The sequence below is a fragment of the Artibeus jamaicensis genome, unplaced genomic scaffold (genome assembly GCF_021234435.1).
Source record: "Artibeus jamaicensis isolate MK-2021 breed Jamaican fruit bat unplaced genomic scaffold, CSHL_Jam_final scaffold_804, whole genome shotgun sequence".
Taxonomy (NCBI): Eukaryota; Metazoa; Chordata; class Mammalia; order Chiroptera; family Phyllostomidae; genus Artibeus; species Artibeus jamaicensis.
In genome coordinates, this window is record NW_026522055.1 from 3265146 (window position 1) to 3320585 (window position 55440).

A 55440-nucleotide genomic window follows, 5' to 3' on the forward strand; every position below is an offset into this window, starting at 1 on the left:
ATTTCAGTCATTCACAGATTCAGTGCTATTAAGTAGATGTCATATTTTCTTATGTTTCTATTTTCAGGTGGGTATTTTCCGTTCTTTATACAAAAACTAAAATATTTCAATATAAGTAGTGGCAGTTCTTGTAGATGCACATTTTTTTAATTTATTTCAGACAAAGGGACAGGGAGGGAGTAGAAAATCAATGTGTAGTTTCCTCCTCCACATCCCCTAGTGAGGACCTGACCTGGATGGCAACCCAGGCATGTGCCCTGACTGGGAATAAAATGAGCAACTCTTTGGTTTACAGACCAGAGCCCCATCCACTGAGTCACACCAGCCGGGGCTAGTTTTTGCAGATGGACTTCAGTTTTCTGATTTAACCTTTGTTTTTCGTTTTCTGTCTTGATACATTTTTTGAGGTTCTAAACTGTAAACCTCTAGGCTTCATGAACTTGCTTTCTCCAGGTTAAGAGACAAAGAAACAACATTCATCCCTAGTTTAATCTCTAACTGCTGTAAAAACAGGGGGGATGTTTGTTTCTGAGTATTTGGGGGTTGCAAGTATTATATAATGTCTGGTTTTTTCATAGCCCATGATATACTTTTATGCTTGATATTGATCTTCAGTCCTCTGGTCTGTGTTATTTCAACTGTTACCCATTTTTTAAAAGTGTGCACTGTAATGTGTTCACCATGTGCTATTATGGCCTGAGCACTGCGTGTCTTGCAAAACAGAAACACGTATTTTGAAGATGCAGGAAAACAGTGAGATCATTGAATACACTTGACCCTCTGTCTGTCTAGAAAACAATGGGAATGTGGAGTTTCTTTATTCTATTTCCATTGTTTCCCAAGGCAAAGGAGCACAGTGGTTTACAAGTGGAAGCCCCCATTATTCATTATTTGGATGACTTTTACTCCAAGTATTTAGTATCTTTTTGAAGTACTTAACAATAGCATTTGTTTAAAAATTCCTTCTCAGGTCAACATACACTCACATGTGTGTCATACCTATGAACCTTTCTTTTGTGTTTTTTTCAGCTGTGTCATCTGCAGACAACCAGTACTTCTTGGAAGCATCAGGAATAGAAGATCTATTTTTTGAAGAAACACTGGTAAGATATGAGAGTTATGCCTTTGATACTGATAAGGAAATTTATGTCAAGAAAGAAAGATGTTTGAATGGAGAAAACTAACTTAAAATTTTTCATTAAAAATTGTTGTTATCTAAAGATGTGAACAATATGACAAATTTGGGGAAACTTCCATTTTAAATCAGTTACTTTTACAGACCAATGTATTTCCAATTTGAAAGACTGAAAATAATACTCTAAGTGTACATATTCTCTAAGGCATAGGTGTCAAACACAAGAACTCTAGGGCAACTCTGACCCTCAATGTTCATTTATCCAACTCAGAAGCTGTTCCTACCTGGATGCAGCGCCAAACTCCTCACCCCTAGATCAGGAGTAGTAACATTTACATGGTCCTAAAATTACATACAGCTCACTGAAGGCCAAAATGATGCTGATGTTGACTGTGGTGATAAGGAGTTTCACACCCCTGTTCTATAAACAGTCTGGAAATTCTAGGAAATCTCATAATTTGTGGTGTGGGTATTCATATGAGTTGTTTAAAATGTGGAGTGGAAATAACTTTTCAGTCAATAATTTCTACAATGTAGTCTTTAGATACATGTAGAAAGCTTAAATGTGATCAATTTGACATTCCCTTTCTTCAGGAAATGCTTTACTTTTATAGAAATATAATTTCTTTATTCTGCTGTATAATATTTTCTTAAAATTGAGCATGATATGTAATACAACCAATGTGGTTTTATAGGGCTCACAGAATGGGTATTTAGGAATAAGTGCACATGCTTAGTGAAATTATAGATGTCACTAAAGGCCTTTCTGTGTTCAATGTTTACCAGGGTGTGTGTGATGAGGGCAGAAGTAGTCAATGCAATGAACACTGGGAGAATTTTACCTATGAATCAAATTCTAATGTCCAGCCAGAGAGTCAGCTTCCAGACAGCAATTATGAAACTGGAAAAGTCTTTGACCAAATATTAAATCACAATACTCATCAGATTTTTTCTATAGACGGGAAGACAAACAAGCAAAGAAAAAATATCAAATGCTTAAAGCAATCTTCAAATAGCACTGAAGAAACAAATATTGATCTCAGGGGGGAAGATTGCAAATATTTTCCATGCGGGAAATTCTTCAATCAAATATCGAATCTAAATAACGTAAACAAAAGAGGTGTGAGCAAACAAGATAAATGTGAAGACTGTGGTAAAACAGGTCACTGGTTCCCAGGTGTAAATCTACATAAAAACATTTATCCTACACAGAAGCATGAAATTTGTAAAGAATGTGGCAAGTTATTTTTTATTAAATCAACCCTCTCTAATCATCACACAGTTCACATGGGACAAAACCCTGATAAATGTATAGAATGTGATAATGAAGCCTTTAGCCAGTACTCAAATGTTAATGATAATCAGAGAATTCATAGAGGAGACAAGCCTTATGAATGTACACAATGTGGAAAACCCTTTAGGCAGCAGTCAAAACTTACTAAACATCAGAAAATTCATACTGGAGAGAAGCCTTATGAATGTACACAATGTGGCACAGCCTTTAGGCAGCACTCAAACCTTACTCAACATCAGAAAATTCATACTGGAGAGAAGCCTTATGAATGTACACAATGTGGGAAAGCCTTTAGGCAGCAGTCAACACTTACTAACATCAGAAAATTCATACTGGAGAGAAGCCTTATGAATGTACACAATGTGGGAAAGCCTTTAGGCAGCAGTCAAACCTTACTCGACATCAGAAAATTCATACTGGAGAGAAGCCTTATGAATGTACACAATGTGGAAAAGCCTATTCCCGGAATTCAACTCTTATACAACATCAGAAAAATCATACTGGAGAGAAGCCTTATGAATGTACACAATGTGGCAAAGCCTTTAGGTGGACCACAAACCTTATACAACATCAGAAAATTCATAGTGGAGAGAAGAATTCATAATGTACACAATGTGCCAAAACCTTTAACTTCAACTCAAACCTTACTGAACATCAGAAAATTCATGCTGGAGACAAGCCTTATAAATGTACACAATGTGGGAAAGCCTTTAGGTGGAGCTCAGCCCTTACCCGACATCAGAAAAGTCATACTGGAGAGAAGCCTTATATATTTAACATATGTGGTAATGCCTTTATCCTGTCCTGTGACCTTTCATGGCATTAGTAACTTCATACAGGAGAGAAACCTTTTAAGTGTTGAGCATGTGATAAAACATTTTTACAGTCCTCAAACCTTACTCAGCATCCATCAATTCACACAGAAGGAATGCCTTGTACATGTACCTTATTTGGTAAAAGCATTAGATAGTCCTCAATGCTCATTTTTCCTAAAATATATTTATACTATACCAAAGCCTTTTAAATGTATCTGGTGGGATAAAGCCTTTAGCCACTTCCAACCCTTAGTAAACTTCAGAGAATTCATACTGGACACAAGGCTTATAAATGTGCAGTAGGTGGCAACACGTTTTAACAGGTTGTGCATAGAGGAGAGAGACTTTACAGGTCATCCATATAAAAGTAGTGTACATAACAAGTGTTTAGTCATCAGAGCTCCCTTAACCAATATGAGAGACATCCATCTTTAGAAAAACTGTGTAAATATAGAGACTGTGGCAATATTTTAACCTATATTCAAAATATACCCAACACTTTAAGGCTTTTTTTTAACATTGACTTCTTTTGTGGCATATGAGAATTCACACTATAAAAAATTTAAAGGGAAATTGTAGAAAATCATTAAGGTTGACCTACAGTCTCATTATGCATCAGGGAAATGCACAGTGGGGTGGAATTCTATATCCATAAAGAGTGATAGTCTTTTGAGAAATTACACAGTTCCCATAACCCCAGAGAATTTATACCTAAAAGTGGCTGGAAAGGTGTAAAAATTTAGGAAAATATGTCATTGAAAACCAGGCTCAAAATATCATAATTCAGAGTAGAGAGTTAATGATAGGTTTCAGGTATTGCAATAAATCAGAATATTACTATAGAGAATCACATAAAGTTTAAAGATACCAATCATTACTTTTCAGTGTGCTTCAAAATGTTGAGGGGATGGATGTCTAGATATGTATAATCACTCAGCATATAAACTATTGTGTATTGACAAGTTGAAATATTTTGAGAAGCAAATATTAAATTGAATCCAGTCTCCCATCAGTTGGTGCTACTATGTTTTCATTTCTGGTGTGTATAAAATCAATGAGTTAATGGTTGGTTCCTTAACAACTTGTGAACTGTTGTATATTAGGTGAGGTTTACTCATATTTACATTTGCATAGAGATTGGCACTGTAATGCACAATGCATGAAAAAATCTAACTGAGGTTGCTGTTTTTAGGTTACTCTGAATTTGGTGTATGTTATAATGGAAGTCATGCTATTTTGCATTATAGTAAGACATAGAAATAGTATAAATTGTAACTGTTTTCTAAACCTCCCTTTAAAGAAACTGCCAATTTGTTAAAATCCTGATGTGTCTTCAGGGTAGTCATAGTTGAATATTAGTTGATGTGGTTGGAATGAAAAGCCATCAGCAATATGTGAGGGCATATAGACAGCTCATCCCTCAGTGCATAACAATGTTGTACATCCACATTTGCTCAACAGTTAGCCTCCAGTTAGAAAAACAAAGAAAACTGCACTCTGGGATCATAATATACAAGAATAGTAACACTCCCAAATGTGTGCAATGATTGTGTCGAGAAATGGTAACACAATTGTATTGTGATTTTTTATGTAGATGATGTGTGAATTTATACTTTTTATGAATAAAGGTGGATATACTGGAAGATTTGTGTGTCTTTAATGTTCCTCAGGTTTATAGATAACAATGTGTCATTTCATAATGCAGTGAAGTTCCCTAGCAGTTTCTTTCCTTGGTGTCCTTAGACATTGAAAAAATGTGAAAATTCCCCCTTATTGATATACTTTTATTGTACCTAATGGAACATTCTGGTAGTTACAATAGATGACATGTGTTTTTTGAAGACTTCAGTTAAGCTGCTTTATGATATTGCTGTGGTGGCATTTATTTTCTATAACTTGGAACCTTGAACTGTCACAACCTTAGTTGTCACAACCATAGTTTTTTATTTGTATGAGGTTAGTAGTTTACAAACTAAAGCAATGTAAGATACAAAAGCCAAAAAATTTTGGGAGACTGGCAGTCTTCTGCCTCACAGACTGTTCCCTCTAGAACACCCAATGATAAACCCCTCACCCTCTCCCTGGCCAACCTGATTCTAGGTTTTGCCCAATATTTCTTTTCATACAAAATACCATCTGTTGGGAAACACAGGCCGCTGCAGACAGGTCACCCAGGCATCTCTGAAGAAGAAGAGCCCAAGAGCCAGAGAAAACTGACCCAGAAACCAGAGGGTTCAGAAGCTAGAGAGCCAGCCCTCTTTTTCTTTCCATGAGTTCTGGAGGCATTGGGCTTCTCAGCCATTCCCATCGACTTGGTTAACTTTTCCTATGGTCCCTCCTACTTCTCTCAGTGATCTGATGAGTTGTCTCTGTATCAAGTGTGTCAAAGCCATTACTTTGAGTTCAGTACCATGCAATAATGGAAAGGCCACAGTGAAGGAAATTATGTAAATGTATGTGTTACACCCATTTTCCCCTCTCACAATTCCCTAGACATCAGAATGTACATCTTTGAGAGAAATGCTTTCACCTGACAATAAAAACCCGACATATGGAAATGCAATTTTACAAATGTTGTGAATGTCATTAGATTTTTCACCAACTGCCTATGCCTTGAGGTAATGACAAAATTTATGCTGAACTGAAAGCATAAAAACACAGGGAATGTGCAACTACATCTAAGGGACAGTGTGCCTTCCAGGTTTTCCAAAAAATTTTATAATAAGAAGAATGTTTATAAATGTAATTATTATAGTTCTTTTTCTACCCTATTTCCATCAATGACCTCACATTTTAGAATCCATATTAGAATTAATTGTGTCTTTTCTGAGTTTAACACAGGACCTTACATAGCACAGAGAAATTACAAGGCAAACTATGTTAATCAGCTTATTTTGTATATCACAGGAACAAGAGTGTATTCTAATTGTTTATTATCTTTAATGTTTATAGCAGTCACCTGAATTTTTAGAAAGACTACATTACTCTTTATGAATTTTAAACAAAAGTTCAGTATTTATCATAGGAATGTCTTAAAGGCCTGTGATGATGCTCTTGGGGAGGTGTCAATACAGAGAAAGCTCCTACTTCTCTAGGTAGGGTTCACTCATATCCATTGCTACTGGAAAACACCGACACTCAGTGTGAAATTCCTAATGGTGTACATAAGCATCAGAGAAGACAGGGAATTATGTAAAACTGTAAAATTTTATACTTATTAGATTTAGGGTGCCCATCTCGAGAAAGACTACTTCAGGTTTCCAGAAAGTATGCTCTACTAATGGACCATGAGAGGCAGTACTGGGGTTTTCATAGGAAGATTGATGTTATTATTGAGAGAGAATATGACAGATGCAACACAGAAGAAATGGTGCTATTCTTAAGTAAATGGAAGTAGTAAATGGTGCCTTTCTTAGGTAAATAGAAATCTTGTATTTTCAAGACACATATAAATGTGTCTGAGAAATTCTGAATATAGCAGTTGCCAGTCAGAATGATAAGAACAACTGGAGTAGTATTTGAAAGTGTATGATTCACACTGAAGTTCTGTCCTAATTTCTCAACCTTTTATTTGTAATATAGCTTATATTTCCTGATTTAGTGTTAAAATTTAACCATGACTTCTAGCCCTGCATAGATAATGTTTATTTTACCAAGACAATTTTAGTTTTATTTGTATTAATTTTTATTGATTCATTGCTTTTTATAGATATAGGAAGGGACAGAGATAGAAAGGGAAACATTATTTGTTGTTCCACCTATTTTTATTTTATTGAACATTTATTGTTGTTCTATTACACTTGTCCAGTATTCCCCTCATTGATTTACTGCACTGGCCCCCTCCCCGACTCCAACACTCAATCCCCACCTTATTTCCATGTCCTTGAATCTCTCATACATGTTCCTTCACTAGTTGCTTCCCCCTTCTTTTTACCCATATTCCCTTCCCTGTCTCCTTGGTTTGCTGTCAGTCTTTTCTTTGTTCCCATGCCTCTGTTTCAATTTTGCTTGTTTGTTTTGCTTGTTAGGTTCCTCCTGTAGATGAAATCAAATGATATTTGTCTTTCCCTGCTGGGCTTATTTTCACTTAGCAAAATAGAAAAGATGAAATATTTATTTTGAGCTTGGAGCACTCACAAAAAGGATTCTGGTTACCAGTAGACAACGGGAACCTATACTGTGTTTAATAAATTAGAAATCTCATACATTCCCACCCAAACCATTTTAGTATTAATTTGCACTTGGAGTCAAAATAGTGGAAGAAGTGGAAAAACATCCAGTGACTTCACTCAATTCATCTATCCTTGATTCACTCAATGAACTGGAATGTTACAGGTTGTCACGCGAAGTGTATTTATGTGTGACTTGACTGTGATCAGGTGTCTGGGAGTCAAGTGTGTGGAGATCAAGCAGCACACAATAAAGTAAAAGTAAATAGAGTGATGAAGAGAACAGATCCCAAAATTTGTGGTGGGTTTTTAAACAAAGAGCAAAGCTCCATTGTTAAATGTCTGCAGGCTATTGGGCCATTTCTTCCTGACTGCTATTCACATTCAGAGGAAGCCCATTTAACAGAGAAAGTGAGGTTTGCAGTGCTGTTACCAGATGACTGCCACCCAGTCTCCTCCATGTATAACTTGTTCCCATCACACACAAAAGCTTTTTCTTTTACACGTTATTTTAATTTTTCCACTGTATTAACAACCTATTTCAACAGTCCTGACTTCAAAAATGAAGGAACTCATTTGCAGGCAGGACTTCAAGAGTGTGACTGTGCCTCATCCCTGAGTCCTATATTGAACATTAGGAAATAATTTGAGGGTGCTCTTAAAGTTAAAAGTGAAAACCCTGGCACACTAAATGGAGGACTTGGCCCTCAGGCCCTTTGAAAAAAAACGTCTAGTTAACTTAAATGACTCTGATGAATTCCTTATTACACACAAAATGTACTAGGGATGAGAAACTATATTTCTTTATCTAGGAAAGATTGAGAAGCACAAGGGCCCTAAATAAACCTCACAAGCCAGACATGTATTGCTAGAAATGGTGGGTATATGTAGTTGAAAAGGGAGTGCTCACGTTCCACACAAAATGCTATTTTGAAATATATACACTGTTGTATTGTTTACACTTGCACAAAGTTGTATCATAAAACTCACTGTATCCTGATTAAATAAAGTAGAAGGAAGGTGTTTATTTCAGGAGGAAGGTATACTTTCTACTAAAAGTGAGCAGGAACAATCAGGAAAAGGGAATAGAAAGGCTAGATATTTACTCTCAGGACAACTGAAGTCAAGGAAAGGATCATTCCTCCCTGTGGCTTCCAGAAATAGATTCTTGAACTATATTCTACCCAGCAAAACTGTCCACTTGTTGTGGGCCAGAGTCCTAGGGTTACCTACTTTTTCTACTGAATGGGAAAATATTGAGTTGTTAGTGCTGTGTTTTCTCAGAACATGTTTTGTGAGGAGTACTCTACAAAGTGCTTTGAATCAGAGGAGTCTCATTAGAAGTTTATATTCATTTGTAAGCATAATCATGGTAGGTAGATCTATTTTAAAAACTATCTGTTCCACTGGAATTCATGTAAAATTCATCCAGAATTGCTGGGAGAGGGGCCACAAAATGTTGTGTCTTGCTATATATAGTACAATGTACATATTTAAAGCTTCTAATAAACACAGATTACACACAGAGTGTGTAGACAGAGTATTGTTATGAAGAAACAATGCAGTTTTCCTATTCTGTTGGAGAGAAGGTTTTCTAGTGTGTTTTCCATCCTCTTTGACTTCTTTAGTCAGACTAATTTGACCCTCACCATCACACTATAATCTGACACTCCTGGTCACCAAATTGTGGGATTTTCCACCACACCCACCAATATTCTGGGACACCAGCAGGGCATTAACGGCTTTGGTAATATATTAAAATGAGAGCCAGACTGTACTACAATATAGTAAATATAAATGTAAGAAAAAGATTAAAAATATAGTGTGTCAAAGAGTCATCTAAAGTTTACGGGAGTATCATAATCTTCATTTTTGATGAAAATCTCACAAGTTTTCTAATTACATAGAAGCGGAACAAAATGGTCTCGAAGTAAACAGGAGTGGTCACAGAAAGCATATAACCAAGGAGACTCATGTAGAGGGGAGCCCTGGCCCCCACCCAGCCACCTCTTCTCAGCTCTGCCATACCAGTCTCCACCATGCACAGGCCTGTATTCAGATGCCGCCCATCGCCGGATTCACCATCCCTGGAAGTCCTCTCCTCAGACTTTCACCCACCTCTGTTTTGTTTTGTTTTTAAGATTTTAATTTATTTATCTTTAGAGAGGAAGGGAAGGAGAGAGGGAGAGAAACATCAATGTATGGGCACCTCTCATGCATCCCCCACTGGGAACTGGCCTGCAACCCAGGCATGTGCACTGAGTAGGAAACCAACCTATATGCTTTGGTTTGTGGGCTGGCACTCAATCCACCAAGCCACACCAGCCAGGGCCAAGTGAGCTTTCATAAATGACGCATGTGCACTTTCTGAGTCTCCCGGAAGTAGTAATAAAGCCAAGAAAGCGGCTCGAATTTTCATCTGTCTGGTGTTTCCGGTTATTACTGATCCTCTGAGTTCGCATTCCTGTGCATGGGAAGCTCGAGGGTCGCTACTTTGGTGAAATACTGGCTGCCACGCCTAATGCAACGTTGAGTCTAGAATACAAGTGAGATATCCCCACACCCTGAGTGATTGGCTGTGGGGTGGAGGGCCAGTTTTCCAGGGAAGTCTGAGGCCCTTCTACCTGAGGTTTCTCCTTCGTTCTATTGTGAAATTTCTGCAGAGAGACAGTGCCTGGGCAGCTGGCTCACCCCTCAGCATTTAAATCAAAAGTCAAGTAGAGCTACCAATCTGTACACTTCTCAGTTCCCGGGTGATGGAACCCCAATTGCTCCCCAGGGTGCAGGTGTGCTGAAGTCCCTCAGATATCTTCAAAGTTTAATAAGATGCACTTGAGATAGAGAGAGTGTTTTGGAGGAGTTGTGAAAGCAAGTGCAGTGGCAGCAAGGCAGATTATGGACGCCAAGTGGGGTTTTGATTGCAAAGGATTCTGCTTGCTTTTTACAGGTAAACTGTACCCTTTTGGATTGTTATTAGATCACCTGAGGAGATCTAAGAAGTGACGTCAGCTGAGGTCTCTCACAGAGTTACTAAACTTCTCTGGGTGGGTCATCCTTGTGGAATGAGTAGCCCCAGGAGATGCTCAGGTGAACCCAATGATTTGCAGGAGGACTCTGCAATGCATGTGTGAGGGTGGAGAGCAGGCTTTGTTCAGGGGAGATAACAGACGGCTCCCTCGGGTGTAGTGTTCATGACACAAACACCCATTCTTATTGTTGTAGGAGTTGGTGGGCCTCTGTGGAAGTAGAGAGCACATTAAGACAGAAAAACAAACTTAGTGTGGTCTCCATGTAGCTGCTCATTATCTTGCCTCCTCATCACAAAGGAAATGAGAGGATGTATCTTTCAACATTCCCAGGTCCTTCTGCCAGTGATTGTGGTGGGATTAGATGAAAGGGCTGTGCCTTTGAAGACACATTCTCACAATGCTAACTTGACTCCTCAGCATATGGTCTCCTGTGAAAAAAACCCAGAGGAGGAGGAGGAACAGGACCAGGAGGATATGGCAGCTTCTCAGGTAAAAGATGTGCCCTGTCCCTGCATCTGAGGCTGTGCTTGCCTTTCTTCCTAATATGATGGGATTAAGAACCAGCAACCTTCATATGTCTTCTGTCATGTTGTTGCATAGCGAGGTTGTTTTCTTGTACTTCTATCATTCTCTATTTATGTTATCAAAGGCTGTAGTTTGTATACAGAACTCAAATCTTTGTCCCAGGGCCTTCTGTCCATTATCTTTATATATGCTCCCCAAGGTCAAGTATTCCTTCCTTTAATTAGTAACCACCAAACATGGAATACGTCTTCTGTGTAAAAGATCAAACTTGGAAGGCAGCCCTGTGCAATATATTTGCTGGGATGGGCTCAGAGGCTCGGGTATTGGTGGACCAGGGATATACACTTAAGTTCGTGTGGTTTCGGCATAACCTCTGTACATCAGAGGTAAGAAAATGCAGATTTTACAGTGAGAATCACTGTTGTGAAAAACAAGAGTCAATAGAATAGATTTGTCTCTTAATTGATAAGAAAGTCTTGCTATTTAAATACACAATTAGTGTACTGAACATGAGAGGTACAGGTGAATTGACATTGGAATAAATGAATGTCTACTTATGATTACTTTCACATAAATACTTTCTTATTTATGTATTTTGACACTACTGTCACAACAAAAAGGACCTGTCCTTCTGTGTGCCTCCGTCACCAAATATCGATTGATCCAATCCACCTGCTAGTCACTTGACTGAGATGCTGTATTCAGTGTAGAGTTAATAGTTTTATTTTATGATTAACTAGAATCTAACAGGGAATTATTGAGGGATGTGAAAAAACTATGTTTCATCTGACCTGTTTTGTTGTCTTTTTAACTTCTGTTTGCTTTGGGAAATGAAGGCTGTACATTTATTCCATAGACATCATTGGCAACTTGACAAGGAGGATTTAATCAGTGAGACCGTGTTCATGTAAATTTTTGTTATATTACACACTTATGTCACACATGGACTCTACATTATCACCTTTCATATTTTCAGGCAATTTTACAAGAATCATGTTATAAAGGTATTTTTAATTTAGATAAATTTGTAAGATGTATTTCTCCACTCATGATACAAAGACGTTTTTAGAGAAATAAAACACTAAGAAACCATAGCTCTAATTCTTTTTCTATCATTATTTGTGTATTTCTCTTTATTGTGTCTGTAAAACACAAAGGGTATGTTTCACAGAGAGATTCACCAGATTTACAAAATCACAAAATATCCTTCATTTATACTGATATGAAAATTGTATGTTCAACTTCTTTTCATTTCTACCTAGTTTCCATATGTACAAGTATGTCTGACTGTGTGCATAAAATTTTAATTATTGAGATACTTTGCTTACTATTTTAAGATTTTACTCTTTTAACCATTCTAAGTTACAAACAAAACAGTGAACATCTGTGAGGTCTCTATGTGTATTTGACTATAATTTTTTTTGAAAATCCTAGCTTAAGTTTTGAGTAAAACTAAAGGTCTGTCTTTTACTGTATGTTTCAGGAAATATTTGAATATCAAGAGTAATCTTGTTCTAAAAGAAACTATTAAATTTTTAAATAAAATTGTTGCTGCTATGTACTTACTTCATGAGAAATATAAATTTTATACCATTTGTTCAACTCCAAAATATGTGTGACTTCTGTGTCTTTCTTTTGTGCTATTGAGAAGTATGGAACATGGATCATCAATGGTGGATTCATTAGTAAAAAGTGAGTTTGTCACTGCTGGTCAAGATGAAGACATACGTAGACATGCTTTGCTTCCTTCCACAAACAAAAGTAGGATAACAACCAATTTGAAAACAACAAACCACCAAAAGTGCCAGGGATTGAACTGTATGGAAGTCTGACCATCAAAGAGTTAAAGAAGAAACATTCATCCAAACTGATAGGAGGGTCACAGATGCTAAGTCAGGGTGGAGATGAAAGGCTGAAAGGTGGCAGCTGGCATACCAGCTGTGTGAGTCAGTGGCTGGTGGACTGGCGAGCTTAGATCCACTTGGTGGACCGAGTGCTATTTCATTCATGTGCACTTAAACCAGAAGAACAACAGGGAAACAACACAGCATAATCCAGGATTCCAGCATGTGAAACTGAACCCACAAACCCTTTGGCTATAAAAACCTGTGGAGGTGCAGCCACAGGAGAAACTCTCAGTCTTACAGAAGAGCCTGTTGTGGGGTGCCATGGAATCCTAGGAGGTACACAAGCCCACTCGCCACAGAATCATGACCAGAAAGGGCAATTTCCTTGATGGTATCAGGGGAGTTGACTGAAAGCTGGGTGAGAGATGAGCAAGCAGGATTATTCCCTCTCTGAACACTACCCCACAAACAGCACCACAACACAGCAAGGTGGGTTGCCCTGCCCTGACAAATACCTATGGCTCCACCCATTGCAACATAAGAGGTTCAATTAGACAAAGAATAATAGCCCAAATGAAATAGCAGGGCAACATTTCAGCAAAAGATGCCTGGCTGCTGTGCATCAGTGGATGAAGTGTCAGCCTATGAACCAAAGAGTTGACGGTTCAAAACCCAGTAAGGGCACATGCCTTGGTTGCCAGCCAGGTTTTCAGTATGGGCCACACTAGAGGCAGCCCCATATTGGTATTTTTCTTACTCTCTTTCTCCCTCCCTACCCACTCTCTAAAAATAAAATATTTAAAAAAAATTAAGCACCAAAGAGATAGCCAACCAATCACATGTAGAATTCAAACCATTGGTAATCTGGATGCTCACAGACATGGTTGATTAGAGCTGCAAAATGATGAAGTACAGGCTATACAGAGTGACATACAGAAACATATACAGAGGAACAACAGTGAAATGAAAGGAACTAGGACTCCAATCAATAATTTGGACTAGAGGAAGGAAATAAACATTCATGTGGAACAGAATGAAGAAACAAGAATTAAATAAAATGGGGAGAGGCTGAGTAAGCTTTGGAACAGCTTTAAAACCTCCAACATTCTTATATTAGGGGTTCCACAAAGAGAAGAAGAGCACAAAGTGGTAAACTGATTGGAAAAATAATGAAAGAAAACTTGCCAGTGTGGTGAATGAAATAGAAATCAAAGTGAGGGAACCTCAGAGAGTCAAAGAAGTTGCACCCAAGGAGGAACACACCAAGACACATCACAGTTCCATATTCCAAGATAAAAGATAAGGAGAGAATCTTAAAGAAAGGATCACAAAAGGAGAGCTAGCTACAAAAGGGTTCTCATAATATTATCAGCTGATTTTTAAAAAGAAACTTTGCAGACAGCAAGGGGCTGGAAAGAATTATTCAAAGTCATGTAAGGCAGGGACCTACATCCAAGGTTAATCTAAGCAGGAAAGCTATCACTTACAATGGAAGGACAAGTCAAGTGCCTCCCAGATAAGGTCACTGTAAAGGAGTTCATCATCACCAAGCCCATACATAAAATGTTCAAGGGACTTAATCTAAGAAAAATAAGATGATCAGAATTATGAACAGTGAAATGACAAAGAACTCACAACTTTTAACAACTGAACCTGTAAATACAAAACCAAAAGAAAAAAATAAGTAAAAAACCAGAACAGGAACACAATGACTGAAATGGAGATCTTATGGAGGATGATGAACTGAGTGGAGTTAATGGGACAATTGGTGCAAAGGTACAGGAAATAAGAATAAATGATGGGTATAACATATATAGGGGGAATTTAAAATTATGTAGGATATAAGAAAGTCATAGAACTCTTCTGAATTATCCAAGGACATGAACCTAGAGGGGGGGTTATGGAAGGAGGCAGGTTGGAAGGCAAAAGGGGATAAAGGGGAGAAAAAATGGGATAATTATGAGTATAATTGATAAAACATACATAAAGAAGTTAGCTTTTGAAAAATGTGGAAACATAGGCACTACCCACAACTCCTGAATCATAATCTGCAATTTTACAAAAGTACATTTCTTGTTGCCTGAATGAAACCTAAAGAAGTTTCTTACACTTACAGCTCATCATGCTTTTTTTTGTAGCTGAGAAGTATACATAGCCGATTCTGAATGATAGAAATACAACACTCGGCAATCAGTGTACCTGTGTCTGTTCCTACATTTAAAATTTTATTTTCCTGGAAAGTAATGTCTTTGCAGTGGATTTGTAGACACATATTATCCTCCTTTCTCGGTGTGACAAGATATATTAGAGAATGTTAGAGGGTCAAAGTGGACTTACTGAATGATGCAAGATATATCCTAGGTCCAAACCACTTCTAACAGTTTTCATGTTTAATGACAGTGAGATTTCTCCTGTGTATTGTTGAAAAATGTACCTCACTCTTTTTTTTTAATCATCAGCCATCCTTGACCTTCAATGACGTGTCAGTAGATTTCTCTCAAGAGGAGTGGGAATGCCTGGACCCAGGTCAGCGGGAATTGTACTCGGATGTGATGTTGGAGAACTACAGCAACTTGGTCTCCCTGGGTGAGAATGATTTTCTTCAGAGCTCCTGCTCCACCCCAGGATTTTGTTTTATTTCACATCTTTTGGGGACTCTACTTAGTATGTTAGACTTTCAGATTGATGTTCAAAAGGGCGAACTTGGAGATTATCTGGTGTAGATAATGAAGGCACTCAGAACTGTAGTCCTTAGCAGATCATTATCTGATAAATTTACATGTTCTTAGAATGATTAAGGTGCTATCAGGAAACAGGATTTGGGGAAATAATGATCTAGGATATTTTAAATTACCCGAAGCCTTCTTACCCGAGCTCAAAGTGGACTGGATATGGAGACACTATTGAAAATAATAATTATTATTTTGTACATAGGTCTTGTTGTTTCTAAGCCAGTGCTGGTCACATTTTTGGAGCAAATGAAGGAGCTCTGGGATGTTTGCAGAAAAAAACCAATATCCGTCTTCCCAGGTAGGTGAAAATGAAGATGCAGATGTAACAGTTGAGAAACCCAGTGGTCACAGAGGAAGCCAGACTTTCAAGCGTGCTTTGAGAAGCTGTGCTTCAGGAGAAAGGATTGTGGAAACCCCAGGTTTATTTATGTTGCTGTCAGAGAGGGCCAGCTGGTCTCCAACAGTGTGTCATGCTCCTACATGCTTTTAGGAATCTGGTTCTATTCCAGTGACCTCTGTTATTCTATTAGCAGTTTCTACCAGAGCCCTCCCTTTCTAAAAAAAAAAATACAATCTTAAAAAAGTGTTCAGTGTATACGATTAAGTTATTTTTGGACTCTAAGGGACACCATTGTCTTACTGTTCTGTCATTGCTTTGGGACCTGGGAAATTCTGCACATGTTGGTGGAAAATCATTAAGCCTTTTGTTTTGTTTTGTTTTGTTTTTGTGGCAAGAATAGAATTCATGAAGGAAGTGGTTGAGAACCTGCAATTTGATGCATGATATCTCAAGAACCCTGTGTCAAGGTGTCATGTTTACTGACTTATACATTTTAACCTTCTGGGGGCTGCAAACAAATCCCTAAATAGTTTAGACTGGGTGATTTTCTTGTAGCACAGTGCACCTCCCCAACGTGAAACAATCTACTTTTCTGGTTCACTTCAATATGTCCTTGTGCTAGTGCAAGTGTACAATGATTTCTTGATCCATTCATTTTCTGATGGGTACTTAGGTTGCTTCCAGCATTTGGCTATCGTAAACTGTGGTGTTATTAACATTGGGGATCATAGGTTCTTTTCAGTTGGTGTTTCAGGGTTTGTTAGTGTAGAAGGAGCTCCTAAGTTTTGGGACAGCATGGATAAATCTGGAGAGCATTATGGTAATGAAATAAGCCACGTGGTGAAAAACAAATACCATATCATCTCATCTATAATAGGAAACAAATCATCAAAGCAGACAAGGAAGAAAAATATAAATAGAAACTTTGAAATAAAGAACAAACTGACAGTAACCAGAAGGGAGTCAGGAGGGAATAATGAGAAGAAACAGGGCAAGAATTTTCAGGAACATGTATAAAGGACACATGGACAATAATTATGGAGTGGTGAAAATGGGAAAGATGTGGGAGGAGTGGGGTGGCCTGTGATGGAAGTAAAAGAAAGGAAACTGTACTTAAACAACAATTAAATAAAAAAGGACACATAGGAAAATCTGAACGCAGCAGGATCAATGGAGGGAGGTGGGATGGTTGTGTTGTGTGGAATAGTTGGGGGGGCGGGGGAAGGCAACACCTGCATTTGTACACCAATATAAAATGTAGAAAGAAAATGTTCTTTTGCTTTGTCTGGGCCACTAAATGAGAATTATAGAGCATGCAGAGAGCAGATCAAGGCTGAGAGATTAAGGAGAGTCTGAATCATGGGGCAGGAGGGCCATTTCTATGGAAAATCTATTGGATATGGCTTGGGTGATTTCTCAAGTGGAGTGGGGCAAGGTCTCGGGGAATCACTAGGACAGGGCAATAGCATTAGCCGGGTAGGTGGGGACTCAGATATAGTGCTTTCTAGCTCTATTATGAAAAGGGCTCTGCAAGAAAAGAAGGGTGCCACACCAGTCTTAGCCCTGAAGCCAGACAGATGAGTTTCTCCTTGAATTTCCCTAGCTCCTTTCAATCTGCTGTCCCAAGGCTGAAGGTCAGAGCTTGTGAGTTTGTGTAAGTCTTTCAGGCCTTTTAAGAGAAAGACTTGGACTCCAGCATCTCTCAGTCTCAGTCAGTCATTATCACTGCTGGTTTTCTAGGGTGATTGGTTTTATATGATAAATTCTCCAAGCATTGTTGGTTGACATTTGAGTATTTATTTACATATTAGAAAAATAAATGATAGTTTTAAGATCAGTACTTAATCATTGTGGGACTGTATTCAAATATGAATCAACCATATATACATCAATTGCCATAAAATTTAAGTGCACATTTCTTTATGTTTTTCTTCACTCTTTTCATTGTTTCTTCCTGTGCTTTTTTAATGTAAATGGCGTTTTGGTCCTTTGAGTTACAAAAATAGTCTTCATTTTATATCTATTAATGGCTGAATTTGTATTCATTGTATGTTGGATATAATTTTTTTTATACTGGCCCCACCTGGTGTGGGTCACTGGCTTGCTTGCCAGCTTGGGAACTAAACGTTCCTGGTTTGATTCTCAGCTGGGGCACATGCCTGAGTTCTGAGCCATGTTCCCACCAGGGGGCCCGTGAGAGGCACCCGGACATTGATGTTTCTCACCCTCTTCTCTCTTCTGTCTAAAAATAAATGAAATCTTAAAAAACAGCTTTTCTGAATTGAATGTAAATTTTGAAAAGATCTGATTCATGCCTTCGTGTTCCACTGGGGCAAGCTGTGCCTGCTATCTCCTCTTCCATGCTGTGCTCTAAAGAGATGCTCACCATCTCCCCCAGCAAATGGTTTCCCACCTGCAGAGGAGGGTGGTGCATAGCATTTTTCACTCATCCTCAGGGAGTACCCCAGCCCTGCAACCAAAGATCCGGCTTCTGGCTTTGCCTGACCTGTACCGTGCCAGTAAATTACACACTGCCACCTATGTAGAAAGCCCTTGTGAAAACTAACACTGAGACACTCTGCCTGCTGGGTGCTATGGAAGAGTAACTCTATGTTCTGGCTTGGCCGCAAAAGACCTCATAGATGTAGCAGCAGGTTCCATAGATGAAGATAATGGAGGAAATCTTGGTGTTGTACTGTTCAATTTTGGCAAACAAAAGTTTGAAGGTAAAATCTTGACTGCATTGCACACTTTACTTGTGAATGGATTTATTATTCAGAAGTAGAAGAAGTGGAAGGTTTGGAAGACACGGAATGGAGTTCTGGAGGCTTTGGATCCACTGGAAAGCATTGAAATGCGTGCTAAGAGTAGAAAATGAGAAAACATACTTTTGTCTTAAAAATAAGAAGCTTTTGTTGTGTGACTTGGTGCTTAATCAGGCATTAACTTCCAAAAAATACCTAGTTCTCTTTTGACCAAAGAAGAGGTACATTTTTGTGTTTTTACTCATTGGATTGTGCTATTAATTTGGAAGGTAAACTAACACAGATTATTTTTTCAGTCAAATGTATATCACTTACCAATTCCTCCCAGAAATCTATTATTTATTTAGTAAATGCTGGCACTTGAGGAGCTTATTTTTCAGGTTTTTTAAATTTTTTATTTTAATTATTTCTTAAGTACAGTTTTCTGTCTTTTACTCCCATCCCAGCCCACCTTACCTGTGCTCTCCACCTCCCTCCCATTTCCACCCCCTTAGCTGTTGTCCATGTGTCCTTTATACTAATTCATCTAAATCCCTCCTTTTTTTCTCCTGAAATTTCCTCCCGCTCCCCTCTGGTAACTGTTCCCCTATTCCCTATTTCAGTGTCTTTGTTTTTATTTTGCTTGCTTGTTTCTTTTGTTTTTTAGCTTCCTGTTAATGGTGAAATCATATGGTATTTGTCTTTCAACACCTGGCTTATTTCACTCAGCATAATGCTTTCCAGTTCAATTCATGCTGTTGCAAACAGTAGGAGCTCTTTCTTTCTTTCTTTCTTTCTGCTTCATAGAATTCCATTGTGTATATGTACCATATATTTTTTAATTTTTATCAATGGTCATTTAAAAATTTTTTTAAAGATTTAATTTATTTATCTTTAGAGGGGAAAGAAAGGAGATAGGGAGAAAAATATCAATGTATGGTTGCCTCTCATGTGTCCCCTGCTGGGAACTGGCCTGCAACCCAGGCATGTGCCCTGACTGGGAATCGAACTGCGATACTCTGGTTAGCAGGCCAATGTACCAAAATTTTTGATTCATTCATCTACTGATGGGCACCTTGGTTGCTTCCACCTCTTGGCTATTGTAAATTGTGCAATTATGAACATTGGGGTGCATAGGTTTTTTTAGATTGGTGTTTTAGGGTTCTTAGGGTATAATCCCTGCAGTGGAATTGCTGGGTCAAAAGGCAGGTCCATTTTTAGTTTTCTGAGAAAATTCCATACTGTTTTGCATAATGGTTGTACCAGACTGCAATCCCACCAACAGTGAACTGGGGTCCCCTTTTCTCCACAACCTTTCCAACATTTGTTGTTTGTAGCTTTGTTTATGATAGCTATTCTGACCTTTGTAAAATGGTATCTCCTTGTGGTTTTAATTTGCATCTCTCTAATAGCTAGTGATATTGAGCATCTTTTCATGTGTTTCTGGATTCTCTCTATGTGCTGCTTGGAGAAGTGTTTGTTCAAGTCCTTTTTTCACTTTTTAATTGGATTGCTTGTCTTCTTAGAGTGCAGTCATGTGAGTTCTTTGTATGTTTTGGAGATGAAAACTTTGAGGTATCATTGGCAAATGTGTTTTCCCACACAATCGGTTGCCTGTATATTTTAATACTATTTTCTTTAGCTACGCAGAAGCTTTATATTTGATGAGATCCTATTTGTTTATTCTTTTCTTTATATTCTTTGCTCTTGGGGACATATCAGTAAAAATGTTGCTGCGTGAAATATCTGAGATTTTCTTGCCAATGTTCTCCTCTAGGACTTTAATGGTGTCATGGCTTATATTTAAGCTTATATCCACCTTGAACTTATTTTATGATATGGTGTAAGTCAGTGCTCAAGTTTCATTTTTTTGCACGTAGCTGTCCAGTTCTCCCAACACCATTTGTTGAAGAGGCTATTTTACTGCATTTTATGTTACTCCACCCTTTGTCAAATATTAATTCACTGTAGAGAGTTGGGTTGATTTCTGGGCTCTCTGTTCTGTTCCATTGGTCTATGTGCCTGTTTTTATGCCAGTACCAGGCTGTTGTGATTACAGTGGCCTTGTACTACAGCTTGATATTAGGTATTGTGATCCCTCCTACTTTGTACTTCTTTCTCAAAATTGCGGTTGCTATTTGGGGTCATTTATGGTTCCATATAAAATTTTGAAGTGTTTGTTCTATGTGTGTGAAATGTACCATTGGTACTTTAATAGGTATGGCATTGAATCTGTAAATTGCTTTGTGTAGTATGGACATTTTGATGATGTTAATTCTTCCAATCCATGAACAAGGTATATGTTTCCATTTGTTTGTGTCTTCCTTGATTTCTTTCTTCAGTGCTGTGTGGTTTTCTGCATACAGGTTTTTTACCTCCTTGGTTAGGTTTATTCCCAGATATTTTATTTTTCTTTTTGCTATATCGAATGGGATTTTTTCCTTGATTTCTGCTTCTTTTGATTCATTTTTAGTATACAAAAATGCCTTTGATTTCTGGATATTGACTTTGTAACCACTGTTATGCCAATTTCATTTATTAGTTTGAGCAGTTTCTGTGAAAAGTCTATAGAATTTCCCATGTACACTATCATGTCATCTGCAAACACTGACAGTTTAGTTTCCTCCTTTTCTATTTGAATGCCTTTTATTCATTTTTCTTCTCTGATTTCTGTGGCTAAAACTTCCAATACTATATTGAATAGAAGTGATGAAAGTGGACAACCTTGTCTTGTTCCTGATCTTAGTGGAAAAGCTTTTAGTTTTTGCCCATTGAGTATGATGTTGGCTGTAGGTCTCTCATATATGGCTGTTATTATATTGTGGAATGCTCCATTCATTCCCACTTTGCTGAGTGCCTTTATCATAAATAAGTGTTGTACCTTATCAAAAGCTTTATCTCTGTCTATTGATGTGATCATGTGGATTTTGTCTTTGCTTTTGTTTATGTGTTGTATTACATTTACTGATTTGTGAATATTGAACCATCCTTGCATCCCTGGGATGAATTCCACGTGGTCATGGTGTATGATGTTTTGTTTGTTTGTTTTAAATTTTATTTATTTATCTTTAGAAGAAAAGGGAAAGAGAGAAGGAGACAAATATCAATGTATAGTCATTTCTGTGCATCCCCTGCTGGGAGATAACCCCTGCTAAGAACTGGCCTGCAACCCAGGCATGTGCCCTGATGGTTAATCAAATTATGATCTTTTGGTTCCCAGGCCCATGCTCAATCCACTGAGCTACACCAGCCAGAGCGAATGTTTTTGATGTATTGTTGCATGTGATTTGCCAATATTTTGTTGAGGATTTTAGCATCTATGTTCATCAGTGATATTGGCCTGAAGTTTTTTTTCTTTGTTGTGTCTCTGTCTGGTTTTGGAATTAGGATGATGCTGGCTTCATAGAAAAGAGTTCGGGAGATTTCTATCATTTTGGAGTTTTTGGAATAGCCTGTGAAGAATAGGGGTTAGCTCTTCCTTAAGTGCTTTGTAGAATTCTCCTGTGAAACCATCTGGTCCAGGGCTTTTGTGTGATGGGAGTTTTTGATTACTGCTTCAATTTCATCTGCTGTTCTTGGTGTGTTCAGATTTTCTGCTTCTTTTTCATTGAGGTTTGGAAGATTATATTTTTCTAGAAATTTGTTTATTTCCCCTAGGTTTTCAAATTTTTTGGTATACAGTTATTCATAATAATTTCTTACAATCCCTTCTATTTCTGTGGTATCAGTTGTAATCTCCCCTCCTTCATTTCTGATTGTGTTTATTTGGGTCCTCTCTCTACCTTTCTTGATGAGCCTACTTAAAGCTTGTCTATTTTTTTACCTTTTCAAAAATCCAACTTCTGGATTCATTGATCCTTAGAATTGTGCTTTTAGTCTATATGTCATTTAATTCCGTTCTGATCTTTGTTATTTTATTCCTCATACTTGCTCTGAGCTGTTTTTATTGTTCCTTGAGGTCTTGCAGGTGTAGGGTTAGGTTGTTTGTTTGAATTGTTTCTATCTTCTTTAGGCAAGCCTGTATTGCTATGAACTCTCTTTCTCAGGAATGCATTTGCTGTGTCCCGTAAGTTTTGGATTATTGTGAGTTCATTTTCATTTGTTTTCAGAAACTTTTTTATTTCTTCCCTAATTTCATTCTTGACCCATTCATTGTTTAATAGCATACAGTCTCGATGATTTTGAGTGTTTTTGTTTTTTTTTCTTTGTGGTTGGTTTTTAATTTCAATTTTTTGTGGTCAGAAAAATTGCTTAGTATGACTTGAATTTTCTTGAATTTCTTGAGGCTCATTTTGTGTCCTGTCCTGTGGTCTATCTTTGAAAATGTTCCATGTGCATTTGAAAACAATTTGACATATATAGCTTCTTTGGGATGAAGGGTGCTACATATATCAGTTAAGTCCATTTCATCTAGAGTGTTGTTTAATGCCACAATATCTTTGTTGATGTATTGTTTAAAAGATCTGTCCATTATTGACAGTGGGGTATTAAAATTACATACTATAATTCTGTTGTTCCATAAGTCCTCTAAGATTTTCTTGATATATTTCAGTGTTCTTATGTTGGTGCATATATATTTTTTATCTTAATGTCTTCTTGGTGGGTTCTTCCCTTGAGTATTATGAAGTGACCTTGTGAGTCTCTGTTTATGGCCCTCTTTTTTAAGTCTGTTTTCTCTCATATGAAAATTGCTACCCCAGCTGTCTTTTTCTTGTCTGTTTGCTTGAAAAATTTGTTTCCAGCCCCTCACTTTTAGTCTGTGTAGGTCTTTTGTCCTGAGGTGGGTCTCTTGTAGGCAGCATATGTGTGGGTCATGCTTTCTTATCCATTCAGCTATCCTATGTCTTTTGATTGGAGCATTTAATCCATTTGCATTTAAGGTTATAATTGATAGGTACTTATTCATTGCCATTTTTGTACCTGTGTTTCTCTCTGTCTCTTTCTTTTTCTTCCTTTCCTAAAAGCAGTCCTTTTAGCATCTGTTGCAGAGCTGGTTTGGTGGAGGTGCATTTTTTTAGACTTCTTTTGTCTTAGAAGCTCTTTATTTGCCCTTCTATCTTGATTGAGAGCCTTGCTGGGTTAAGTAGCCTTGGTTGTAGGCATCAGGATCACATTACTTGGAATATTTCTCGCCATTCTCTTATTCCTTGGAGTGTTTTAGTCAGTAGCTAACCTTATTGAAGCTCTCTTGTATGTTACTTCTTTTTTCTCCCTTGCTGCCTTTAAGATTCTCTCTTTATCTTGGAATTTTGCCATTATACTGATGATGTGTTTTGAAGTAGGCCTATTTGGGTTCCTCTTGATTGGGACTCTCTGTGATTCCTGGATTTGTGTGACTTTTTATCTCATTAAATTAGGGAAATTTTCCATCATTACTCTTTCATCTAGGTTTTCTATCCCTTGTGCTTCTTCTTCTCCTTCTGGTATTCCTATTATTCGGATCTCTGAGCCTCTTTTTTTTTTTCTCGGTCTTCTGTGAGATGTTTTCTACTTTGTTCTCCAAATCTCTGATCTGATCTTCCGCTTCATCAATCCTGCTTTTGATACCTTCTACTGTGTTCTTCAGTTCAGAAATTGTATTCTTTATCTCCTTGGCCTTTGCTGGAAGTTTCTATTACCTTTTTCATGTTGATATAGTTTTCGGTCAGTTCATTGTAGCTCCCCTGTAGTTTCTGGTAGCTCATTGTGAGTTCTTTGAATTTCCTGATAAGCAGAGCTTTGAATTCAATATCTGATAGTTGACTTGCCTCTGTTTCATCTAAGATTTTTTTTTTGAAGCTCGCTTCTTTTCTTTTATTTAGGAATTGTTTCTTTGTCTTCCCATTGTTTGTGAGACTCTTCTTGTTATCCTCAGCTTCTATAAGTGATCTGTTGTGACTCCTTGAGTTTATGGTGTGAACTTCTGTGGTATAATACCTCTGGAAATCAGTGGTGTGGTCACCTTCAGGAATCTTGATGTTCTCTGCTCCCACCTCCTCCCTTGTGTGTGTGTGTGTGTGTGTGTGTGTTTGTCTGTGTGTGTGTGATTAGTTGGAGGGGGATGCAAAATGTTATGCCAGCACAAGAGTATTTTATGATATTGACAGTCACAGTTGGTAAAGAAGAGATAGAAGATCTTTAGGGTATATGTAGTGTTAATTGTAATCTTCATCCAGTGTGCCACTTTTAACAAAGAATGACAAAAAGATAAGTCTCTTGTTGTGGAAAGAAGGCTTGTGAGTTTGATCTAGAAAGCAGTAAGGTTGTGGGCAGTCAGATTTTGAGGTAAGGTGAGAGTAAAGAATAGTAAATAGGTGTAGTGTGTGAGCAAATAGAGTTAATCACTACAGTAGTAGAATTCAGGAACCTGTAAAGCAGGCTCAGATCCGAGAAATGGGTTGTGAAGTATTTACAGTTGTATAGAATAGCTATTATTTATAATAATATTACAGCAACAATCATATGACAGACTCTGTGTGATCTGTCTCAATAGGAGGTATAGAGCTTTGAGTAGTGTGCTAAAGGAAAACAAGTGGCATGAAGTATAGAGCGTTAGCAATACACTGTGCAGGAAATAACAGGGGAAAACTGTGAAATAATACAATAAAACCAGCCAAGACTAAGAAGGCTACACAGAAAGAGGAGGAATACAAAGATACCTTAAAATATTTAAAAAGTGAGAAAAATGAAAAACTATGCGACAACTTGTGGCTTCTCTGCTATAGCAAAGTGAAATTTGTCTCTCTGTGTCTCCTGTTGAGATGCCCCCTGTTTGGGAATCACTCTGGTCTTTTCACATTTCCCAGATGTTTGTGTCTTTTGTGGGTAAAAGAAAACAAAGCAACAAACACACAAACATACAGAAAAGGCAGGAGAAGGAAGGGAAAATCAATAAGTTTGGGAAGAAAGGAAGAAGGACTAAAACAGGAAAAAAGAAAAAAGAGGAACAAAGTATTGAAAGGTAAAGAAATAATAAAATTAAAGAAATATAAGATTACTAAAAAAATAGTTACTAAAGAATGAGACAAAACCACAACCACCACCAACAACAAAAACCTTCCTTTGTTGGTTTCAAACTGTCCAGACCAGTTTTTCTGGTTGCAGCAGGACCTCTCTGTGGGCTGGGGTGCAGGCAGGTGGGCCGGCCAGGCTACCAGACTGTGGCGTGGGCACCTGCGCACATGCCAGGCTGCCTGGATCTCACAGGATCTGGCAGGGTCCTTCCCAGTTCTGTGGCAAGACTCAAATGCTTCTGCCCCTCCTCTGGGTCGCTGCTAGGCTGGGTGGGAAGCAAGCCAAGTTGCTGTGGCAGAAGAACACCTCAGTCCACTTTCCAAAAAAACCTCTCCACTAGATCAAGAGCAGAACCATAGAAATGAAGATCACATGGAGGGTTAGCAACAGCAGAGTTTGAGGAGGAGAAGGAAGGAGAAGGTACAGAAAATAAGTAGCATATATGGTAGGTAAAAACTAGCTAGGGGGGAGGGCAAGAATAGTAGGGCAAATATAGAATCTAAAGAACTTGAGACACGTGGTCATAAACTAAAGGGGGGGGGAATGGTGAAGCGAATGTGCAGGGTGGAGAAATATGAAGGGGGAAATAGAGCAACTGTAATGGCATAATCAATAAAATATATTTTTTTAAAAAAACCTCTCCAGACAGCCTGCCTCTCAGCCCAGCGCAATCCCCAGCCAGACTGGTGACAACAATGGGCCTCTCAATTCTCCTGGGCTGGAGACAACAAAGTCTGCAATTGTACATGGCCCTTTGTCTTTGTGGCCCTCTGTCTTTGTAGCCCTCCCTGGAATCTGAAACAGACAGGTCTCTACCCAGTATTGCCCAGCCTTGCTTAGAGGTGGAGGGAGCTGCTAACCCATATTGGTCACCTACCGAGGCTGCTGGGTGCCCAGGATCCTATGGCAGATGCCTCTGGCACTGGTCTCAGGTGGATGCCTCTGGACCCTGACCATGGAGGCAGCACCAGGGCCATCCTACTCTATCGCCATCTTCCCTTCTCTCTGCCTATGTTTCAGTTTTCTTTATGAATGATGAGCACAGCCAGCAGAAAACTGTACTTGAACAACAATAAACAAATAAATAAAGTAACTTGGAAAAAGGGAAAAATAAATGATATATAAAGCCTTTTATTAAAAAGGTTTGAATTCACAGATTATAACATAAAGATAACTAAAAGATAAAAGTTAAAGTTAAAAAATTATTTGTACCTATTTTTAGGTATATTTTATTTCAAATTTTGATAAGAAACCATGTAAATAAAAATCTACCTTCCAAACTATATGCAATAGAACTATTAATGCATATGAAATATATTCATTTAATTATGCATCTGAATTCTGGAAACTTCCATCTCGCAGAAATGTGGTAATATTCATTAAACAGCCACTTCCTCATTTTCTGTAAAACCAAGGCCCAAGTAATTACCCTTTCTCTTCTCTGAGTTGGAAACCATCAGAACTCACCTAAGTGGAAGCCTGTAGCATGTGTCTTTGTGACTCTTGTGCTTCACTTAGAACATGTTGTAGTTGGCTTTTGGTATCAGGTGAGAACATATTTTCTATTTCCTGGCAGAGCAGTAATTCCATATATATATATATATATATTCCTTGTGTGTGTATATATATATTCCTTATATATATATTCTATATATATATTCCTTGTGTGTGTATATATATATTCCTTATATATATTATATATATATAATATATATACACTACACTTTCATGATATTTTAAAAAGTTTTATTCATTTTTTTAGAGAGAGAGGTGGAGTTGAAGAAAGTGAGGGAAATTCCAATGTGTATTTGCGTTTCACTTGCCCCCAACTGGGGACCTGGCCAGCTATTCAGGTATGACCCCTGACTTAGTATTGAACTAAGAACTCTTTTGTTTCTCAAAGAGAAGTTTCTCAAAGAGAAGTGTTTGGATGCTGACCTTTCCAATAGAGGCTTCATGTTCCTTGAATATGTATATTCCTTAATTATTATCCCTTCAATGTCCATTTTGTAAAAGACCTAACATGTAGAGCTATTTTAGACACAAACTTTTTAAAGTTTAACTTATTTTAATTGTTGTTCAAGTAGAGTTTTCTATCCTTTATTCTTACCCAAAACCCCCCCAGTGCTCCCCACATTCCTCCAATTTCTACCCCCGCCCAGTTGTTGTCCATGTGTCTTTTATACTTGTTCCTGTAAATCCTTTCCCTTTTCACATAAAATTTCCTACTTGTCCACTCTGGTCCCTGTCAGGCTATTCTCTATTTCAGTGTTTTGGTTATATTTTGCTTGCTTGGTTTTTTCCCCCTCTAAGTTTAAGTTAAAGGTGAGAGCATGTCGTATTTGTCTTTCACTGCCTGGCTTATTTCATTCAGCATAATGCTTTCCAGTTCCATCCACGTTGTTGCAAAGGGTAGGAACTCCTTGTTTCCTTCTGCTGCATAGAATTTTATTGTGGCAATGTAGCATAGTTTTGGGATACATTCATTTATTGATGGGTATCTATGTTACTTCCAGCACTTGGACATTGTAAATTGTCCTGCTATGAACATTGGGGTTCATAGATTCTTTTTGATGGGCGTTTCTGGATTCTTAGAATAAAATCCTAGCAGTGGAATTGCTGGGTCAATAGGCAGATCCATTTTTACTTTTCTTAGAAAATCTCATACTGTTTTCTATACTGGTTGTCCCAGTCTGCAATTCCACCAACAGTGAACTAGGATGCCCTTTTCTCCACAACCTCTCTAACACTTGTTGTTTGTTGCTTTGTTTATGATGGCCATCCTGACCAGTTTAAGTGGTATCGCATTGTGGTTTGAATTTGCATCTTTCTGATAGCTAGCAATACTCAGCATCTATTCATCTGTCTCTTGATTCTCTGTATGTCCTCCTGGAGAAGTGTTTGTTCAACTTTCTGGCCCACTTTTTAATTGGGCTGCTTTTCTTAGAGTGGAGTCGTGTAATTCTTTGTATATTTTGGAGATTAAACTCTTGTCTGAAGTATCATTGGCAAATATGTTTTCCCATACAGTTGGTTCTTTTTTTATTTTAATACTGTTTCCTTTAGCTATGCAGAAGCTTTTTAGTTTGATGAGATCCCATTTGTTTATTCTTTCCTTTATGTCCCTTGTTCTACAAGTCATATTGATAAATATGTTGCTGTATGAAATATCTGAGATTTTCCTGCCTATTTATTCCTTTAGCACTTTACCGCTTATATTTAAGTCTTTTCTCCACCCTGAAATTATTTTACTGTATGGTGTAGGTGATGCTCTAATTTAATTTTTTTTTAATGTAGGTGTCCAGTTTTCCCAACCCCATTTGTTGAGGAGACCATTTTTACTCCATTTTATGTTGCTGCCCCTTTGTCAAGTATTAATTGCCTGTAGAAACTTGGGTTTATTTCTGGGCTCTCTGTTCTGTTCCACTGATCTATGTGCCTGGTTTTATGCCAGTACCAGGCTGTTGTTTTTTTTTTTTACAATGGCCTTGTAACACAGTTTCTTATCAGGTATTGTGATCCCTCCTTCTTTGCTCTTCTTTCTCAAAATTTCCACTGCTATTTGGGGTTGTTCATGGTTTCATATAAATTTTTGAGGTGTTTGTTCTATGTCTGTAAAATATATCATTTGTACTTTAATAGGTATTGCATAGAATCTGTAAATTGCTTTGGGTAGTATGAACATTTTGATAATGTTAATTCTTCCAATCCATGAACAATGTCTGTGTTCCCATTTGTTTGTGTCTTCCTCAATTTCTTTGTTCAGTGTTTTAGTTTTCTGCATGCAGCTCTTTTACCTTGTTGCTTAGGTACTCCTAGGTTTTTATTTATATAGAATGGGATTCCTTTCTTGATTTCTGCTTCTACTGATTTATTGTTGCTATATAAAAATGCCTTTGAAATTTACAAATTCAATACAATACCTTAAAGAACCAATGGCACATTTCATATAAAATATTTCTATTTTTCATATTTCATATTTTCATATAAAATTGAGTATCATGTAATCAGTTCATTTAGTGAATTATGAGCTATTTGAGTGGCTCAGTTAGTTGCGCATCATGCCTGAAAACCAAGGTCACTAGTTTACTTCTGAGAAAAGGAACAACCCTGGATTGTGGGCCTAGGACCTTGTTGTGGACATAAATGGGCAACCACTTGATATTTCTTTATTTTAAAGAAAAATAAATAAATAAAATGCATTCGTATAAAATGTATTTTTAACTTTGAGTATTTTGTTTTTCATCTTTCCATTCTCTGTTTAGTGTATTTTTTAATTTTCTTTCTTTTCATTTTATTTTGGTCATTCACGAATTCGGTGGTATTAAGTAGATGTCATATTTTCCTATGTTTCTATTTCCAGGTTGGTATTTTCAGTTCTTTATCCAATAATTAAAATATTTCAATATAGGTAGTGTCAGTTCTTGTAGATGCACATTTTTAAAATTTATTTCAGAAAGAGGGGAAGGGAGAGAGTGGAATATCAACGTGTAGTTGCCTCTCCCCTGTTCCCTATTAAGGACCTGAACTGGATGGAAACCCAGGCATGTACCCTGACTGGGAATAGAACAAGCAACCCTTTGGCTTGTAGACAAGTGCTCCATCCACTGAGCCACACCAGCAAGGGCTAGTTCTTGTAGATGGACTTCAGTTTTCAGATTTGACCTTGATTCTTCGTTTTCTGTCTTGATAAATTTGTTTAGGTTCTGAACTGTAAACAACCAGGTATAATAAACTTGCTTTCTCCAGGTTAAGAGAAAACTAAATGACATTCATCCCTAGCATAATTTCTAATTTCTGAAAACACAGGGGGATATTTGCTCTTGAGTATTTTGGGGTTGCAAGTTTTAAATAATGTCTGTTTTTTTTTTCATAGCCCATGTCTTCTTATGCTTGATATTGGTCTTCAGTCTACTGGTCTCCATTATTTCAACTATTACCCCTTCTGTTTTGTGTGTACCATAAGGTGTTCATTGTGTGCTGTTATGGCCTGAGCACTGTATGCCTGCAAAACAGAAACACATATTTTGAAAATGCAGGAAATCAGTGAGATCATTGAATACACAGGACCCTCTGTCTGTGTAGAAAGCAATGAGAATGTGGAGTTTCTTTAATTCTATTTCCATTGTTTCCCAAGACAGAGGAGCACAGTGGTTTACAAGTGAAAGTTCCCATTATTTCCCATTTGTATGACTTTTACTCATTGTACCACACTTTGTTCTCCTGCAAGTATTTAGGTTTTTTGAAGTACTCAACAATGTGATTTGTTTAAAAATTTCTTGTCAGGTCGATGTACATTCACCTGTGTGTCATACCTGTGAAACTTTCTTTTGTGTCTTTCAGCTTTGTCATCTACAGAAAACCAGTACTTCTTGGAAATGTCAAGAATAGAAGATCTACTTTTTGAACAAACACTGGTAAGATATGAGAGCTGTGTCTTTGATACTGATAAGGAAGTTTATGACAAGAAAGAAAGGATGCATAAATGGAGGAAACTAACTTTAAAAAACTATTCATGAAAAATTGTTGTCACTACAGATGTGTACAATATTACAAATTTGGGGAAACTTCCACTTTAAATCAGTTAACTTTACAGACCAATGTATTTCCAATTTGAAAGATTGAAAACAACAGTCTAAGTGTACGTATTCTTCTAAAGCATAGGTGGCAAACAAAAAACCTCCAGGGCAACTCTGACCCTCAACCTTCTTTTATCCAACTCAGAACCTGTTCCTTCCTGGAGGCAGCGCCAAACTCCTTATACCTTGATAAGGAGTAGTAAAATTTACATGGTCCTAAAATTACATGTACCCCACTGCACGCCACTCTCATGCTGATGTGGTGCCTGGTGGTAAGGAGGTAGACACTCCTGTTGTAAAGGCAGTATAAAAAATCTACAAACTCTCATAATTTGTGGTGTGAGTATTCATATGAGTTGTTTAAAATGTGGAGTGGGAATAACTTTTCAGTCAATAATTTTTACAATGTAGTCTTTAGAATTTATGTAGAAAGCTTAAATGGGATCAATTTGACATTCCCTTTCTTCAGGAAATGCTGTACTTTTATAGAAATAATATTTTCTTTATTCCACTGGATAATATTTTCTTGAAATTGAGCATGATGTTTAATACAACCAACATGGTTTTATAGGGCTCACAGAATGGTTTTCAGGAATAAGAGCACATGCTTAGTGAAATTATAGATGTCACTAAAGGCCTTTCTGTGTTCAATGTTTACCAGGGTGTGTGTGATGAGGACAAAAGTAGTCAATGCACTGAACATTGGAAGAATTTTACCCATGAGTCAAATCTTACCCTCCAACCAAAGAGTCAGCTTCCAGCCAGCCATTATGAAGCTGGGAAAGTCTTTGACCAAACGTTAAATCACAATACTCATCGTATTTTTTCTATTAAGGGGAAGATAAACAAGCAAAGTGAAAATATCAAATGCTTAAAGCAATCTTCAAATAGCACTGAAGAAACAAATACTGATCTCAGGAAGAAAGTTCACAAATGTTTTCCATGCAGCAAATTCTTCAATCAAATATCAAATCTAAATACCTTTATCAAAAAAGGTCCAAGCAAAGAACATAAATGTGAAGATTGTGGTAAAACAGGTCACTGGTTCTCAGGTGTAACTCTACATAAAAAATTTTATCCTGTTCAGAAGCCTGAAATTTGTAAAGAATGTGGCAAATTATTTTTGATTACATCAGGCCTTTCTAATTATCACACACTTCACATGGGACACAACCATGATAAATGTAGAGAATGTGATAAAGCCTTTAGCCAGTCCTCAAACGTTAATGATCATCAGAAAATTCATATGGGAGAGAAGCCTTATAAATGTACACAATGTGGCAAAACCTTTCAGGACCTGTTGACACTTACTCAACATCAGAAAATTCATACTGGAGAGAAACCTTATGAATGTGCACAATGTGGCAAAGTCTTTAGGCGGCATTCAACACTTACTCGACATCACAGAATTCATACTGGAGAAAAGCCTTATGAATGTGCACAATGTGGCAAACCCTTTAGGCAGCAGTCAGCACTTATTCAACATCAGAAAATTCATACTGGAGAGAAACCTTATGAATGTGCACAATGTGGCAAAGTCTTTAGGCGGCATTCAACACTTACTCAACATCAGAGAATTCATACTGGAGAGAAGCCTTATGAATGTGCACAATGTGGCAAACCCTTTAGGCAGCAGTCAGCACTTATTCAACATCAGAAAATTCATACTGGAGAGAAGCCTTATGAATGCACACAATGTGGCAAAGTCTTTAGGGAAACTTCAAAACTTACTCGACATCAGAGAATTCATACTGGAGAGAAGCCTTATGAATGTGCACAATGTGGCAAACCCTTTAGGCAGCATTCAGCACTTATTCAACATCAGAAAATTCATACTGGAGAGAAGCCTTATGAATGCACACAATGTGGCAAAGTCTTTAGGGAAACTTCAACACTTACTCGACATCACAGAATTCATACTGGAGAGAAGCCTTATGAATGTGCACAATGTGGCAAACCCTTTAGGCGAACTTCAACACTTACTCAACATCAGAAAATTCATACTGGAGAGAAACCTTATGAATGTGCACAATGTGGCAAAGTCTTTAGGCAGCATTCAACACTTACTCGACATCACAGAATTCATACTGGAGAGAAGCCTTATGAATTTACACAATGTGGTAAAGCCTTTAGGCAAACTTCAACCCTTACTCAACATCAGAAAATTCATACTGGAATGAAGCCTTATGAAGGTACCCAATGAGGCAAAACCTTTAGGAACCTGTCTACACTTTCTCAACATCAGAAAATTCATACTGGAGAGAAGTCTTATGTGTGTTCACAATGTGGCAAAGGCTTTAAGCAGCAGTCAACGCTTACTGAACATCAGAGAATTCATATTTGAGAGGAGCCTTATGAGTGTACTCAATGCAGCATAGCCTTTCGCCAGAACTCACACCTGTTTCAACATCTGAAAATTCATACTGGACTGAAGACATTTGAATGTAATCAATGAAGCAAACCCTTTATCAAGACTTCAACTCTTATTCAACATCAGAAAATTCATAGTGGAGAGAAGCCTTATGCATGCACAAATTGTGGCAAAACCTTTAGGCAAAGTGCAACCCTTACTCAACATCAGAAAACTCATACTGGAGAGAAGCTTCATGAATTTATTGAATGTGGCAAAGCCCTTAGGCAGTGGTCAACACTTACTCAACATCAGGAAATTTATACTGGAGTGAAACCTTATGCATGTACTGAAGATGGCAAAGCCTTTAGTCAGACATCACAGCTGAATCAATATCTGAAAATTTATACTGAAAAGTTGCCTTATCAATATACACAGTGTTGCAAAATCTTAAAAGATGTGTCAACACTTACTAAACATCAGAAATTCATACTGGAGAATAGTCTAATAAATGTGTACATGTGCTAAAGCATTTCTACAGTCCTTAATCCTTACTCTACATCAGAGAGCTCATATTGGTGAAAAGCCTCATATATGTAAAATATGTGGTATACACTTTAACATGATCTGTAACCTTTCTGAGCCTCAGAAATTTTATGTGAAGGAGAAACCTTGTAACAACTGTTGAGCAAGTGATAAAGTATTTTTACAATTCTCAAACCTTACTCAACATCAAGTAATTTACACAGGAGAAATGCCTTACACATGTACTTTATTTGCAAAAGGCATTAGTCAATCCTCAAAGCTAATTCATCATGAAATATATTTATACTTTGGTGAAGCCTTTATTTGTAAATGATGGGATAAAGCCTTTAGCCACTTCCAACCCCTATTAAACTTCAGAGAATTCATACTGGACACAAGGCTTATAAAAATGCACTAGGTGGCAAAATGTTTTGACATCAAGTCATGCATACAGGAGAGCAACCATATAAAAGTAGTGTATATAAAAAGCGTTTTAGTCATCAGAGATGCCTTAACCAATATGAGAGACATCCATCTTTAGAAAAACTGTGCATATATAGAGACTAGCAATATATTTACCTATATTCAAAATACACCCATAATTTTAAAGCCCTTTTTTCAATATTCCTGTCTTATGTGGCATATGAGAATTCACAGTATCAAAAAGATTGAAAGAAAAATTGTAGCATATCATGTAGGTTGACCTACAGCCTTAGTATACACCAGGGGAATTCACAGTGGGGTGCATTTCTACATCATTAGAGAATGAATGACTTTTGTGAAATAATACAGTTCTCCTAACCCCAAAGAATTTATATGTGAGAGTGGCTTGAAACATGTAAATGTTCATGAAATTGTGTAATTGAAAAAGAGTATCCAAATATCATAACTTTGAATAGGGAGTTAATGATAGGTTTCAGGCATTGCTCTAAATTGGAATATTAGCGATTCATGCAAAGTTTTATAAAACACCAACCATTGCTTTTGAGTTTGTTTCAAAATGTCAAGGGCATAGATGTCTAGATATGTATAATTACTCAGAATATAAACTATAGTATTTTGAGAGCATTTGCAATATTTTGAGAAGGAAATATGAAACTGATTTCAGTCTTTCATCAGTTAATGCTACTATGTTTTTCTTCCTGGTTTGAGTCAAATCAATGGGGTGATTGTTGGTTCCTTAACAACCTGTGAACTCTTGTATATTAGGTGAGCTTCAGTCATAATTACATTTGTATATAAGAATGAGGACACTATCGTGCAGTGTATTGAAAAGCCTAAATGAATTTGCTGGTTTTAGGTTACTCAGAATTTTATTGTATGTTACAATAAAAAGTTATGCTATTTTGCATTTTAGTAAGACATAGAAATATTCATTTTAAGTAGTTTTCTAAAGCTCCATTTAAAGAAATGTCAATGTATTAAAATTCTGGTGTATCTTCATGATAGTCCTAGTTGAATATTAGTTGATGTGGTTGGAATAAAAAAGCCATCTGCAATATATGAGGGAATATAGACAGTTTATCCCTCAGTGCATAGCATTGTTGTATGTCCACATTTGCTCACCAGTTAACCTCCAGTGAGAAAAACAAAGAAAATGGGATCATAATGTACAAGAACAGTAACACTCCGCCAATGTTTGCAATGATTGTGTTGATAAATAGTAATGCAATTGTATTGTGATTCTTTCTGTAGATGTGTTTATTTATATTTTTTATTAATAAAGGTGAATGTACTAAAACATGTTTATGTCTTTGACATTACTAAGGTTTACAGATAACAACGTGTTATTTGGTAGTGTATTGCAAATACGGCATTAGCAGTTTCTTTTCATGATATCCTTAGATATTATATAAAGTGAAAAATTTCCTGTTGTTTCCATATTCTATTATAGTTAATGGACCATTCTAATAACTACAATAATAATATGTGTTTTTTTGAGTTCGGCAAAGCTGCTTTACAATATTGCTGTGGTGGCATTTATTTTCTGTAGCTAGGAGCCTTGAAATGGCACTGGCTTTTTCTGCAATTTCACACAGTAGACAGCATCTCACAGAGTCACAGTTAAATGTCCCTTCTTCACCTGGTTACTGGCAGCTGCTTTGAGCAACACTCTCCTTCCATCTCATGCCTTTCACCAGACATATCCATTATATAAGATCTCCAAACACTTTACCAAGGTCTTGGTTTTTTGGTTCATTTTGAACAATCTAAACTTAGCTCAAGAACCCCACAGTTCTATCCACATGAACCCTAATGAAATCTCATGTCCTGGGGTCTCCTACAGTCAACCAGAGCCTGGCTTCATCCTCAAATGTAGCTGTTACAAGCCTGCTGAGTACGTCTCCCAAGGTCTGTGTGGAATAAAATTGTCTGTTTCAATTTGTTTCGTGGTCTTTTATATAAGTGCCACTCACAATGCAGAACCAGGATGAACTGCTTAACAGATGCTAATATTTTAATTTAATTTTTTAAATTTCTCTTAAGATTTTATTTATTTTTAGAGGGGAAGGAGAGAAGGAGAAAAACATCAATGTATGGTTGCCTCTAGTGCATTCTCTGCTGGGAATTGGCCTGCAGGGAACTGGCTTACAATCCAGGCATGTGCCCCCACTGGGAATTGAACCGCAATCTTCTGGTTCACAGACCTGCGCTCAATCCACTGAGCTATACCAGCCAAGACAAATGCTAATATTTTTTAAATTTTTATTTGTTTGTTTGTTTGTTTGTTTGTTTGTTTATTGAGAGAAAGAAACAAAGTAAGAGAAGGAAAGATACATCAGTGTGTGGTTGCCCTACACGTGGTGCCACTTGGGACCTTGCCCACAATCCAGGAATGTGCTCTGACCAGGAGTCAAACTGGCCACCCTTTGGTTCACAGCCCATGCTAGCTACACTCACAGAGCTAAATCAGCAGAGGAAATGCTAATTTTTAAAGTGGAGACAACTCTTCTTTAACAACATTAACATCATTATTTTTAAGTACAAACAAGTGTAATTTCAAAATTCAGCTTAATATTTTTCATTGCTTCAATAAAGTTTATTTTTTATAGATTCACATTAACAAGCAATATATCTTTACTATTTTATACTGTTATCATTTCACAGGTGACAGGAATTAAAGGTGTTAGATCTAAATTTAATTTTAGAATCTAGGTGTGTAGTAATGACATGTACTTGCTTACTGAGTATTCATGATCTCCTTTCTTTAATGAAAAATGAAAGTGTTCATTCTTTATTCATTTTTTATATTTTTGAATTTATTGTGTTTAAGTACAGTTGTATTCACTTATCTCTACCTCCCTCCATTGATTCCACCCTCCTTCGCTTTTGTCCATATGTCCTTTCTGGTTGTTACTGATAACCCTTCTACCTTTCCTCCTCATTATTGCCTCCCAAGTCCCCTCTGGTTACTGTCAGATTGTTCTTCATTTAAGTGTCACTCAGTTCTCTTCTTTCAGTTAGGACAAGGTTTCTCAACTTGATTTGGACCATCTCCCTCTGCTCATTTCTAAATATAGGGTAGAGCTGCTATGTTGCTTGGCCTTTGTAGAGTGGACTCATGTAGTGAGTGTCCTATAGAATCCACAAGCTTCCTGTTCACCTAAGCTGGGGGCTCCACTTGTGCCCTCCCTTACATTGTGAGCAGTGTGCACACTGCCATTGTAATTTAGCCTTGATTTCCTTTGTATTTTAATGAGATGGATTTACATCTGGGCCAGTCTACAATGAGGAGTAGCCACAACAGCTGACCTCAAACCCCGAGTACTGTGGCACACCAGCTGTACAGGAGTTGATCTCTCAAAGTTGGACTTACTTCAGTGTGACTCTGGTTACCAGTGAGGCTGCTTCTTCAGCTTGTTACTTGTGGAAGTGATTGGATGGTGCTATGATGTGAAGATGAGCCGTCTGCCAGATGTGCTAGCTTTGGGACATCCACCTGTGCTGCCACTTCTGTCTTGCTAGGTGACTTCACTATTAGACAGAAAAGGTCTTCAGGTGTCTGCTACTTTAGATTGTCTCAGAGGAGCCTAGGAGAAGCCAACCTGTGAAAAATGGCCTGCTGCTGTTGGCATCAGGCCAAAGGTCACATTGCAGGTGTTACAGACTATGGAGAAGTCAGGTGGCCTGTTTGATAGATATTAGAAAAGTCTGAAGTAGGATCAGGACAGGCCAGATATATGCAAAAGCTGCTGGAAAGAGCTTGGGTGAGCCTGCCATTCTGGTGGGGCAACATATCAGGAAATCAGCAGAACAGAGTTATGAGATGGGGCCAGGTAGTAGGAAACTCGTATATGGTGTCAACCCTACTGAGTCATGTGGTGGTGTTGGATTTCCTTGTGGGAAAGGAACAATTACCTCTGAAGCACATATATCTGGGAGAAAGTTGCCCTTCCTAGCTCTCACCATGATGCCACCCACTCATTTGCTCTCTGCATGTTCTGTTTTAATGATAAAATTTAACCATGACTTATAACCCTGCATAGATAATGTTTATTTTACCCAGACAGTTCTTATTTTATTTTTATTAATTTTCATTGATTGATTTTTTATAGATATAGAAAGGGATGGAGATAAGCAGGGAAACATTATTTGTAGTTCCACTCATTTTTATTTTTTACTAAATATTTTATTGCCTTATTCTACATGTCCAGAATTTCCCTCATTGCTCTGTATCCCTGGCCCTCTCACCAACTTTCACAGACAATCCCCACCCTATTTCCATGTCCTTGATTCTCTCCTACATGTTCCTTCACTAACTAGTGAAGCAACTGTTTATTCTTCTTTTCACCTTTATCCCTCTCCCCATCTCCTCAGCTTGCTCTCAGTCTTTCCCTTGTTACCATGTCTTTGGTTCAATTTTGCTTGATGTTTTGTTCATTAGATTCCTGGTATGGATGAGATCATATGGTATTTGCTTCTTACTGTTTAGCTTATTCTCGCTTAGCAAAATAGAAATAATAATATATTTGTTTGAGGTTGGAACACTCAGGAAAATTATTTTAGATAGCAATACACAATGGGAACCTATATTTTGTTTGATAAACTAAAAATTTCATACATTCACACCCCAAACATTTTAGTATTAATTTGCACTTGCAGTCACCATAGTGGAAGAAATAGAAAAACATGCAGTGTTTGGTTTGTATATGGAAACTGATGAGCCATACACTAAAGTGTTAACAGACTCCCTGTAGCATAAAAAAGCTTTCTAGGGAAAAAAGAATGGACATCCACAGTCAGTCAAATACATGGCTTCAGAAAATAAGGATGTTGAGAGTTTTGAGGTGTTAGAGTATGTGTAGGGTGGTCTGAGGTGCAGTGACCTGCTGAAAGTTTGAACCTTCAGCTGTTATCAAACTGGGTAGCCACCAAGCTGCATTTCCAGTCTTTCCAGCTTACATGAGAGGGATAAGATGGAGCAAGACTTTAAAGATATGAACGGTCAAGCATTTACAAATGGACTCAGACTTTTTGATAAGACTCTGAATGTTTACTCTTGAAACTGCTGATTTCTTGGTTGCAAAGGACCCTGATTTTCATTTTCCAGATAGTTTATTAGAATCTCTGTTTTGCGTGGGACACCCATATGGGGCCTATTATACACCATAGTTTTTGAAAATGCTGATAAACTTTCTTTGTAGATGATGCATAAGATAATTCTACACCAGTTCAAGAAAAATTAATGCTTTGCCATTTCTATTAGATAAGAATCATGAAGGAATAATTTTACAGAATGAGAAAATTTCCATAGAATGTAAAAATGCTGATTTCAAATTTAGGTAGTCCCTGGCTGGTGTAGTCCAGTAGATTCAGTGCTGTCCTGAGAACCAAAGATTCCCCAGTTTGATTCTGAGTCAGGGCACATGTGTGCATTCTATCGATGGAACACTGATGTTTCTATCCCTCTCTTTCTCCCTCACTGCCTCTCTAATAATAAATAAGTGAAATATATTTTTAAATTACATTAACAAAATTTGGATAGGAAGCAATATGTGTCATGGTTCACGTGGAACTCTATCAAAAATTTTAAATTTAATCTATTTTTCATAGAATTTTGTCTATTGAAATGAAAATGTACATTCAAGAAAGAGACAAAATAAGTGCTCTATAAGTGTGAACAAAAAGGGTTGCTTTTAGTCTTCTTTGAACGAACCAGAATGACACATGTCCTGAACAGAACTCTGTGGGTGTGTGAGTTGACTGCAGTCAGGTACTTGAGAATCAAGCGTGTCTAGATCAAGAGGCACACAGTAAGCTAAAAGTAAATAGAGTGATGAAAAGAACAAATTCCAAGGTCACAGGTCTGTTTCTAAACAAGGAGACTATCTCCATCACCAGATGTCTTCAGGCCATTGGGTCATTTCTTCTTTACTGGTATTCATACTCAGAGCCAGCTAATTTAGCAGTGAAAATGAGGTTTGAAATGCTTTTTATCATGGCAAATGACACCCACTGTTCTATACCCATAGCTTGTTCTCATCACAAAAAAACAATGTTATTTTATATTTATTTTAATCTTTGCACCGATTAAAAATATATTTTAACAGTCCTGGCTTCAAAAATGAAAGAACTGATTTGCAGGCAGGATTTCAAGAGTGTAACTGTACCTCATCCCTCAGTCCTAAACTGAACATTACAAATGAATTTGTATCAGTTCTTGGCCTTTTAGCTAAGATAGGGTGTAGAAATTAATTTGAGGGTCCATTTGAACTTAAAACTGAAAACACTGCCACACCCTAAATGCAGGACATGGTTCTAAGTCCCTATGAAATAAGAGCCCAATTAACTTAAATGGCTCTGGTGAAATTCTGATACCTAAAAAACAAAACAATCTATTAGTAATCAGAAACTAAATAAGACCAAAACAATGTATTGTTGATCAGAAACTAAATAGTATTAAAGCAATGCATTAGTGATCAGAAAGTACTTCTTCCAGGGATGAGTGAGAAGTGCAAGGACCCTGGAATAAACCTAAAAAGCCAGAGAGGTATGGCTAAAAATGGTGGGCGTAAGTAATAAAAAAGGGAGCTCTCTTGTTCCACACAAAATGCAATTTTGAAACATATGTACTGTGTGTTTACAGCTGCACAAAGTTGTGCTATAAAACTCACTGTAACTGCATAAACTTACAATGACCATTAAAACTATAAATATTTATGAGAATTAAGAAGCCCCAGAAAGCTCCTTTTTTCAGCAGGAAGACATAGTTTCTAGTAGAGGTGAGCAGGTACAATAAGAGACAAGAAAACAGAAGGGGTACTTATTTATTCTCAGGAAAACTGGAGTCAAGAAAAGGATCATTTCTCCCTCTAGCCCCTGGAAATAGGTCCCTGAACTACATTCTACCCAGCAAAACTGCACATTTGTTATAGACCAGAGTTCTTTGGCTACTAACTTTTTCTACTGAGTGGGAAAAGTATTGAGATGTTATTGTTCTGTTTTTCTCAGAACATGTTATGTGAGAAGGACCCTACACAGGGTTTTGAATCAGAGGAGTCTCATTCAAGCTTGGTACACATTTGTGAGCATGCTCACACATAGGAAGGACTTTTTAAAAAAAACTTTTTTATATCACTGGAATTCGTGTAAAATTTATCAAGAATTGCTTGGGCACCCAGAAAATGTTTGCACCTTCTATAGTACTTGGTGAAGAGTTAAGGAATGTGTGTTGTCCTTTTGATAGGCAGAGTGTTCTTATGAAGAAAAACCCAGCTTTTCTCCTCTTTTGTAGAGAAGCATTTCTAGTGTGTTTTCTGTCCTCTATGACCCATTTAGACACACAAATATTACCACATTCACCGTCACAGTAAAATTTCACATTCCTGGTCACCGAATTGTGGGATGTTCCACTACACTGAGCAATCCTCTCAGTCACCAGCTGGGTATTAATAAATTCAGTATTACTGAATTGAGAGTAAAACAGTACAAAACAACAGTAATTATAAATGAGAGAAAAATTACAAATAAAAAGTGAGAAAGAATCATCTAAAATTTCATTATAGCACTATCATAATCTTAATCTTTGATGAACATCTCACAAATTTCCTAATTGTGTTGAAGCCATATAAAATGGTTCCTAAGTCCAATGGGGTGGTCAAGTAAAGAATATAGCAAAGGAGAATATCAGCCAAGATGGAGGTGTAAGTACAAACCCTGTGCCACTTATAACAAAAAGAAGGACAACAAAAATTTAAAAACAAAAAACCACCATAAATGAGAAAATCAAACTGTCTGCAAGTCTGATATCCAAAAAGTTAGAGAAGAAACATTCATCCAGACTGTAGGAGAGGTGAAGTTTGGCAGCTAGGTGAGAAGGGCTCTAGACAAGGCTGTGGCTGGAAGACCCAGGGAGCTGAAAGCTGGTGGAGCAGGCAGATTCACATTTCAGTGCAGATAATATGAAAGAGTAACTGGGGAGTGAGACAGCCTGAGCAACCCAGGGTTCCAGTGCAGGAAAATAATGCCCCAAACCTGTGGTTGAAAACACTGATGGGGGCTGACGAGACGGCAGGACAAACTCCCAGCATAACAAAAGAATTCATCAGAGAGACCTACAGGATCCTAGAACATACACAAGGGCACCCACCCAGAAATCAGAACCAGAAGGACCAAATTTGATCATGGGTAATAGGGGAAGTTACTGAAAACAGGCAGATGGTGGAGCAAGCACCATTCCTCCCTCTCAGACCACTCCCCCACATACAGCACCACAAAACAGTGATGTGGGTTGCCCTGCTCTGGTGAGCACTTAAGTTTCTTCCCCTTACTACCTAACAAGCACACTGAGACTTAAAAAAAATTACCTAAAAAGAAGAAAGACCAATGCTCCAGAAAAAATACAACTAAGCAATGAGCAGATAGCCAACCTGTCAGATGCACAGTTGAAAACACTGCTAATCAGGATGCTCACAAAATTGATTGAACATGGTCACAAATTAGATGAAAAAGTGAAGGCTATGCTAAGTGAAATAAAAGAAAATGTACAGGGAATGAAGAGTGAAAGGGAGGAAACTGGGATTCAAATCAACAGTGTGGACCAGAAGGAAAAAACATTCAATCTGAAAAGAATGAAGAAACAAGAATTAAAAACAATGAGGAGAGGCTTAGGAATCTCCAGGAAATCTTGAAACGTTGCAACATCGGAGTCGTAGGGGTACCAGGAGGATAAGAGGAAGAGCGAGAAACTGAAACCTTATTGGAAAAAGCAATGAAGGGGAAAGTCCCCAGTGTGGCCAAGCAAATAGATTTCCAGGAAGTCCAGGAAGCTCATAAAGTCCCAAAGAAGTTGGACCCAAGGAGGAACGCACCAAGGCACACCATAATTACATTAGGCAAGATTAAAGGTAAGAAGAGAATCTTAAAAGCAGCAAGAGGAAAGGAGACAGTTACCTAAAAGGAATTCCTATAAGACTGTCAGCTGATTTCTCAAAAGAGACCTTGCAGGCAAGAAGGGGCTGAAAACAAGTATTCCAAGTCATGAAAGGCAAGGACCTATATCCAAGATGACTCCCTGCAGCAAAGCTCTCATTTAGAATGGAAGGGGAAATCAACTGCTTCCCAGACCAGGTCAATTTAAGGGAGTTCACCCTCACCAAGCCCTTATTATATGAGACGTTAAAGAAATTTAAGGGATCTAACAAAAAGAAGATCAAACATATGAACAGTAAAATGAAAACAAAGTCATAGGTATTAACAACCACACCTAAAACACACACAAAAATAAACTAATCAAACAACTAGAACAGGAACAGAATCACAGAGTTGGACATGTCATGCAGGGTTATCAACACGGCATTGCAGGGCGAGGGAGGGAGAAAATGTACAGAAAATAAGTAGCATAAGTTGTAGGTAGAAAATACACAGGGGAAGGGTAAGAATAGTATGGAAAATGTAGATGGCAAAAAATTATGTATGACCCATGCACTTGAATTAAAGCTGGGGGGATGTTGGTGGGATGGGATATGCAGATGAAGGGGAATAAATGGAGGGGTATGGAACTATTATAATATCATAATCAATAAAATATATTAAAAATAATAAAAATATATATGTTGCTTCCCCCAAACAATGTAATATAATCAAGGAGAAATATATGTACAGGAGTCTGGGTCTCAACCCAGGAACCTCTTCATGGCTTGGCTAAACATATCTCTGTCATCACCAGGCCTGTATTCAGATGCCGCTCATGGGAAGTGCTCTGTTGAGATGCCTACCCCTGTGTGTTTTGATAAAGTGCGCATGCGCCCTTATGAGACTTTGGGAAGTAGTTATAGAACGCAGGATGTCATACAAATTTTCACTGGAGTTCCCAGTTCTATACTGATCCTATGAGTTCACATTCCTGTGCGCCTGAAGCCCGGGGATCACTCCTGTGGATGAAATACTCCTTGCCACCCCTCCCGAAATGGTGAGTTCAGAATACACATGAGAAGCCCCCACACCCTGACTTGTTAGCTGCGAGGTAGAGAGCCCATTTTTTCAGAATGAGGCCCTCCCAGCTGAGCTTTCTCCACCTTTCTTTTGTGGGTTTGCTGCTGAGAGACGTTGCCTGTGTACCCGCTCACCACTCACCTTTTAAAATCACAACTCGGGTACAGTAAACAATCTGTGTGCCTCACTGTTCATAACCTATAGAGCCAAAATTGCTCCTGAGGGTGGAAATGTTCTGAACCCCCTTTGATATCCTCCCTGTTTAATAAGATGCACCTCAGACAGAGAGAGTGATTTGGAGGAAAGTAGTTGTGAAAGGGCAAGGGCAGCAAAGCAGATTATGGATACCAAGTGGGACCTTCATCCCAAAGAGTTCTTCACACATTTTACAGCTAAACTGTACCCCTTCAGGTTGTTATTAGATCACCTGAGGAGATCTAAGAAGTGACATCACCTGTGTGCTCCCGCACAGAGTTAGGAACTTCTCCCAAGAGGGATCATTGTTAAATGAGGTGCTTCAGGAGATGGTCAGGTGAACACACTGATTGACAAGAGTATTCTGGAATGCATCTGCGAGAGTGGAGAGCAGGCTTTGTTTGGGGGAGATAAAGAAATGCTCCGTTGGGTGTGTGTTTCAAAAGAATAGCATACATTCTTATTGCTGTAGCAGTTTGTGGACATCTGTGGGAGGAGAGAGCACATGAAGACAGAAAAACAAACTCAGTGTGATCTTGTAGCAGCTTATTGCCCATCCTCCAGGTGACAAAGGAGAGAAGAGGGTGGGCCTCTTAGCGTTTACAGGTTCTTCTTCCAGTGGTTGTGGTGGGAATAAAGAAAAGGGCTGCGCCTTTGAAAAACACATTCACAAAATGCAAACTTGACTCCTCAGCATATGGTCTCCTGAGAAAAGAACCCAGAGTACAAGGAATATCAGCACCAGGAAGACATGGCAGCTTCTCAGGTAAAAGATGTGTCCTGGGTCAGAGGCTATGCTATTTCTCCTAAAAGGATTAAATTGAGAACCAGCAACCATTATTTTTTTGTTTGATGTTCCTGGATAGTGAAGTTGGTTTAATCTGCTTCTCTCTGTTACTTTTTATGATTCTTCAGGGCAATAGTTTATATAGAGTAGTTTCCTCCTTGTCCCAAGGCCTTCTGTGCATTGTCTTTATCTAGGCTGCATGAGGTCAAGATTTCCTGCCTTTAATCAATAATCTTTAAACACTGAACTCATCTCCTCTGTCACAGATCAACTTTGGATGGCAGTCGTTTGTAATATTTGCTGGGATGGGTTCACAGGCTCGGGTATTGGTGAAGCAGGGATATATATGGTTAAGTTCATATAACTGAAGCATCACCTTAGTATATCACAGGTAAGAAAATGCAGATTGTCCATTGGGAATCACTTTAAATGTTCTGAAAAAGACTAGTCAGTTGAGTAGACAACATCACTGAGTTAATAAGTGTCTCGCTATTTCAATAATTAGTGTACTGAATATGAAGGTACCTGTGGATTGACAATGAAAAGCTGAAGGTTTACTTATGATTATGTTCATATAATGACTTTCTTATTTATGTATTTTGCCAGTAATGTTCATCAATAAGGACATTTCCTTCTACATGTATCAGTCGCTGAATATCCATTGTTCCAATCCACCTGATAGTCACTTGCCTAAGGTTGTCTCTTCACTGTAGAGCTAATAGTTTCCCTTTATCATTAAAAGAGTCTGGCAGGGAATTATTGAAGGATATGACTAAAACTATCATATTTTATTTGAACACTTTCATTGTCTTTTTAACTTCTATTTGCTTTAAAAAATGAAGGCTCTACATTTATTTCATAGAGATCATTGTCTTTTTTTTAAGATTTTATTTATTAATCTTTAGAAGGGAAGGGGGGAAGGAGAGAGGGAGAGAAACATCCATGTATGGTTGCCTTTTCTGCGTCCCCTGCTGGGAACTGGCCTGCAGGGAATTGGCCTGCAACCCAGGCATGTACCCTGACTGGGAATCGAACCGTGAGCATATGGTTCGCAGGCCCGCGCTCAATCCACTGAGCTACACCAGCCAGGGCGATCATTGTCTTTTGACAGGAAGGATGTATTCGGTGAGGCCTTCTTCCTGTACACTTTTTGTGATATTGCACACTCATATTACAGACATACTCTATATTATCACTTTTCATATTTTAGGTAATTTTACAATAATTATACTATAAAATATGTTTAATTCAGTTCAATTGGTAAGATCTAACTCTGCACAAGTGATACAGAGACATTTTCAAAGAAATAAAACACTAAGGAACAATAGCTCTAACTTCTCTTTTATGGTTAAGTTTGTATTTTTTATTGTGTTTAGAAAACACAAAGGCTATCTTTCACACAGAAATTCACTAGATTTACAGAACCACAAAATAATCTAGATAACCTTGATATAAAATTGTATATTGTATTACTTTTCATTTTTACCTTTTTTCTGTATATACGAGTATGTCTGACTGTGTGCATAAAATGTTAAGAATTGAGTTAGTTTGTGTTTTTACTCTCTGAAGATGTTTCCATTTTTCTCAGTTACAAACAGAGCAGTGTACTTCCATGAGGAAGTTGCCACTATGTGTAGTTGCCTGTGTTTTTTTTTAATTTTAGGTCAAGTTATGTGTAAAACTCAAGGTCTACCTGTTAGTGTATGTTTTAGAAAATATTCTCATATCAAGAATAATCTTGTTCTTGAGAAATAGACAAAAAAAACTGTACTTGAAAAATAACTGAATAAAATTTAAAAAAATAAAATAAAATCAATCTACCTCAAAAAATAAAAATAAAAATGTGATAAATCATAAAAAAGAATAACTTTGTTGTGAAAGTAATTACAACTTCAAATAAAATTGTGGCTGCTAGGTTTCTTACTTCTAGGGAAAAGTAAATTGTATAAAATTAATTCTACCAAAGCCATGTGTGACTTACTTAACTGTGTCTTCCTTTTTGTGCCATTTAGAAGTATGGCACATGTACCAGAAAATATGGCTTCATTAGTAAAAAGTGAGATTGTTCTGCCAGCCAAGATGGAAAAGTAGGTTGACCTATTTTGCTTCCTGGCACAAACAAAAGATAACAACCAATTAAAAACAACAAAGCACCAGAAGTGCCCAAAGATGGAACTCTATGGGGTGTGACAACCAAGCAGTTAAAGAAGAAACATTCATCCAGACTAATAGGAGGGACAGATAAAGACAGTCAGTGTGGAGGTGACCCTCAGCAAGTTGGCAGCTGGCATACCAGGAGTGTGAGGCAGTGGCTGGAGGACTGGAGAAGTGAGGTGACAGTTGCTGGACCTGTTGGTTCTATATTCCATGCAGATAAACCAGAAGAACTACAGAAAAGTGACAGAGACAGTGCAATGCAGGGTTTGAGTGTTAGAAACTTAAGCCACAGTACCTCGCCCTGTAAAAAGTTGTGAAGGTTGCAGCAGCAGGAGAAACTCTCAGTCTCACACAAAATTCTATTGCAGGGATCCTAGGATTTACACAAAACCACTCACTATGAAATTAGCACCAGAAAGGGCAATTTGCTTGAAGGTAGTGTGAGAATTGACTGAAAACAGGGTGAGAGATGAGCAAGCAGGATTATTTTCTCTCTGACTTTTCTCCCACACACAGCACCACAACACAGCAAAGTGGGTTGCCCTGTCCTGGAAAATACCCAAGGCTCCACCCCTAGGACTGTACCAGGTCAGAGAGATAGAGAAATATAGCACAAAAGAAAAGAACTGATCAACACTGCAGCAAAAGGTGACTAGCTGGAATGGCTCATGGGATTAAGTGGCAGACTGCCAACCAAACAGGCTCTGATTAAACTCTAGGTTAGGGCACATTTCTCCATTGCTGGCCAGTTCCCCAGTATGGGGTACGTTAGAGGCAATCACACATTGATGTTTCTCTTACTCTCTTCCTCCCTCCCTCTCCACACTCTAAAAATATATAAACACTTTTTAAACAATGAACTAAGCACCAAAGAGGTAGCCAAACACTCCATGCACAGTTCAAAACACTGGTAATCAGGGTGCTCATAGAAACGTTTGAGTAGAGCTACAAAATAAAGTAAGAAGTGCAGTCCCGAAGACTTCCGCCAAGATGGAGGTATAGGTGGATGTGCCGTGCCTTCTCACACAACCAAGTTTAGGGACAACTAAATATTAGCAACACAAAACACAGCCAGAACACGGAAAATTGAACTTTTCGAAAGTCCGTTAACAACAAATTCTGCAGCCTGACCTGTAAGGGGCGAAACCAGTGGCTGGTGGAGCGGGATTGCACAGGAGGACTCGGTCAGACGGGCTCAGGCGCGGAATCCAGAAGCGGAATCCAGGCGCAGGGTTGGACCTAGTGAGCGACCCAGCGAGTGACCAGGCGAGCGACCGCGGAGGAGACAGCAGGGAAGCGGTACTGCGTGTTGACTGGGGTCGCCTATTTGTGTGCGAGCGGACAGGCGAGGGAGTGGGCGGTTCGACCAGGGCTGGCGTCCCCGCGGCAAGCGGCAGTAGAGGGCGCTGCCATTTCCCTGCTCTGACCACGCGCCCACATGCAGAGTCACAACCCAGCGACCTGGGAGTCCAAGGCGCCCTTCCTCACACTTAAAGGGCGGGAACAGACCAAAAATGGCTCAAGAAGATCTCAAAGCCCCAGAGCCTATAAATCTAAGCGATGAAGAAATAGCAAAACTCTCAGACGCACAGTTTAAAACACTGGTGATCAGGATCCTCACAGAACTGGTTGATTATAGCCACAAATTAGAGAAACATATGAAGGCGAAACTAATTGAAATGAACGGAAGTGCACAGGACACCAATAGCGATGAAAAGGAAACTGGGACTCAAATCAATAGAGTGGACCAGAAGAAAGCAAATAATGGCCAAACAGAAAAGAGTCAGGAAGCAAGAATTCAAAGAAATGAGGAGAGTCTTAGGAACCTCCAGGACATCTTTAAACGCTCCAACATCCGAATTATAGGGGTACCAGAAAGGGGAAAGGCACAGCCACCAGTGGAAAACTTACTTGAACAAATAATAAAGGAGAATTTCCCCCAATCTGGCAAAGGAAATAGACTTCCAGGAAATCCAGGAAGCTCAGAGAGTACCAAAGAAGTTGGACCCAAGAAGGAACACACCAAGGCACATCATAATTACATTAGCAAAAATTAAAATGAAGGAGAGAATCCTAGAAGCAGCAAGAGCTAAGGGGACAGTCACCTACAAAGGAGTCCCCATCAGGCTGTCAGCAGATTTCTCAAAAGAGACCTTACAGGCAAGAAGGGGCTGGAAAGAGGTATTCCAAGTCATGAAATCCAAAGACCTACGACCAAGATTGCTCTATCCAGCAAAACTTTCATTTAGAATGGAAGGACAGATAAGGTGCTTCTCAGATAAGATCAAATTCAAGGAGTTCATCATCACCAAGCCCTTATTATATGAAATGTTAAAGGGACTTATCTAAGAAAAAGAAGTTAAAGAAACATGAACAGTGAAAGGACAACAAACTCACAGTTATTAACAACCACACCTAAAACGAAAGCAAACTAAAAGGACAGCTAGATCAGGAGTGGAAACATAGAAATGAAGATCTCAAGGATGGTTAGCAATAAGGGAGTGGGAGGAGGAGATAGGGGGAGAAGGTACAGAAAATAAGTAGCATAGACAGTAGAAAGAAAATAGATGGGGGGGGCAAGAATAGCATGGGAAATATAGAATCTAAAGGACTTGAGACACATGGCCATAAACTAAAGGGGGGTAATGGTGGGGATGGGGGTAGGGTGGAGGGGAATGAAGGGGGGAATAGAACAACTGTAACAGCATAATCAATTAAAAAATAAAAATTAAAAAAAAAGAAGTGCAGTCCCTACAAAATAAAATACAGAAATATATACAGGGGATCAACAGGTGAAAGGAAGAAAACTGGGACTCAAATAACTAATTTGGACCAGAGGGAAGAAATAAATATTCAACCAGGATAGAATGAAGACATGAGAATTTTTTTTAAAAAGGAGGAGAAGCTGAGAAACCTCTGGGAGAACTTTAAGCCTTCCAACATGTTAATCCTAGGGGTGCCAGGAGGAGAAAAGGAAGAGGTGAAATGGAAAACTGATTTGAAAAACAACAAAGGAAAACGTATTAGTTCTGGTGAAGGAAATAGTCATGCAAGTAAAGGAAGTTCTCAGAGTCACAAAGGAGTTGCTTACAAGGAGGAACACACAAAGCTATATTCCAATTCCATTACCCAAGGGAAAAGATAGGGAGAGAATCTTGAACCACACAACACAGAACGAGAGTGACCTAAAAAGTGGTTCCCACAAGACTAGCACTTGATTTGTCAAAGAAAAAAAAACCTTGTAGGCAAGAAGGGGCTGAAAATAAGTATTCAAAGTCATGTAAGGCAGTGACTTATATCCAACATTAATCTAACCAGCAAAGCTATTGTTTAGAACAGAAGAACAAATCAAGTGCTTCCTAGATAAGGTCAAGTTAAAGTAGTTCATCATCACCAAGCACCTATATAAATAATTCAAAGGATTTAATCTAAGAAAAAGAAGATGATAAAAAATACAAATAGTGAAATGACAAGAAACTTACTGTGTTAAAAACTGAACCAATAAAGCAAAACCAAAAGAAACACCAAATAAGCAAACAACTAGAAGAGGAATAAATTGACCGAACTGGAGATAATATAAAGGGTCCAGAGCAAGGTTGGGGTGAAGGGAAAACGGGGAAGAAGGAACAGGGAATAAGAAGCATAAATGGTAGATACAAAATACGGAAAATTTAAAATACTATATAAAGTGGAGAAGTCATGAAACTTATTAGTATGACTCATGGACATGAACATAATCAGGCAATTACAGAGCAGGGGGCTGCGGGTAGAAGGAAAACAGGGAAAAATGGGACAGTTGTAACAGCATAATCAATAAAACATACTTAAAGAAGTAAGCTTCTGGAAAATGTGGAAACACTGGCCTCACCTACAACTCTGAAATCAAAATCTGCATTTTAACAAAACTGCACTTTTTGTTGCCTCAATGAAACCTACACAACTTACCTACACTTTCAATTCATCTTGCATTTTGTAGCTGAGAAGTATACATAACTGATTCTGAATGATACAAATACAACACTCAACAATCCTTATGCCTGTGTCTCTTCTTTTATTTTGAAGTTTATTTTCCTTAAAAATAATGTCTTTGCAGTGGATTTGTAGACATGTATTATCCTCACTTGTCAGTGTTACAAAAAACATTAGAGAGTATTAGAGGGTCAAAGTGGCCTTATTGAATGATTCAGGTTATTTCCTAGGTCGAAACCACTTTTCATGTTAGATGACACTGAGAACTGTGCTGTTGACTCCTTAATAAAGTTGCCCCCCCCCTTTTTTTTTTTTAGCAATCTTTGACCTTCAAGGATGTGTCAATAGATTTCTCTTGGGAGGAATGGGAATGCCTGGACCCAGCTCAGCGGAAATTGTACTCAGATGTGATGTTGGAGAATTACAGCAACCTGGTGTCCCTGGGTGAGCCTGACTTCCTTCACATTTCCTGCTCCACCCACAGCATTTTCTGTATATAGCATCTTTTGCAGACTTGACTCTGTATGGTAGACTTTCAGATTCATGATCACAAAGGAGAACTTGGAGGTTATCTCCTGTAGAAAATGAAGGCTTTGAGAACTATAATCCTTAGGAACTCACCGAATAAATGTATGTATTGTTTAAACAATTAAGGTACTATCAGAATATAGAATGATCTTCTAGAATATTTTAATTTTTCTGCAGTGTTGTTTCCTGAGCACGACATGGATTGGAAATGGGGACTCTTTAACAAATAATAATATTTCTTTTGTACACAGGTCTGGTGGTTTCTAAGCCAGTCCTGGTGACATTTTTGGAGCACATGAAGGATGGCTGCGATGTTTCCAGGAAAAAGTCAAGATCTGCACCTGCAGGTAGGTGAGAATGCAGATGTTACAAGTGAGTAACACAAATGTCTCAGAAGAAGCCAGACCTGCAAGTGGAAGCTGTGCGTCAGTGGAAAGGATTTTGAAATGGCCAGGCTTATATCTGTTGTTGTCATAGAGGGACAGGTCATCTCCAACGTATTTCATTTTTCTACATGCTCTCAAAATTCTAGTTTTACTCCAGTGACCCCTGTTATCATACTACCAGTTTTGACCAAAGACCTCGCTCTCTAAAAATATATACATACAATCTTTTTAAAAAGTGTGCAGTGGAAACTATTAAGTTATTTTTGGACTGTGAGGAACACCATGGTCTGACCCCTCTTGAATTGCTTTGGGGACTCGGAAAATCTGTACATGTTGCTGAGAAATTATACATGAAGACTTTTCCTCTGTTTTTTTAAGCTTTGTTTTTGTGCCAAGAACGGAGGTCATGAGGCTCAAATGGTTGAGATCCTAGAATTTTTTTTTAAATGAATACCTCTGCTTTTTTTTAAAAGATTTTATTTATTTATCTTTAGAGGGGAAGGGAAGGAGAGAGGGAGAGAAACATCAATGTATGGTTGCCTTTCGTGCATCCCCTGCTGGGACCTGGCCTGCAGGGAACCTGCCTGCAACCCTGGCATGTGCCCTGACTGGGAATCCAACCGCGATCGTGTGGTTCGAGGCCCGCACTCAATCCACTGAGCTACACCAGCCAGGGCGAGATCCTAGAATTTGATGCAGAAATCCCAGGGACTTTGGACAGGTGTCATTTTTTTCTGACTTAAAATTTTCAGCCCTCTGGGGGTTTCAAACAAGTACCTACAAAGTTTAGTCTTGGTTATCTTTTCATAGCAAAATGCACCACCCCAACGTGAGACAATCCACTTTTCTGTTTCACTTCAAAATGTCCTTGTGCTCATGCAAATGTATCATAGTTTCTTGATCCACTTATTTCCTAATTGACACTTAGGTTGCTTTCAGCATTCATCCATTGTAAATTGTGCTTCTATGAACATTGGGGTACATAGGTTCTTTAGAATAGGTGCATCAGCATTATTAGGGTAGAAGTAGCTCCTAAATTTTGGGACAACATGGATGAATCTGGTGGGAATTATGGTAATGAAATGAGCGAGGTGGTGAAAGACGAACACCATATGACCATACCTACAAGAGGAAATTAATCAACAAAATGAACAAGCAAGCAAAATATAACCAGAAACATGGAAAGAAGGAACAAACTGACAGTAACCAGTGGGACTTGGGAGGGGATAGTGGGGAGATAGAAAGCAAGGGTTTTCAGGAACATGTATAAAGTTCACATGAAAAAAACTAAAGGGAGGTAGGATCAATGTGGAGAAGTAGAGATGGCTGTGTTTGGGAAGTGATGTGGGGAAATGGAGATAAGTGTATTTGAACAACAATACAAAAAAACTGTAAAAGGAACATGTCCTTTGACGTTGCCTGGGCCACTTAGGGAGAAGTATAGAGCATTCAGAGGGCAGATCAAGCCTGTTTGAGAAATTTAGGAGAGTCGACCTTATGAGGCAAAAAAGGTCATTTGTGTGGGAAAGCCACTGAATATGACTTGGGTGATTTCTCAAGTGGAGTGGGGCAAGGCCTCAGGGAATCACTAGGACAGAGCCATAGCATTAGCCAGGTAGGTGGGAACTCAGATATAGCGCCTTCTAGCTCTATGGTAGGGAGGGCTCAGCAGGGGAGAATGGCCTCAGATGACTTGTGTGTGAGAGAATGCACCCCCTCCAGCCTTAGTCCTGAAGCCAGACAGTTGAGTCCCTCCCTGAATGTCCCTAGCACCTTTAAATGTGCTGTCTCAAGGCCTGAAGGTCAGAGCTGTGAGTCCCTGTAAATCTGTGTCAGGCCCTTTAAGAGAAAGACTTGGTCTCCAGCATCTCTCAGTCTCAATCAGCCATTATCACTGCTGATTTTCCAGGGTGATTCCTTTTATATGATAAAGTCTCCAAACATTGTTGATTGATTGATATTTTAGTATTTATTTACATATTAGGAAAGTAAATGGTAATTTTAAGATCAGTACTTAAGACATTGTGGGACTCGATTCAAATATGAATCAGCCATACATCAATTGCCATAAAATTTAAGGGCACATTTTTTGTGTGTTTTTCCTTACACTATTCATGATGTATCTTGTTTCTTTCTGTGCTTGTTTAATGGTCAATGGCTGTTTTTTTTCTTTGAGTTACAAAAAAAGTCTCCATTTTATATCTGTCCTTAGCTGAATTTATATTCTCTATATGTCCGATATAAACATTTCTAAGTTGGCCCCAACTGGTGTGGGTCACTGGTTTGAGTGCCGGCTTGCCAACCAAAGGTTGCCAGTTTGGTTCTCAGTTGGGGCACATGCCTGGGTTGTGAGCCAGGTCCCCAGCAGGGGCACATATGAGGCAACCCTACATTGAGGTTTCTTACCCTCCTCTCCACTTTGTCTAAAAATAAAGAATAAAGTCTTAAAAAACAGCTTTGCAAATTGAATATAACTTTGGAAAATGTTTGATTCACACCTTCCTGTTCTTCTGTGGCAACCTGTGTCAGTGTTCTACTTTGCCATCCCTTGACCTGATGAGATGTGCACCATCTCCCCCAGCAACAATTCCCCACCCATAGAGGAGCCAGCACGGGGCATTGCTTAGTCCTGCTCTTACAGTATGCCAGCTCTGGGACCAAGGGATCCCTGCAGATGGCTGACTATGACCTGTACAGTGCAAATGATTGCACAGTGCGACCTAAGGAGAAAGCCATTGGGAAAACGGACAGTCAGATTCCTCTGCCTCTATTTCAGTGTCTTTGTTTTTTGTTTATTTTTTTCTGCTTGCTTGTTTGTTTTGTTGTTTAGCTTCCTGTTAAAGGTGAGATCATATGGTATTTGTCTTTCAGCACCTGGCCTATTTCACTCAGCATAATGCTTTCCAG

General features: G+C 38.2%; 3 protein-coding genes across 3 annotated transcripts; all 3 read left to right on the top strand.

Annotated features, from left to right (window-relative positions):
* The first annotated feature begins 2422 nt into the window (after nucleotides 1–2422).
* On the top strand, nucleotides 2423–10961 carry LOC128626597 (zinc finger protein 501-like). Its single transcript, XM_053659690.1, is given in 4 exon segments — nucleotides 2423–2741; nucleotides 2744–3217; nucleotides 3626–3688; nucleotides 10786–10961. Coding segments are annotated over 4 exon segments (1032 nt in total).
* A 242-nt stretch (nucleotides 10962–11203) lies between these two features.
* LOC119038438 (zinc finger protein 883-like) lies at nucleotides 11204–34080 on the top strand. The gene is made up of 6 exons (XM_053659691.1): nucleotides 11204–11353; nucleotides 15274–15400; nucleotides 30967–31040; nucleotides 32290–33394; nucleotides 33548–33610; nucleotides 33695–34080. Exons 1-6 carry the CDS (start codon nucleotides 11204–11206, stop codon nucleotides 34078–34080), a joined length of 1905 nt encoding a protein of 634 aa, XP_053515666.1.
* An 11377-nt stretch (nucleotides 34081–45457) lies between these two features.
* Nucleotides 45458–52494, top strand: LOC128626598 (KRAB domain-containing protein 5-like; the record flags this gene model as incomplete). The annotated part of the gene is made up of 3 exons (XM_053659692.1): nucleotides 45458–45472; nucleotides 51937–52063; nucleotides 52399–52494. Coding segments are annotated over exons 1-3 (238 nt in total), but the record flags the coding sequence as incomplete, so codon positions are not given.
* Between the last annotated feature and the right edge of the window lie 2946 nt (nucleotides 52495–55440).

Bases quoted from the DNA above. Each gene is read 5' to 3' on its own strand.
- LOC119038438 (XM_053659691.1), top strand. From the start codon at position 11,204: ATGGAATACGTCTTCTGTGTAAAAGATCAAACTTGGAAGGCAGCCCTG. The intron at 31,041-32,289 runs GTAAGATATGAG...TATCCTGTTCAG, and splicing joins TACTTTTTGAACAAACACTG to AAGCCTGAAATTTGTAAAGA. The intron at 33,611-33,694 runs ATCTGAAAATTC...CTCTTATTCAAC, and splicing joins GAACTCACACCTGTTTCAAC to ATCAGAAAATTCATAGTGGA.